Source organism: Engraulis encrasicolus, chromosome 14 (assembly GCF_034702125.1).
Source record: "Engraulis encrasicolus isolate BLACKSEA-1 chromosome 14, IST_EnEncr_1.0, whole genome shotgun sequence".
In the NCBI taxonomy this organism is placed as follows: Eukaryota; Metazoa; Chordata; class Actinopteri; order Clupeiformes; family Engraulidae; genus Engraulis; species Engraulis encrasicolus.
Window position 1 is genome coordinate 20,514,098 of NC_085870.1, and position 60,948 is coordinate 20,575,045.

Below are 60,948 nucleotides of genomic sequence, written 5' to 3' on the forward strand. Positions count from 1 at the left end.
GGGACCCGTCCCTGGTGCGCATCCCTCCTCCGCCTGCCAATGAGCGCTCCTCCGGGAACGGCCACAAAAACGGCCACCACTCCAGAGGAGCAGGAGGAGTAGTAGGAGGGGGTGCATCGGGGGGAGGAGGTGAGGAGGCCAAGGCCAAGAAGGCCCGGGAGGCGCATGGGGGAGGAAGTGGTGGTGGAGGTGGTGGCGGTGGCGGAGGAGGAGGAGGTGAGAGTGACACCTCCATCTCCATCCCGTCGGTGGACCACGAGGAGCTGGAGCGCTCCTTCAGTGGCTTCAGCATCTCCCAGTCCAAGGAGAACCTCGAGTTCCTCAACAACGACTATTTTGGCGGCGCCGGTAGCGGTGGCCAGGTGGCGCCCCGCTCCAGCGGGTCAGGTGGCGGCGGTGCCAAGGTGACGCACGCTTACATCGCCGAGGGTGAGTCGGACACGGACTCGGACCTGTGCGCGCCCTCGCCACACTCCGCCACGGGCGACGGGGCGTACGGGGACCGGGGCTGGACCGCCCCCAAGTAAAGGGGCCGAGCCAATCCGCCTTCCCGCCTTGCCCGCCAATCAAGCCACCTTGCCAGCTAATTGGAGGAGAGACATACGGAGGAGGAGTGACAGACAGAGAGAGAAATATGCCTGTGATGTGGAACGAAAAATGGACCAGCAAAGGCCCAAATAGTCCAAAGGAACCGGTGGAAACGATACCCCGCATGCTACTGATGACCTGTGTACACATTTATGTCCAGGTCTGACTATGGTGTAGGACCAGTGTTCATGGCCTGCTCTGGGGTGAATTTCTCAAAACCAAAGTTGCTTACTACATTAGCTACTTTGTTGTTTTCAATGCATTTTCCCATTGGCAACTACCGGCTAACAACTTCTCTTTTGAGAAACTCACCCCTGGTCTCTCCTCTTTCCAATGACTATAAGACACACTCACACTCTAGTTAGTGTGTGCTCAAGTGGACAGGTGGCAGTATGCATTTTCCTGAGCACGACAAAAAAGAAAAGAAAAGAAAAACAAAGGAATCAACTAGCTTCTTCTCTTGAGACTGACGGACAGGGAAGGTGAAGAGAGAGAAAAGCCGGTGTTTGTGGACAGCAAGAGGACTTTGCTTGTTATACTGGGAATGTCTTTTATCCATTCAACACTTGATTTATGTTTGTCTGTCTTTGTCAGCACAAACACATGTATACATACTCACAGATGCACACACCAGAACACAACTGTGCACACATATACACACCACACACGCACATATGCAGACAGAGTACGCGCACGCGTACACACCTACACACCTACACACACACACGACAACCTCACAAATAACAACCACAACAATCACAACCACACGCCCTCATCTAGAAATGTTCCAAATGATTGTTTTCAAAACCATTTCATGGCGAACATCTTTCACCTCTTTCTTCATGTGAATGTATTTGTTCGATTCTTATTCACCAACACGATTCACCATCTTGTTAGTCAGCGTTCCAGTTTGTTCAAACCAAACATGACACAAACACCAGAAAGGAACTCCGAAAAACATTAAGTTCCTATCACAAGACACAGTGACAAGCAGTGAAAGCACTCAGGCATTGACAGAAGGCTTTGGGCATCAAAGAATATGAACTTCAGTTAATGCTACACTAATGTGCTACAACATGGTTCAGCAGCAGACACTAATCGTAATGACTAATACGCTTCGACTGAGTTACTCGAACGTTAACGTCATAGCCTATGTGGTCGCTGCTAATGCTGTATGCCCAAAACAGCGTTTTGGGGATTCTTTAGCTAGTAATTTTTACAGTCCAGTCTGAACTTACAGTGACAGTCTTTTGGTGCACGATCTGGTGAAACGGCGCAGTCTGTTTGGTACACTACATGTGCATAATGAGGTAACCTATCAGAAGCATTAGTGCTGAAAAACAAACTAATCTGATTATATATGGAACGATTTCTCTCATATGACGTGTTCCACGTCGGCCCACTTTTGCACTTTGAAGGGATATACTATATACCTTCTAGGCCTGCTTATAATTTATGTAAGTAGAATCCATCCAAAAAATCTTGGCTAATGCCATGTTATGTTCAGTAGGCTACAATGGTCTGGATAAAGATGTATGCAAAGAAAAATAAATGTTATGTTAAGTACCTCAGTCTGGATAGAAAAATAAACGTGAATGCATGAGTGAGTGTGACAGTCGCCAACTATTGTTTTTCAACAAAAATGTTTGTGATACCTCATTATGCCCATGCGTATAGCCACGTGGAATGGGACGTGCCGTTTTTTTTTTCTGGATCACTGTATGTCCACTCTGATAGGGCCATGTGACGTACTGATGATGTCTGCACTCTATGTCCTGTCTGAAACACCACAGGTTCACTTGAACACACTTGAAATGAAAGCTACTCTCAAGTTATCGCAATTTTCTAAAGAGAAAAAAAAAACAATTTGCATGTTGGTTAGAGCAAATATTTCCAATAGAATGTATATTTACAATTAATTTAATAAGAATATGGACAGAGATTAAGATGCATAATATTTTATGACCTACCTTTGAAGGAAAACGGGTCTAAATCCTTTTTTAGTGTATAATCGAACTATAAACAAGTTGCTAAGAATGAATACACTTTTGACAAGCCAAGACACTTAGTCCAGCACTGTACATTTCAATGTTAGCAAACATCCATGGACACAAACACACTGACACACGGTACAGTACACACACATGCATGAGTGCATGAACACACACACACACACACAAACACACGCGCGCGCACACACACACACACACACACACACACACACACACACACACACACACACACACACACACACACACACACACACACACACACACACACACACACACAGAGCGCAAAAATCTTCATTACATGACATTACTACATGTTCATCGTAACACATCAGCCACAAAAAGCACATAAAACACATTCATCAGCTTCATTGCCTCTAGTCAATGTATTTACAGTAAGACCTATTATTTTGTCAGTTGAAATCCTCCTTATTCCAAAGCAAGGGGTATTTCACAAAGTAGGTAAGTTGCTTGGCTTCAGATGAGACACATGGTCTTGTCATTTTAATTATATATGGTCCTGTCTTGTAGGTAGTTCCACTGGCCACACTGCAATCAAGCCACACATAATGGACATTTCTCAAAGTGAAGTGTCTCAGCCTTGCTAGGACGAGTAACACCCATTTTCACCAGGAGTATCCAATTATTACTTACACTTACAACTAGTTGTTGGATACTCTTTGCTGAAATCCATGAAAAATGGGCGTTACTCATCCTACCAAGGCTTGGACACTTCACTTTGAGAAACACCCAACGACTGAGGACAGTCTCAGAAAGTCTCAGAACACTCTCAGCCTTAACACTCCAGGCCAACAGGGACATCCAAACAGCCAAAACAACTAAGCCAGCCAATATAAAAGAAATCCCATGCTAAGAGCAGCATGCCTGTTCCCTGTAAGAAGCCTCTCAGCTCATCTCAGCTGTGCTGCATCTCTCCTGTTGTTTATAACATGGATCTTCATTTGCTATGGAGCAGAGCAGGCATCAGCCAACAGCAGGGACACCGCACAATCTGTTCAGCACACCATTAAGGGCAGAGAGAGAAAGAGAGAGAGAGAGAGAGGGGTAGGGATGGACGGATCACCAAAACAGAGAGAGAGAGAGAGAGAGAGAGAGGGATACGAGGGGACCAATTAAATCCCTGTGGTTGAGCACAACATCGCCACATCCCATAATAGCTGCGATAACAGTTACAGAGGCCCGGCCATCTAGCGAGCTGCGTGCTCAGTGTGGCTGATGGGTGTCCTACTAGTGGAGATGATTGATCTGAAACATTACTGTAATCTGCTTTGTGGAATTCCCGTTGTTTAGACGGTACGCTACATTTAATATTTGTTACCATTTTTTAAAAGACAAAAAGGAAACGCCACCACTATACTGCTAGTATTAGATTCATTTTTGCACACACTAGAGTAAGTCATCCAGACGAGCATTGTAGAATGCCATCTTCAGAACTTCAGCCTCACAATCTTACGCCATACTATACACACTCGTCAGACACAATGCTCAACGCAAAAAAAAAGAAACAACTGTTCCTCTCAACTATTTCCTTTCACATGACAGTAATAGTCAGAAAAAAAGAACAATGTAACTGCATGCATAACATACTATAGGTGGTATTAAGAAACTAAATATCAGTCTGAATAAGGGATGGCGAGAAGAAGCCTAACGGACGGCAGGGACTTAGAATGGTAGAAAATATTATCTTTAAAACCACATCTGGCAATGTTAAACAAATATGTTTTGATGTACATCACACAAATTTGTTTTGATGTACATCACCAACACCAATATTTGAGCAAGCAGTTGACTTGCTATTACCGGATCAGATTCAGCTGACAGGTCTTGAACCTTTATTTTTTTTCTATCGAAGGTTCATAGGCACGTTTTCTTTTCTTCTTTTTTATTTTTTTTAAGAAGAGAAAGACAAATTGTCATATACATTTATCTCCAGCACTGTTTGTGTTGAGATTTCACGGGTGTATTGAATACTTTCAAAAATATTAAAGGACAAATACCAGCAAAGATGCATCATAAGGTTTAAATATAATGTTACTCGACTCACAATTGCTTTCTCAGACTAACGAGTCTTGGGCAATGTTATCAACTTGCCTGTTGGTTATCATCTTTATCATCACCATGCTGCCCTATTAAGGCAAAGTGTATTTACACTTGTATACAAATGTATACATTTACATTTACAGATGTATACATTTTCGGCAATATTGAGTTAGCACTGAAAATGTCTTCATTACAACTCCTTTATCTGGTGACAAAGTCTTATGGTCCAAATGTGGTCCCGCTTTGGAGATATTGCTATGTCAAATTTGCAGTAACTACAATAGCCAACTTAATACCAAGTCTTTGAAGGCACTATTCTCAGTTTCAATGTTGACATAGTTACTGCATTTTGCCTTTGTAGCGCAGCATAGGTGTAGACACATTGTCATAGAACGATATTTATGGGACTTGTCCATTTTGACTGGGCTGCACCTTAAGCACACACGGTAAATGTTTGAGAGTTGAATTTAACACTCACAGTGCTGCTCTTACTCTGTGAGTGCTAAATTAACACTGCACGATTTACTGTGTAGAAAGAAACATATGATTCTAGGCACACACATGACACCTTTTGCTACAAAGATGTTGTTTTTTGTTTAGTCTTCCTTAATTCTCCTCAGAGTTGTGTCATCAAGGCGATCAAGGAAAGCGAAAATCATGCTTTTCTTCTCTTCTCGTCTTTTCCACCTAGTCTAGACTCAAACGCAAACACCAGTCCAGTGTCACCTTCCCCAAAGTGGATCACTTTCTACAGTACACAACAAGAACCAGAAACCAGCACCACAATATGGCAGAATCAGATGAACTTAGCACCACAATATGGAAGAATCAGATGAACTTAGCACCACGTCAACTTAACCTAGCACCCCAATATGGCACAATAAAATTAACCTAATGCCACAATGGAAGATTCAAATGAACCTAGCACCCCAATATTGCAGAATCAGATGAACCTACCACCACACTATGGCAGAATCAGATGTGCTATTCACCAAGTGTACTTGTACATAGCCACAGACTAGTGTTCCTTTGGGCCAGAGATATGGACTATTATGTTTATAGTCTGTAACATGGTAACTACAACAGCATTTGTCAAAAGACAAGTGGCATGCCTTTATTCATAGGCCTACTTATGACTGGTGTTTTGTTAATGATCTGACTGGATCTGCAATGTCCTTTCTCCTCCGGCTGGGTAGAAAAGCCTTGGTGCAACTGGCAAAACTAGGAGATGTGATGTGTTGTTTTAATGAGTTATGGCACAATGCACAGCGAAGAATGCTCGCATATGTTTTGCGTATTGTATTTACTTGTATTTACAGTATAGTCTGTTCTTTGATGTTCTTCTTCATTTCTCTGCATCTGTCAGTTTCTTGGGTATTTGTCCATCACAGCTGCCTTTGCTTGCGTATAAAGACTCTTTTCCATATTTTTTTTTCCAAAGATGGGCCTGTATTTTGCTAACAAAAAAACAAAAAAACAATGGAAAACAAATTGCCTTGGATACTACTGATGTCATGTGTCTCAGATGCTTCTCTCTTCATCCGTATGTTTTGCTCTTTTGTTTTGGTAGCCATCATGGCTCTGAGCTCTCTTCCCTGAACCACACTAATGATGTGCTTGTGAATGTAGGCTAACTGTACTCTTGAATGCTCTGCCATTTGAGCCTGTTGTCTTGTGTGTATGTATGTGTGTGTGTCCATGTGAGCCTAACCACCGTATTCCCAACCAATAGGCTGAGTAACACACAGCATGCACACTCTAGGCTTGCAGTACCATAATGGCCCAACTCCCAACTCTTCAATTTCTGACTACCATTGACCAGGAGGCAGTTTTTGACATCGAGGGCATTACCTGCCATGTCACATGTTGACGAGGTCGCCTAAACCTAGACCTTTCCCTAACCCTATATTCTGTCAGTGAAGTTATGCTGCCATAAGGGGGCGCCTTTGAGGCGGACACTTTTTGACATCAAGGGCATACCTCAGAAATTGCAGTCTGGTCAAAGTTAGTCAGAAATTGATGAATTGGGATGATACACTGTAGGTCCATGTGAGCCTAACCACTGTATCCCCCACTAATAGGCTGAGTAACACACAGCATGCACACTCTAGGTTTGCAGTACCATAATGGACATTCAGGGGAGGAGGGCAGCCAGCTATAACAGGCAACCTATATTCTCTCTGTCCCAGGGCTCTCTTGAGTTGATGTTTTTACACATATTCTTTTCTTTTCTTTCCTTTTTTTATTCTTTTTAACGCTTGCGTCCTGGACAAATCAGACCTTTAACTGCTGAGCTGAAACTAAAGCCCTATTATGGTCATCTTCACAGGCTATATTCTACAGCAAGGGACCGTCACACAATTAACATCTTGGGCCCAAGGTGAAAGGAAAAGAGAAAAGTTAATTGTCATACTGTGAAGTGTTGCCAAGAGTGCTGGCTACGTGTCCAAGTTTGGTCCTCGAAATTGATCGATATTTTTTCCGTTAAGGTGGGGAAAATAAATGGGCCTTCATACCGTGTGCCACACATCAAGCTGAAGATAAGAGACAATATTACAGTAAAATATTGTAGGACATTTCAGGATCCATCATGGCTGCTCTCCCGAACCCCAACAACTCATAGCCAATCAGAGAAAGCGTAGAGTTGGTGCTGGCCTATCAGACGAGAGAGCAATATACGTACACCACAGTTCTGCATGCACAACGTTGACGCCCTGCAAGCCTTAAGTTTCCGTTGTAGAGTGGCACACCTTGTGATTTATGTTCACAGCCTGTAATATTTTGGGTTGAACACAGCGCTTGCATTAGCAAACAAATAAACACACAAATAAAAGAGAAAAAAAGAAAAGATGATGAAAGGACTTCTAGTGGCTGACCTCTGACTGCTCCAAAGCTGCCATTGCAATGCTATTTTTAACAGAATCTTATTTAATCCATGTTTTTTAACAAACAAACGAAAACACAACTTTCTAAAAAAAACACTGCTTGCAAGCATGTTTTCAACAGCTGAATGCCATGATATAGCTTTTACCTATTATGTAGCATATCTGTTGTGTAGTAAGACACTCAACTACATGATCCCATGGACACTGTATAATAAACTTTGTATATCATTCGCTGTGTCGTTCTTGTCTGTATGTGCTCTAGTCCATATTATCACTTTAAAAAAATGGTCAGTTGAAGTGAGCCCAACCGTTTGGGCACTCGTCTGCCATGCGGCTGGCCCTGGTCCGATTCCCGGCCTGGGTCCTTTGTCGACCTCTCCCTGTCTCTCTCCCCATTCACTTCCTGTCCACCTCTCACACTGTCGTGTCGAATAAAGTCGAAGACAACAACAAATAAATCTAATTTTTTTTTTAAAATGTCAGTTGAAGTGATGGGGCGCAGGGCAACTAAACCAATGCATGAAAACAGGAGAGTTAAGTAAAAGGAGAGCTAAATTAATCTCAATTGAATTGTAAACTTTAAGAGTCGTGGCCCAGCCGTGGCTCAATCGGCTGGGCACTGCACTGCTACTCTGGCGACCCGGGTTCGATTCTGGCCTGAGGTCATTTGTTGAGCCTTCCCCACTCACTTGCTGTCGCCTCTCCTGTCCTGTCCTGTCCTGCCCTGTCACAAAGGTCATAAAGGTCCAAATAAAGGTACAAAATATTTTGTAAAACAAAACAAAAAATTAAAAAGAAAGAAACGGAAGAGACGTGCAGGTTTAATTCTCTGTGATAACAAAGCCCTAAACTCTGATAACGAGAATTGCTGTCACACTTGCTTACAGTTGTCATACCGAAGTAGAGACCAACTCTGCTTTAGGGGAAATAGTTATGTATTATTAGTATCATTGGCTTGATTAATCTGTAGTCTTTTATGGGGGCGAATTTCTATCATGGACCCCGGCCCTTTGAGAGGGGTCCCGAAGGAGTTTGGCATTTTAGGCCTATTTTACAGTAATTTAGTGGGGCTGGGGCCCATGTAATTTGATGAAATAGTTACATTTAAAGGTTCACACACTGGTAGACATCCCCAAACACCCCTGAAACGTGTGCTAATGTACTCAGCTTTTGGGAGCATCTGTCAGTGTGTGGAGCTTTATTATTACGGTATTCCTGGAGACACACTGCTTGAGTGTGCCAAGGGAGGTAGGTAGGAAAGCAGGCCCAGAAACAGGTGCACCACTGCCCTCTGGTGGCCTCGTATGACTGAGCCGCCGGTCCAGCTGACTCACTCTGCTAGTGCAAGCCTCTCTTCCTGACTGCTTTGGCCGTGCCCAGGACAAAGTCATCGGAAAGGACCCCCTGCTCAATTCGTGCAATGTAATGAGGACCAAATTCTGAGCCCGGGAAAAACGGACCCCTTTGTCCTGCCTGTCAGCTTCGCTGCTCCCTTCTCCCTGAGAGAGAGAGAGGGAGAGAGAGAGAGAGAGAGAGAGAGAGAGAGAGAGAGAGAGAGAGAGAGAGAGAGAGTAATTAGCAGCTACCTCTCTTTTGGGCAATTAATTACTTCCATTCTAGTGCCAGGCTGAATTACTGTAAAAGCCAGAAGGGCCCAGACAAGTGTTTTGTCCTCATGTCCTGACTATCCCATTATACAGAGTTGCATACAGCACATTTTTGGCCATGCTGCTACTGCACACACTACACGGTTTCAGAAATTAATTTTGCCTTTGTATAGCGTCTTGAATAAACACTGGGTGCCCAATTTAATCCAGATGAAGGTAATGCGCCAATAAGGCTTGTAGTTAATTTTTCTTGCCATGTTCAATCAAGTCCCCAATCTTTCCCCAAGCCTTGCAAAAAAGCAATTAGGCACCATGTGATGTATGAGTGTAGGTTTTTGGTCAATACAACTGATCCATAAACCAAAACAAAACAAGCAAATGAAAATCACAGGAAGAAAGTTGTTTTTATTTTAGTCCAGTTTCTGATTGATTAATGAATAGGATCCAGCCTGTTCTTGATGGATAATAACCAGTGACAAATACAACCACTGACTCATGGTGAAGTCCACGTGGCTTTGCCATTACACAGCCCAAACACTAGGGGGCGTGTATCTACCACGCACGCACACAATGTGCTGCTCAAACCAGGAAGCCATCAGCCGTCATCTCTCAAGCTCTTTGGCATGACCTCTTTTAATGAGAAAATATAGGTGTATAAATGGCCCATAAAAAAGGCCTAGTGAATCAATTGGACCCATTCAGGACAACGGAATATGAAACTATATTTAGTGTCGTCAATAGTCGACTGACAGTATAGACTATTACAGTATATCACGAAAGTGAATACACCCCTCACAGTTTTGCAGTTTGAGTATATCTTTTCATAGGAAAGCATTACAGAAATGTAACTTTGACACAATGATTAGTGACCTTTTAACAACATATTTAACTACTTAAATTTTTTGTTCACTCAGAAAAAAACAAAATACAGTAATAAATGTTTGAACATGTACTCACAAAAGTGAGTACACCCCAGATTAAAATCCGGTAGAGAAGGGGCTATGTTGGCTCGAATCGTCTCGAAATGAAACGAAATGAAAAGGGATGACAAGGAAGGTCATCAGTATGCGTTTCAACCTTTCTTTGCATTGAACTTTTACATTTTGAGTCTGCATCTGGCTTAAATAGATTGGTGTGAGATTTGAATGCAATCCTATGGAGAATATCATGATCTGCTTCAGTAGTCACAGTGCATGTTGACATGTATGTTTCTTTTAGGTGTATTTCAGATTGCCAATGTTGACAGCATTCATGCATCCCCAAACCATGTCAGTCCCACTACCATGCTTGGCTTATGAGAGGATACACCTTTTTTGTACAACTCACTTGTTTACCACCACACATGCTTGACACCATCTAAAGCAAATTTGTTTATCTTGGTCTCAAGAGAGATGAACAGACCAAGGATATGGATCACTGGAACCATGTTGTGTGATCTGAAGAGACCAAGATAAACAAATTTGCTTTAGATGGTGTCAAGCATGTGTGGTGGTAAACAAGTGAGTTGTACAAAAAAGGTGTATCCTCTCATAAGCCAAGCATGGTAGTGGGACTGACATGGTTTGGGGATGCATGAATGCTGTCAACATTGGCAATCTGAAATACACCTAAAAGAAACATGCATGTCAACATGCACTGTGACTACTGAAGCAGATCATGATATTCTCCATAGGATTGCATTCAAATCTCACACCAATCTATTTAAGCCAGATGCAGACTCAAAATTTAAAAGTTCAATGCAAAGAAAGGTTGAAACGCACACTGATGACCTCCCTTGTCATCCCTATTCATTTTGAGACGATTCGAGCCAACATAGCCCCTTCTCTACCGGATTTTAATCTGGGGTGTACTCACTTTTGTGAGTACATGTTCAAACATTAATGGCTGTATTTTGTTTTTTTCTGAGTGAACAAGAAATTTAAGCGGTTAAATATGTTGTTAAAAGGTCACTAATCATTGTGACAAAGTTACATTTCTGTAATGCTTTCCTATGAAAAGATATACTCAAAAATCTGCAAAACTGTGAGGGGTGTATTCACTTTCGTGATATACTGTATATATATATGAGATATATATATGAGATTATGAGATTATTGATTTCAGAGACATATTGATTCATGTTTAGCATTGATGTGTTAGTTAGCCGTCTAATCAAGTCTGCTGCATAAAATCAGCAGAAGACTCCTGAGAGCTGTTTTGATGCGGAAAAAAAACCATCTTGAGTTTGCTTTCACATGTCCACACAGACACGTTGTCTACCCGCCAGAAAGGCATGAGTGTATTGACATTCTGTTTTCAGCCTCACTGAACACGGCCATCCCACGTGTAGGCCTAACGCTCAGATGAGCCATCACCACACAAGCAGCTCATGCTGTAGTGCAGGAGTAGGTAATTAGCGGCCCGGGGCCCAAATCTGACCCACCATCAATTACATCCGGCCCACAGCCACAGCCACAGCCCATTATATTCGCAAATGTCTTGTTCATGCACAATAAGGGATTTATTACCAATTTAACCTTAGTAAGGACCTAGTAGGCCTTAGCGTTTGCTTAGTACATGCCTTACAAGTTACTTATGCAGACATTAACATTGTATGTATTAGTGATGTATCCCTAAAATAAAGTGTTACCAAACTTTTTTATTTAAAATTGGAAAACATAGCGCTGGCCCGCGATTCATTGTCTGAAAAAAAATTGGCCCAGGTCCAAACTTAATTGGCAACCCCTGCTGTAGTGTTAACCCTGCCCCCTATCCTTGCCTACCTGCGTTACGGCCCTATCCCTGAAGGCCTCATTTAGCTGCCCTTGTCTATGGGTAGTGTCAGATCAGTACCAGCCCAGAGTAGGCCAAATGTTGTTAAATCAAGCCATTTAAAGCTGTGTCATTCAAATTACAATAACTTAAAGTGATTTTGGATGAGGCTGGCCTGGTACAGTATCTTGAAGCCTGTAAACTGTAATCCAAATTGGAGTCATGTTGTAGTCAAAGGACAAGAGGATTAAAAGTGTATTAAATGCTCACCAAAAGCCAGTATCCATCAACTTCGGTAGGAAATGGCAAGCATTACGGTCCATAAATAATGATTTGTTTGGACGTTGTGCAGTATTTGTGGTGAAATGTGAAGACAGAAGTGTAGCTGCCAGGGCCCCTTCCAGCATAGGCACAGGCACTGAGGGTTGGCAATGTCTTGCCTGTAAGTGTCTCTTTGCGCCAATCTGCTATTATTTGCTCGGATAGGCCTGCATCTCTAAGACCAAATTAAAAACCATTCATTACGCAGAATACAATATGATGAGCAACTAAATGCAATTGATAGTGTCTGCACAGTAAATATTAATTCAACCATTTCAAAGTCAAACATTGTTCTAGTTGTTCCAACATTTTAAATGTTGAAATGTGTGTCAATGTACTGTGCATGTACTGTATGTATTATCATGTAGGCCTAGTATACACACCATACAATATGTAATTTAGCCAATGTCACTGATACAGTAAACATTGCATTACACTATTTGGATGTCACTACTAGTGCACTGCAACACTGTTTTATATCTTGTATTGAACAAAAGCAGTTTGGATAGAGCCTACAGTACACAGACGGTCGGCAGTGTCTTGCCTGCAAGTGCCTCTTTGCGCCAATCTGCTATTATTTGCCTATTATAGGCCTACATCTCTAAGGCCAAGTTCAAAACCATTCCTCATGCATTATACAGTATATGATGAGCTACTAAATGTGACTGACATTGTCTGCACAGTAGGCCTACTGTAAATATTAATTCAAATTTCAAAGTCAAACATTGTAGTTGTTCCTACATTTTAAATGTTGAATTGACATTGTGTGTCAATGTACTGTGCATGTATGCATTATCATGTAGTACACAGCCCATACAATATGTGATTCAGCCAATGTCACTGACAGTAAACATTACCTCACGGTGCTACCAGACATTCGCGTTCGCTTAACATGTCCAGGGGCATCATGAGTCCAAGAGGTTTACGGGCTGTTTTAGTTGTTCCCTTTGGATCCGCCAATGTCACTCACAGCTAGTGCACTGCCACACTGTTTTATATCTCGCGTTGAACAAAAGCAGTTTGGATGGAGCCTAGAGTACACTGTTTGTTAGCAGGCCATAGCTGTGACTCCTTTATGAAAACACTGTGTTGTACAAAAACTGCACATCAGTATCACTGGGGAAGGTAACAAATGCACTGTTTTGGACACAACTGCATACTGTAAGAATACTGCACTTCCATGCAATGTGTTTCGGACACATACATTCTGCACAAAAATCGTGAGGAACAACTGCATTCATCACATTGATACACTGATGCTCTGATTCGCCCCCGTGTCTGGGCACATTCTAAATTATTCTGACAGGCCATCATTGAGATGGATGATCGTGTCTATGATTAAACTTTTTGAGTAACATAAACAGGACACGTCACACACTGTCCCCTCTCCACTCTCCGCACTCCCCTCATCGCTATGCCCTGTCCCCTCTCTGCCCCACAAATCACAGCTCTCGTGAAGGACGCACTGTGTGTGTGTGTGTGTGTGTGTGTGTGTGTGTGTGTGTGTGTGTGTGTGTGTGTGTGTGTGTGTGTGTGTGTGTGTGTGTGTGTGTGTGTGTGTGTGTGTGTGTGTGTGTGTGTGTGTGTGTGTGTGCGTGCGCGCGTGTGTGCTCGTGTGTGTGTGTCTGTGTCTGTGTGTGTGAGAGTTTGTGTGTGTGTGTGTGTGTGTGTGTGTGTGTGTGTGTGTGTGTGTGTGTGTGTGTGTGTGTGTGTGTGTGTATGTGTGTGTGTGCGTGTGTGCCTCGATGAGGGTAAATGCACAAGGCATGAATGTCAACATGGACCGCATGGATTGCATTGGAGCGCCGAGGGCTGGAATATGTCCTCCCTTCCCCAGACTGGAGGGATTGAATGGAGGCTGAGTGTTTTCATTATGCCTAAGTCTTGAGTGCAAGGCAGCCTTCCCCCCTTGTTCCGTTGTCCTGCTTTCTCCCCCGGGCAAAAAGTCGTCCCCATGCAGAGAAGAGAGAGAGAGAGAGAGAGAGAGAGAGAGAGAGAGAGAGATTTGAAAGAGAGAGAGAAAGAGAGTGTTAGATATGAAGAGCATCATGGGAAGGTTGATGGGGGGTGGGTAGTGTGATGATGGTGGTTGTGATGGAGTGGTGAGATTATAGTTTAGTTCAATGTTTCTCAAACGTTTTCAGACCGAAGACCACTTTGTCCCCCAAAAAATTTTCAGGGACCACCCGTCAACTGACAGTTGATGGGTGCTAATTTGAGACTGCTAAATTTCGGTGCAGATCACTTTCTTTTTATTCACATTACAAGCCTGTCATTTTGTGGTGAAAATATCACTTCAGCTATGTTTAGCTTTGTAATAATGTTACAAATATAGCCTACTACTAACTTGTCTTGGAAAAGTAGAAATCCCCTCGTGGACCACCTGAGCTCTGTCACGGACCACCAGAGGTCACTGGACCACACTTTGAGAATCACTGGTTATAGGTTATCATACGAGGGGCATCATCATCACGCTTCAGTTGGTTTTGCAGAAGGGGTGGGTGGCTGGTTTGCTGGGGCGGGGTGGTGGTGGGTCTTGGTGATAGGAGGGGACGGGTGGGGGTGGGTTTGCAAAGTCATTTCCGTGCCATTCATCTGAGTGTTTTCAACTACAGCACAAAAGGGTTGGAGGCAACACGCGGTGTCCGTGACGTGATGGGATGCCCTGCTCTGCACTACTCTTCTCTGGTGTCACAGCCTGCACCGTCTGACTTTGGTTGTGGCCGGCAGAACAAGCTGTGGGGTTGGTCACTGAGCATCTGTCACCTACACTGTGGAGGAGCACAGAAGTTTCATGCATAAAAGTAAGCATGAAAACCTGAACAACATTCCCAGCCAACAGAGCTGGTTCTAAAGAACAGTGTAGTGGAGAGAGATAGATCAAAGACGATGCTCGTGATGCCGAACGACTGGAGAAGAGGGATGGGTAGCAGGTGTTTTGGTGTGATGCTCTTCGTCATTTGCCTTCTTCCACCAACAGGTAAGCATGGAGCTCAACGTGCTTGTCTTCCATTTGTTCTGCCCTCCTTATACTAGTAAATTGAAATTGAATTGAATTGTTTTACTCCTGCTGCAAACATAGGATGCCATGTTGTTATTGTGTCATTTGCTTTTACTTTTCTATGGCTGTTTTGAGTTATTTTCGTCATTGTGTTGTTATTACTGTATTGTATTTTCAAGAGACATGTCTACAGATCAGGGTTCCTTTTTGTTACATGAGACAAAAGTTTTCAATCATAAAGGATAAACAAGTTGCTCAAATAACATGAAAACAATTCCTCAACAATTAACTTTAAATTCACAATGTCACTTCTACTGATTTATCTGATTTTTCTGCATTCTTGTCTGGGTACATTTTCCCTACTCTCTTCTTTTTTTCTCCTTTAACCCTGTTCTTAAAGTCTTATTTCTGTTTTAACGATTTCGTTTCCTACCAGTTTTCACTCAAATCTGTGTCTTTGTGTTTCTGTCACTGACCGTCTTTCCATTTTCAGAGTTATATATAATATTGCAATGTAGCCAACTGTGAATTTGCAGACACAAAAGAAACACATCAGGAGATCAAAATGGCATAGAATAGAGAAGTAGTAATGTCAAAATACTTGGATCTCGTGACAAACCTAGACATGGAAAATAGACCTCCCATCCATCCATTCTATTCTATATCACCTAATTGTCTATGTAATATCTCTCTCACTCTCTGTCTTTCTATCTGTCTGTCTGTTTGTCTGTCTTTTTGTCTGTTTGTCTCTGTCTGTCTGTCTGTCTGTCTCTCTCTCTCTCTCTCTCTCTCTCCCTGCGTAGTTGTGAGTGTCATCGTGTCCAAGGCACAGGCGGAGGGCCGCTTGCTAGACAAGCTCCTGAGTGGCTATAACCGTCTGGCTCGCCCCGTGGCAAACATGTCCGACGCCGTCCGTGTACGCTTCGGCCTGTCCATCGCTCAGCTCATCGATGTGGTAAAAGTCATGCTGCTTAACACACACACACACGCACACGCACACGCACACACACGCACTCATGCACACGCACACGCACACACACACACACACACACACACACACACACGCACACACACACACACACACACACACACACACACACACACACACACACACACACACACACACACACACACACACACACGCACACACACACACACACACACACACACACACACACACACACAACTAAGCACACGCACTACTAAGTTCAATGATGTGGTAAAATTCAACATGTTATTGTCCTAATGACTGTACTGCATATGCTTTCCAAAGGGCTGTGTGTGTGTGTGTGTGTGTGTGTGTGTGTGTGTGTGTGTGTGTGTGTGTGTGTGTGTGTGTGTGTGTGTGTGTGTGTGTGTGTGTGTGTGTGTGTGTGAGAGAGAGAGTGTGTGTGAGAGAGAGTGTGTGTGTGTGTGCGCGTGTGTGCATGCTTGGGTGTTTCTGTGTGTGTGCGTGTGCGAGAGAGAGAGAGAGAGAGAGAGAGAGAGAGAGAGAGAGAGAGAGAGAGAGAGAGAGAGAGAGAGAGTAACATCTGAAGAAATTGCTCTCAGAAGGTCACATTCTCTCTCTCAGACATTCAGCCTGAAATATCATAGCCGAACTACTTATTGCGTATGAGTAAGTAACAAATGGATTTTGTCTAATTTTCCCCAAAAAAAACAGAATGAGAAGAATCAAATGATGACCACAAATGTCTGGTTAAAACAAGTGAGTGACTAGACCACTGGTCTATTTATAAGATCCAGACACACACATCCATCAGCCACACAATTCATCTCATGTCTAATCATACCACATCAGCAATGAATGTGACTCCTACTGTTATATAAGATGACAACATCAGACCAAGGTGAAAGCAGCCATAAGTTGGTTCAGACAGGGGAAAAAAACAAACCACTGATAGAGTGAGAGGGTGACTCTATTCTGCAGGGAAGCCGACAGGGGGCAGACTAAAGGGTCAGTTTTACGGGGCCAGGGAGAGAGGGCGCCCACCATTTTCATGACATTGGCTCTTTCTCAATGTCCCGTGTTTAGCCATGCAAGGACGTGAGACGCCCAGTGATTGGATACTATTTGTTGAACTCTGCAGAGTGTCCAATCACCAGGCTTTTCATGTCCTAGCAAGGCTAGAACACTTGACATTGAGATGGCCCCAGTATATGTATAGGATGGGGGTCCCTCTCAGATGGTGTTGTCCTGTGCCTGGCAAAAACTGACAGCAGCCCTGCTCTACTTGGTGATTTCCCGTTACTATGGAGTTTTGACATCTGAAGCAGTACCACTCACAGCTTTTGCTGGGCCCGGGGCAAAGTTATCTGAAAGGGCCCTAACTGTAAATACAAACCCCAACTCCGATGAAGTTGGGACGTTTGGTAAACAGTGAATAAAATCAAAATGCTATCATTTTCAAAACATTCAATCTATTCATTAGATGGAGAATAGTGAAAAGACAACATATTAAGTGTTAAAACCGAGAAAAAATATTGTTTTGGGGGACATATGTACTCATTTCTAATTTGATAAATCCAACACGTCTCAAAAGAGTTGGGACGGGGATCAGTGAAATTTAGTAAACATCCAAATAAGATAAAACAACAAAGAAGAACATTTCAAAATGAATTGTACTGACGGACAATATAGGTGTCCAGGTATAAGATCATCACAGAGAGGCTGAGTCACTCAGAATTAAAGATGCAAAGGGAATAATTACCATAGTTATTACATACATTTTTGAATTCCCTTTGATTTACCACGATTGAGTGTATATAAGACATATTTTTGTTAATAAAATCATTGTATAGGTTCATGACATCATGAAATATATATTGGCTGTAGTCTCACTCTAATTCCTGGAGTGCTAGAGCTATTGAAAATTGACCATATTAAGAATGCTTAATGCATGAAAATGACACAGGGGTTTAACATTCTCCTAAGCACCTGAGCTCACTTGAAATAGACCCAGAAGACATGGGAAATTGTCCTTTGCTTACAGAAGTCAGCAGAAGTTGTAGAAGTCCATTCTTTTTGACAATAATAGAGCATTGCACATCCTGTGCTACAGTGAAAATGGACCATCCAACTTGTGTTAGTGCTAGCTTCAAAAGTCAGCCTCCATGATGGCATGCGGATGCAGTAGTGCATTGGTTAAGATGTTCTCACTCATCTGTAGAGTTAAATACAGTGCTGAATGGTATAAATGCGTTTTAAACAGCATGAAAAGGCACTCATGCATTATATTTTGAAGGGAGATCTTCGATTACTGCCACATAGTAAGGTCAAATTGCATTCTCTACTATGTTTTAACAGTTTGGCTCCATCATAAGGACCAGCATGTGATAAAATGGTGGGTTTTTGGTCAAGACCTGTCACACTGTAAGCACTACAGAAAGGAAAACATTGCAAAACATGACAAGGAATACACCCACCATTTAAGCTGGTGAAATCATGTCCAAGATAGGAATTAACACTGTTTTTTATATAAAATCATCTCATCGGTTAATGTATTTAACTGTTAAGTGTTGTCTTTTGTTTTGTTTTTAGTCTTCCTTGACATTTGCTGCCATTTATTGTCCCCGTCCCAACTCTTTTGAGACGTGTTGGATTTCTCAAATTAGAAATGAGTACATATCTCCCCCAAAACAATATTTTTTCTCGGTTTTAACACTTAATATGTTGTCTTTTCACTATTCTCCATCTAATGAATAGATTGAGTGTTTTGAAAATGATAGCATTTTGATTTTATTCACTGTTTACCAAACGTCCCAACTTCATCGGAGTGGGGTTAGTAGAATGTGAGGAGGCCATTGTGAGCCTCATCTCTCTCTGAGCCCTGGACAAGGGACCTGTTTGCCCCCCGCTGTCGGCTTCCCAGATCAGAAGCATAAGCAATGAACATTTTCCCTGTGAGATTGGGGTCATCTTGCTCTCTGCCAAAGCTCTCATTGTCCTCGTCAAATGTCCATCAACAAACACACACACACACACACACACACACACACACACACGCACGCACGCACACACACACACACACACACACACACACACACACACACACACACACACACACACACACACACACACACACACACACACACACACACACACACACACACACACACACACACACACACACACACACACACACACATAACAATATGTCTGTCAGGGGCTGAGGAGAATTAGAAAAACAAAACAAAAAAAAACAAATGAAACTTGACAGCCATACAGATTAAATCTGACAGGAAATATTTAAGTGGATCTGAGCAAAGAGATTGCTTTGACCGTTGCTTGACGTTGTGATTTGTTCCATCCAACAGGAGTGGTATGATTACAAACTGCGCTGGGACCCTGCAGACTATGGCAACGTCACCTCAATGAGAATCCCATCTCAGTTCATTTGGAGACCGGATATAGTTCTCTACAATAAGTATGCAAAATGAATTTCAGTGAAAACTGACAATGAAGTCTAATCATATCTTATCATATCGTATCGTACGCAGTATAATAAATTGGCCTATAATTAATCTACATATATATTAATTATACAGTATGAGTATTTACAAGTATATGTCATTATGTATTTATCATTAACATGAGGAATTTTCATTTTAATTATAGTTTCTTTTCACAGCTGTTTGTAATAAGGTTTTTCACAGATTGTTATAATGAATGGCAAACAATCTATAATGTTAGGCAGGTATGGCAGTCAATTATCCACAAATTACATAACTTGCATTCATTTACTTGACAATTAGACCCACCTCAATTAAGAGATGATACAAACTGTATTGTAATTTAAATTTATTTGAATATATGTTATATATTTTTAATTAGATTTTTGATTTGTATCTCCCGTCTCAGCGCTGATGGAGACTTCACGGTGACGCACCTGACCAAGGCGCACCTGTTCCACGACGGCCGCATCACCTGGGTGCCGCCGGCCATCTACAAGAGCTCCTGCAGCATCGACGTCACCTTCTTCCCCTTCGACCAGCAGAACTGCACCATGAAGTTCGGCTCCTGGACCTACGACAAGGCCAAGGTCTGTGTGTGTCGCTAGGTGTTTGTCTTTCTTGTATCTTAATTTTATGACATTAAATTACATTACATTTAACAGACGCTTTTGACCAAAGTGACTTACAAGGAGGAAATTCAAGCAAGTACAGAGTAAGGGCTCAGCACCACAGAGTACAGCAGTATACAAAGTTAACCACCTTATCATGTACGGTTTCAAGGGCGGCCACTACCATTTTGGGTCGCAGTTGCTTGTGGTAAATCATTCAGAAGGGATATGGGCAGCCTAACAGGAACTGGAAATCCTGTGATAGTAAGAAACTTTGGAAAAAGGGCGGGGTTAGTGGGCATGGATTTTGTTGGAACTTGTGCCATGCTGTACTAGAAACAAATTCCACTGGCATAAGGAGTAGCCCCATAATAGCCCCGGTCCATGAGACAACAGTTCTTGGTTTGGCCCATTTTTGGCCTAGCCGCAGGCAGTATAAACTAGAGATGCACCAGATCCGGATCCGGTTCCGGTTCCGGATCCGGCAGGATAATAGGGTTTTTCACCGGTCCGGTAGGATCTTTAGCAGTGGATCCGGTATCCGGCATGTTACCTAAAAATCAGGGTCTGGTGTGTCTCTAGCCTAGTCTTTCACAACCCCAATCACTGCATGGAGTGAAAGCCCTTTGGAAGCGGCCGTTGCAGGCAGTGTGGAAATAAGCCAATGAGTCTAAAAAATAGTTTGAGCCAACGTAATAAAAAGGGCCCAAGTGTGCAAGTAGACTACATGTTTCAACCCTTTTGTAGGATCCGGTATCCGGTTCCGGATCGGGCAGGATCTTAAGCAGTGGATCCGGTATCCGGCAGGATCCTAAAAATCAGGATCCGGTGCATCTCTAGTATAAACTGGTACAGGGGCTGGGCTGAAGTTCCATGGGCTTAAAGGACCAGCTCAGTCAATTTCAATATGTTGTTGTATTGCTCACGCTACCCTTGACTTGTTAGTACCTGGTGATGGCACATTTTTCGGCTAAGCCCTTTCCGAGATAAGAGCTATTCTAATGGGGGCAGCGTTTGTTTACATTTTTTAAAAAAAATAACATAAGCCTACTGTAAATATTTTCCCATAAGGTACCGCTGTTTGCTAGTTGTCTGCTGATGCTGTATAACCTTTCGGATGTTTTTGGGAATAAATAAAAATGTTTTTATGAAATGTAAACAAAGAGCTGCCCCCATTACAATGACCGAGATCTCGGAAAAGGCTGAAGAAGAAGAAAAAAAAAACCTCAGCCTACTGACAAGTCCAGGGTAGTGTGAGCATTACAACTGCATGTTGAAATTGACCAAACTGGTCCTTTAAGTTCCTGGGTCAATTGCCCGCAGTATAAATGGGGCTGTAATAGCCATTGGCAACATCGTGCCATAGTACTACACTACCACAACATTCCCCAGAGCCTTTAGTAATACGTATATTACAACTTGGGTCATTGCCATTCTGTAAACAACAATTTCACAATAAGGGTCATGTCTAAACGGGTTAAAAAATCATCCGTTCATTCTTTTATATAGACATTAGGACTTTTTGCCTTTATTGCTGACAGGAGAGTGGAGGAGAGATGGGAAAGGATTGGCAAATGATCCGGGGCGGAACCGAATCCGGATCACCAGCGTAGTAACCCAGTGCCCTACTGTTATAGGCCACGACAGGGCCATTTACTCATTGTTTCGTTCGTTCGATCCAGATCGACCTGGTCAGCATGTCGGAGTACGTGGATCAGAAGGACTACTGGGAGAGCGGGGAGTGGGTCATCGTCAACGCCGTGGCCACCTACAACATCAAGAAGTACAAGTGCTGCTCAGAGAGCTACTCGGACATCACCTACTCCTTCCTGATCCGCCGGCTGCCGCTCTTCTACACCATCAACCTCATCGTGCCGTGCCTGCTCATCTCCTGCCTCACCGTGCTGGTCTTCTACCTGCCCTCGGCCAGCGGCGAGAAGGTCCAACTCTGCATCTCCGTGCTGCTCTCCCTCACAGGTGAGGAGGATATCACCCATTGATGCTGAATGGAGTGGAGATGTATGACACAACATTCAGGTCATTTGAGACAATTGTATTAAAAATCTGAATGAACACAGTCTAATGCAAGATGAGGGTCTTAGCATTTAAATGCAACTTATGTTTTTATGTGCTTCAGAGGCTGAGATATTTAGGTTTATATAGGCAACTTTTCGTAGAAAGGGCTTAGGCATTCAGCAGCCTTTTTGCAGGTGCTTTAGGCATCAATGGGTTAATAATAATGCCCCAACAGGATAAATATTTCCTGAGCTTTCTTCGGCTCAAACATCATAAGGGGCTGGGAAGCCGACAGGGGGTCAAAGAGGTCTGTTTTCCCAAGCCCAGGTTGGCAAGGATTGGGTCCTCAGAACTGGGTCCTCATTACTTGGTATGTATCAGCTTTAAAAATGAAATAGTGTTTTGACTGATGTGATGTTTGATTTTTCATGACGATAAATAAGATTAACATATTCACCAAAGTCACTGCGATAACATGTAGGCTTGTTGATTTCATAACTGTGCAAAAAAGATATAAAAGAATACTACTCTTATTAGTTACACTACCAAATGTTTAAACAGGACTATACAGCCTTGCTTCATACAATACTATAAGGACTAGATGGTCAGTGGAAGGCAAAAGACTGCATATATACTGTAGCTTTCATACCACATAGAGGAGTATTATGTCCTAAGGGGGAAAAAAATTCTCAGTGATCCAAAAAATGGCTTTTAACCCACCCCCCATCTCTCTCTATCCTCTCACTCTCTCTCCATCCTCTCCCTCTCCCCCCCCCTCTCTCTCTCTCTCTCTCTCTCTCTCCTTTCTCTCTCTATCCCTCTCTCTGTCCTTTCTCTCTCTCTCTCTCTCTCTCTCTCTCTCTCTCTCTCTCTCTCTCTCTCTCTCTCTCTTTCATAAGCTTTTGTGTGTAACATAATGAGTTTGCAGTTTCGGGTACTTTTAAAATACCCCTCAATCTCCATCCTCTCCCTCTCTCTCTCTCTCTCTCTCTCTCTCTCTCTCTCTCTCTCTCTCTCTCTCTTAATTATGATATACTCTACCCCTCTTTCTCAATCTCCACCCAGCCCTCGAAATTAATATTATTCTTAGGGCTGGGACTCGATTAATTTTTTTAATCGAAATAATCTACAGGCTTTGGAATTAATTAATCACATTTAAATATCTGACTTGAGAACAGTGAAAAATATTTTGGATAATTACAATAAATAAGCTTCATCTTAAAATATTATTCATTTCTTAAAGAAGAGAGAACTCTTCTTACTGTAATTTCAGCAGGCTGTTCACCATCAGGCGCAATACTGCCCCCCTGATCTAATACAGAACTATGTAGCTATATTATACTTCGATTCATTTTTTAAATCGTGTTAATTAATTAATCGAGTCACGTGATTAATTAATCAAAATTAACTAGTTAATGTCCCAGCCCTAATTATTCTATACTTCCTTTCTCAATATCCACCTCTCTCTCTCTCTCTTTCTTTCTTTCTTTCTTTCTTTCTTTCTTTCTCTCTCTCTCTCTCTCTCTGTCCCACCACCACCACCACTATCATCGTAGTCTTCCTCCTGCTCATCACCGAGATCATCCCCTCCACGTCTCTGGTCATCCCGCTGATCGGCGAGTACCTGCTCTTCATCATGATCTTCGTAACGCTCTCCATCATCATCACCGTCTTCGTGCTGAACGTGCACCACCGCGCGCCGCACACGCACTCCATGCCGCCCTGGGTGCGCCACCTCTTCCTGGATCTGGTGCCTCACTTCCTCTTCATGCGTCGGCCGAGCCAGAAGTCGCCCTCAGGGGTGACGGGGTCGGGAACGGGGACGGAGACAGATGACGCTCTGCCACAGAAAAGGATGAGTGGTAGCAATATCACCAACGGCAACAACAGCATCAACTCCTTCAACCATGCCACCGAGACAGAGATGGATCTGGCCAAGTTAGGTCATCCCAGAGCCAGTGTCTTTCCTCCTGCCAACGGCGCTTGCACCGGTGCCACCACCACCCCCACCACCCCGCTCTCCTGCCCCTTCGGCCAGCCATCAAGAAGGCACATGTCGCTGCAGCCCCTCCACACCCATGCCACCGAGACCGAGATGGGCCTGGGCATGTTTGATTATCATCCTAGCTTCATCTCCTGCAGTGGAAACGGCAGTGGTGCCAATGCCAACGCCACCCCCCGCTCCATCTCCACCTCCACCACCCCACTCTCCTCTCCTTTTGGTCGGCCAGCGAGGAGGCACATGTCCCTGCAGCCCCACCACACCCAGCTGCACCACCACTCCATCCAAGAGGAGCTCTGGGCTGGGGTAGACCAGGGGTGCAGTGGCGTTATCAGAGGTGGGTAAATTGGGAGCAGGGGCGGAGCGACAGGCGGGGCAAGCAGGGCATTTGAGCCCAGGGCCCTCTCCTATAGGTGGTGGGGGCCCTATTATGACCTTGGCAGGCTGTATGGAGGGCCCTATCAGTGTTTTGTCCTGGGGCCCTGTGTGCAATTGTTCCGCCACTGACTGGGGGTGCTGTTGTTCAATTGGCTAAGGAGCTGTACCATATACTACCCGGGAAACCGAGTTCAAATCGGGCTCAAGGTCTTTAACTGCCTGATCTTTCCCCCATCTCGCTCCAGTTGCACTCCCCTACTTGTAAAATGAAGGCATAAAAAAATATTTTTTAAAAGACGAAGGTAAACTATTGTGTTTGAGCCAGCTGTGGCACTAATGGTAAGGAAGTTTGTCTTGGATTCGGAAGGTTACAGATTTGAATTCTATATTATCTATCCATGGCAGAAGTAGCCGACGTTGCCTAACCACTATCACTATCACTACCTGTAGCTGAAAACATTCAAGTCACTTTGGATGAAAGTGTCAGCTTTGTGTAATGCCATGATGTGATTTCATGGTGTCTGGTGCCTATACAGACTTAGGTAATGTGATATTAGAATCTTGAAAATCAAGTCAAGTCAAGTCAAGTCAAGTAGGTTTTATTGTCAATTTCTTTACATGCACTGGTCATACAAAGAATTTGAAATTACATACATACATACAAAATGGTGGTACATCCATTCTAGTAGTAAACAGTATTCATAGGTGAATAAATTATTATTGAAAACTCTTTCAATAATTTACTGAGTTTGCGGCGGTCTGATGTTTTGTTTTCACTGCACTAAATCCCAGGGACAGACATGCTGGCGTTGTCCTCCTGTTCGTCTGTGCATCCTGTGCTGCAGACAGGAGGGGTGCAGAGGGCAGCGTACGGCCGGGCCAAAGTGCGCTCTCTCAGCGTGCAGTACGGGCCAAGGGAGAGGGATCCGGAGCCGACCCGTGGGACGGGCGCCAGGGCCAGGCACCGCTCCAGGAGCATGCAGTACTACTGCCTCCAAGAGGAGCATGAGGGTATGGTTTATTTCACAAGTGGAAAGTGTGAGTTTAAGTCTGAACAAACATCTGACCTGGGAGCAGGACAAGCAAATGACCAGATAATTAATAGTTAATAGTTAAATGTAGGGATGCACCGATACACATTTTTTTCACTTCCGATCCGATTCCGATATCTAAATTTGGATATCTGCCGAAACCGATACTACTCCAATCCAATATCAAAATCATATATATGCATGGGTTTCAATTTGAGGTAGGCTTAAGCAGACTATTTGGTCAGAAAAGCGAGTCAGAAGAACAGGAAAACAAATAATAAGCAAAAAGTAACAATTAAAAAAGTAACAATCCCATCCGGACAACTAATATGCAAGCGTTAAGATTTCAAATTAATATTGCACCTGACTCAATGTCTGTATCAGGAAAATTCCGATATTTTGGGAAAATTCCGATCCAATCCGATCTTTGAAATATGTTGATATCTGAAATATAACCCGATACGATACACAAATACCGATATCCCATCCCTAGTTAAAAGTCCACTTCAACCTGGGTTTTTTGCTCCCACTTGTCTGAATAAAGGTGATTACCGGCAACGTCACGAAAAAAACAAAAAAAAACAAGTGGGAGCAAAAAAAACCTGGTTGAAGCTAACTTTTTTCTCTTATTTATCTTATTTCACTAGTGGCTCAGTTGGTAGACTAGATGAGCCTGTTTGCCAATCAGAAGCAAGATACATTAACCCCAAAATTGTCCAGGTGGCAGAGTGGTACCCTGCGTGGAAGGCAGGGACAGCAGCGTGTGAACGTGAGTGTGAATGGGTGAATGTGTGGTATACATGTTAAAGCGCTTTGAGTGCTCAAAGGAGTGGAAAAGTTCTATATACGTACTGTAAATGCAGACCATTCACCATTTACCATTTATTGTGTTACATTATATTTTTATAATACTCATGTCATACTATAGGGCAGTGGTTCCCAACCTTTTTCTTAAGGGACCCATGTTTTTACTATTGTAAGCTTTGGTGACCCAACCACACGAGCGCCTGCACGAGAGGGAGTCACAAGATGCCCTCTGTTTCCTGCGAAAACTCATTTTAGTTATTTTATTCCTCAATTTGTCTTTGGTCAAATATAGAATAAATGTTCAATGTAGCACTTACAATGTGTTGCTTCTATGCATTTATTAGTTAAATGCTTTGTCTTTTATTCAACAAGGGATATATGTATTTAAAACGAAACCCCTTAAAATCAAGAGGGCTCCGCGACCCCCTGTGGATCCTTTGGCGACCCATAAGGTGGGTCCCGACCCATAGGTTGGGAACCACTGCTATAGGGTATAGGCTGTGCTGTACTATACTATTCTATACACATTAGCCTATATACATTACACTATCATTGATTCTTGAAAAAAAAGCAAAAAGAGGTTTTAAATTTGGAAACAAAAATTAGTTTATACAAATTATTGAAGTATAATATCATAGACAAAGGTCTTGGTTGTGTAGCAATGTATAACAACCACCCCATATCTTACTTGTTTTCGTTAGCACTGTTGGACATAATGAGGGGTCCACACTCCACAGTGATGTAGATGATGCATGCCTGATTTTTTTGTATTTCAAAAAATATGTAATGATGGTGACGAAAATGTGACACATATTGACCAATCAAAAACTATTAGTAGTGGCCTAAATATTGTTTCATTTTTTCATTTTTAGCCATTTAAAATCATTATGCTTATGCTTTGGAGAGCAGGTTTCATAGCCTAGGTGGTGGGCAAGTTCAGTAATGAAATATAATAAAACTACCCCTTGATTATTACTTGGATGTCCTTTGTTCATGAATGTGCTCCACACAATTAGCACTTTTATGAGTAGGACATGTTTTTGCAAACTTTCAAGAATCAGTGCTATACTACACAATAAACTACCAGTAGCCTACAATAGGCTACTAATATGATATAACGTAGCATTTTGCTTTTACTAACTTCCCGACCTACTGACTCTGGACAGGTGACGGGGCCATTCCTGTGACCCTGCTGTCCTCAGTCCAGGGACACGTGCCCCTGACCAACGGCAGAAGGACACCAGCATGGGCCAAGAGCAGGATGCCAAAGTCCAGGTCGGCCATGTCACTGAGTGCTGTGAAAGGGCCTCCTCCTCCTCCTCCTCCGCCTCCTCTTCCTCCTCGTGCCACCTCCTCTCCTGTCACCTTGTCACCTGCCATGAAGGTGGCAGTGGAGAGTGTGCAGTTCATCGCCGATCATCTCAGAGCCGAGGAGGACGACATCTGTGTAAGGTTTCAACACATACTGTTTATCCCGTTCATATTATATTAAATAATTAATGGAATAGTCGACGAATAGCTGAAAACATGTTAATGTTCTGAAGCATTGCTTTTTGTGTAAAACAGATGCATTAATAGATCAGTGCTTATTATGACTGACCAACACGTCTACTATAATGAAGTCCTACCACATAATTGGTGCGCTATATTCCTTCCATTCTCTAGCAGCAGTGGCGGAACAATTGCACACAGGGCTACGGGACAAAGCAACTGCCCTGCTTGTCCCCCCTATAGCTCCGCCCCTGACTATCAGTAAGAATAGAGCTCTTCAGCGTTGACGTCAACTTGTATGCGGCGTTTGGACTTCCGGTTCCATGGCGATTTTTTACATTGCAAAACGCCATAGAGATTCAGGTTTGGCAAAAATATAAGTTGCACGCCAACAACGAACATTAGCGTGTTCCCGCATCCCTTTCTCATTAGTGGAACGGATCGTATCATCATGTTGGTGTATTCACATGTTAAATCATGACGATTATAATTCAATATTGCTAACCCCTTTCTGATCATTAAAACTTCCGAACTACATACTTTCCTTTGGTTGCCATGGGTACAACCCTCCGCACGTACATGACGTTAGATACAGGCGCCGCTTCTGTAGTCGCCAAAAGTTTCCGGGTTTAGCATATGGACGCAACATCGTATTTATGTCGAAGTTTGACACAAAATGATCAACCATGTCATACCTACAGCCTATTTTTAACACCCTCGACAGTTTGCGGGGGTTCGCGAAGCGCGTGCTTGCACTCGGAGCTTATTTGAAACTGGCCCCTATTCATTCCCAATGGAGGCCGGAAGCCGATACGAACCAGGAAGTCCTTAAATGCTAACATGAAAGACTACAATCTACTACATGCTTCCGCGTTACTGAAGAACTCTATAGTCTGATGTTGTGCTGTGTTCTGTTTCTCAGGTGAAAGAAGAGTGGAAGTATGTGGCCATGGTGATCGACCGCATCTTCCTCTGGATGTTCATATTTGTGTGCATCATGGGGACCGCTGGCCTCTTCCTCCCCCCCTGGTGGGCTGGAATGATATGACACAAAAATATAAACTCTTTTTTTTTTTTTTACAGTAAAGTGACATGAGCCTTTTCCTTTGTTTGATTTATTTACTCTGCCTGTAGCATGTGGATTACATCAGTAACCTATACCTGACAGTATCTATGTCTATTAAAATTGATTGATTGATGTAGCCTACCTACTACGTTAAATTGAAGCACATATGTTTTGTTTTTTGTGTCTTTCCTTTTCTTTTTTGAACTTGACCATGCATTTGATATACCGGTAGTCTTAAAAATTGAAGGAGACAACATGCATTTGTAGGCCTATTGCTCACGCTATCCTTGCCAGTAGCCTACCTGACACCCAGAGGCCAGTCTAGGGTCCATTTGGGGCCCCAAGCGAAAATTCAAAAGAAAGAACATTCTCTACAAATTGCCACTACTACAGGAAGTTTAAAGTTTTAGTTGTTAGTCGTCATCTGGCTTGGGGGCCCCAAGCGGCTGTCTGCCCAACCTGGTGACAAGATGTGCCGCTGCTGACACCGCCCTATTATTTCCTCAGCTCTTTCCGATATATTATCCTGGCCACTCTAATGGGGACATGGACATGGACATGGCTCCAAATATCCAGTGTATCATCCCAAATATCATCCCAAATAAATTCAAATATCATCCCAAACGTCAAACAGCATCAGCACACACTTTACAACACACAGCAGTGATGTTAAGACATAAAAAATGGAATCAAACCATGCCTCCATGGCCAGGGTCACTGAAAAGGACAAAACATGTCTCTTTATCTGGTAACGGCAGCAATACAGCTGCATGTTGAAAATGAACAGAATTCTTCTTAAACTTTGCAGTCCCTGTGTACAGTTAGCTATAATAGTTTAGAAATATTTTTTTAAAATGTGTTTGGTTTGCTCTTATTTTCACAATGGAATAAAGGGTTGGACTTGGTTAAGTCTCCGCAGACAATTTCTGATGTTGCCTATAGGCCTATGTTTTCCTGAAATATTTGTTGTTATATTCGAGGATTTTCTGGCTTGGGGAGTACATGAGACAAAAAAGGTTGGGAAACACTGCTCAAGGCCTCTGGGCTCAACAAAGCCTTTGAACTACGACACCCATAATGCATCACACTTTGCCAACTACTTCCGGCTGGCAGCTCATAAACATAACATGTAGCAGGCAGTAGAGCACAGATAAATACATTATTTAGCCACCTGTCAGTTCGAGTAACGTTGACTTTACGTGCTCATTTTCATATTTACAGGCTTGAGTGCAATTTCGTGAGTTTCATTGAGTTATTTAAATTGCTTTCTAAAAGGAAAAGCTTGTGTCTTTTCCACAATGTATGTTATCTTTACAGCCATAGCTAACTTAGTTAGCAAAACTAGCTAGCCCGATGGCTAATATTACATTGTGAGATTAACTTATTTGACAGAAAACACAAAATGTATACTTTACTATCGGGATTGTACAAGTACATGTTCCAGAAGGACGAGTACTGCATTTTGATCCTGGGTTTGGACAATGCAGGGAAAACGGTAAGTGAAGACATTTCGTATCCACCTTCGTTTACCATGATGTTGGTACAGGTGCCACTTCATAACTTGTTTTCATGGTTCTGTCACTTATCGCCAGTGTGGCACCTAAATGTAATGTGAGTTTCCCCATCTTGACAATTGTAAACCTCTTAATGACATTAACACTGATATGTTTGGCTGCCTGTGGTTGGGTCTGAAACACAGGTAATAACTAGCCGTTTGCTTAACTTTGAAAAAAATCTAAATCTAGCTGTGTTAGTTATCCAAATAGACTACACTTCTCTTTTACAGACCTTCTTGGAGCAAACCAAAACTAAATTTAGCAAGAACTACAAAGGCATGAGTCTCTCGAAGATCACCACAACAGTTGGTTTAAACAGTAAGTACATTTGTGATATTTGAGTGGCGACATACTTTAATACACTGCCCACTTTTTTCTTAACATTTCCAAATGACATGTTACCTTGCAGTTGGGACCATCGATGTGGGTAAAGCTCGTCTGATGTTCTGGGATCTTGGAGGCCAAGAGGAGTTGCAGTCATTGTGGGATAAAGTATGTACTTACTGTTGTCACAACAATAGTCTTACAGTTGCTACTATACGATACATTTCTGAAGAACATACTACGGACAGTTTAAGTAGGCTACTGTATCTCTGAATGTATGGTGAGATGACTACACTGGCGTACAGAACAAGAACGCAGTAACTGCATATCTGATCAAAATTGAGTTTAGATCAGAAATTGGTGTTCAAATGTCTCCTTTGTGTCAAAAACTGTGGTCCAACATTGTCCCGTTTCAGAGAAAAGTCCTCTTGTCTAAAGTCAGCACTCAATGCATTGCAGTACAATATTGGCAGTGGAATGTGTGTTGTTTTTCCGGGAAATCCAGTATATCTTGGCCATATCAAGTACAGTGTGTTTGTTATACACAGGGTCACTACACAATAATGGCCATGGGTCAAAGACGAAACAGGGTTTTCAGGACTCCAAAAAATAAAACTGTTCCCTGACACCGTTCTTCAACTTTTTTGGGTACATTGGAGTGTAGAGTGATTAAGTTTATTATTTTCTGTTCAGAAAATAGTAAGGAACATGCATTTTACCCCATTTTCACCCATAAAATGTCATTCAGTGTAATACAGTGTTAAACTGTTGATAATGCAAAAAACATATAGATGACGTTAAAAAACTGAAATAAGATACATACCATAGTAAAGGCCTATATTTAAGGTCTTCATCAAACCTAAAATTTCTAGTAAAAGGCATTTGCAAATAGTTTTTGCAGTGTTTGTAGTCTTTCACCGAGTGCATTTCACCCATTTGGCTTTAAGAAGTTTTTCCACTGAAGAGAAAATCATTTTAAAATGCACAATTATTCATTTGTTGTATGCCCCCGCATTTGTTCTGCAAAACAAATAAGTTTCTTAAGAATTTGACTTTATTTTAACATAAAAATGTGCATTTCACTGTATGACCACAACTATTACACTGAATGATGCCTTGGCAAAAAGCCTATATAAACAGCTACTTTTCATTGCTATCATATTGTTACCATCATACTACAGAACTCAACGTCTTGAATGAGTGACAACAGAAATAAATGTTGTCAAATAATTGGTATTTTACTTAATATTGGGGCATTAAAACGTGTTTTGAAGAACTTCCAAGATCACAAGTTTAGAGGTAGGCTACTACTTAGGCCTAAAACAATAAAAAAAAGAAAATGTGTGTTAACCTGCATATTTCGGGGATTGTAACTTAGGGTGTTCTGGTAATTCATGTACAACTTCCAAAATCCCAGAATCTACCCAGTAATATGGATGCTACATGGCAATAACAAGGTTATAATGGAAATAACAATAAAAGTCATAATTTCAAGTAGTATCATCATATTATTGTATCTTAGAGTAATATTGCAACTTATATTGCCGTTTTGATTCTTAATATACAACCATGAACTGATTACACTGAATGAAATGGCCCTTACACTGCATGTCACTGAATGACATCTCTTACACTGAAGGACGACCAAATACTTTTCACCTTATTTTTACCTTTTTACAAGCACACAGTTAGTCACCTACATGAGACGATGACTTTGACCCACAATGTTTACTATGTCTATTTAGAAAATATGCTTGTTTGGATGAATATCTGAGTATAAAAGTGTTTTTTGACATTTCACTGAATGACATCTGTTTTTGTGGACGCTGTTACCACAAGATAAAAATACATAATTTTTGACTATTGAAGAACAAGATTCTCCCTTTGCATCATCACTTAAGGGGTCCCTAGGGTTCCTTTTGATGATGTCACATATTGTGTGTGACTATCACTTTTTATTATGATTTAAAAGCACTATGTTGATCTTATTACACTGAATGATATCTAAGGAATTGAAAATCCGGACTAAAGTCCCCAGATGATTTGAATATCAAAACAAAATGGTAATGAAACGTGCTTTTGATACAATAACAAGAACACTTCTAGAATTATGCCCAGAGAGTGAAAAAAGAATTTTGTTCGTCATTTTGCATAATTATTCAAGGATGTATCGATGATTTTTAAGTTCGGACCATTACACTGAATGACGTTTTTGCACTTTATGAGATTATTTAACACATACATTAACAATTATTTGTCTTTATTATATGGTGTGACGTCATCGGTCGAATGCTCCATTCATTTCAACGGGGCTCCCCAACGTACGGGTTGGTCTATAACAGACCGCTGTCAATGGCAACAAGAATTTTCACTGCTAAAGCGACTTTTCAACAAGACTCTAATCAGCTGCTGTGATAGACTACACCTGTTGTCCTGGCTACCTAGCTGTTGCCTAGCGGTGTTCCACAACGGCACTGTTTTGTTTTGCGCAGCAACAATCTTAACATTAAATAGGCCTAAAGAAATGTCCCCGCCATGTGTGAATCATTTAAGTATATCCATATAATAAGCGGGTTAACTTTCGGCGAGTCGGTCGCTTTGTGGAATAGCAGCACTTCAGAGAGAACAAGACCCCTCCGCTCCGCGTCGGGGTCTAAAGATTCTCTCTGTTGTGCTGCTATTCCACGGTAGCGACCTTCTCGCCGAACGTTAACCCTTACTTAAATGTTACTGAAATGAGACACCAGACTATGCTGTTTATCAGCATAACATTCAAAATTCATTAATTTACTGTTTTGATAGTTAAATGAGGGCGGAACAAAAAAAATGCACGTCTCGTCTTTGACCCCCATGGTGTATACTTCCTGATTTCATAACTACTGATACACAATGGGCCTTTCTCAAAACCTAGTGCAGTGCACTTCCAAGTGTATCAGCCTAATTATTCACACCCAGTGATCGGACATTCCGTAGAGTTCACCAAAGAGTATCTAATCACTGGGCGTGACTAATTAGGCTGATACACTTGGAAGTGCACTGCACTAGGTTTTGAGAAGGGCCAAATGTGTACATTTTATTATAGCAGTCATGGGTTCGGTTAGGGTGTCAGACTTGTAGCCCAAAGGTTGCTGGTTCAACTCCCGACCCGCCAGGTTGGTGGGGGAGTAATTAACCGGTGCTCTCCCCCATCCTCCTCCATGACTGAGGTACCCTGAGCATGGTACCGTCCCACCGCACTGCTCCCTTACGCCGCCATTGGGGGCTGCCCCCTTGCATGGTTGAGGCATCAAATGCAATTTTGTTGTGTACAGTTTGTGCACTTGTGTGCTGTGGAGTGCTGTGTCGCAATGGCAATGGGAGTTGGAGTTTCCCAGGTGGTCTGTCTGTCGGTCTGTCTGTCACAATTGCACATGCAGTAGCAAACATTAAAGCTTAGCTTTTGCAGGGTTCCCACGGGTCATGGAATTTCTGGAATATCATGGAATTTCATAAAAGTTTTTCCAGTCATGGAAAGTCATGGAATTGTACCATTTCACTTGCACAGTCATGGAATATCATGGAACTTTCTTAACAGCTGTGTGTAAGCAGAAACTTTTTTGTTTGGTGTATAACATTGTTTCTTACTGGTTATCCTAAAACGCTTCGCCAGAGACTGTTTGGTTTCACGCTGTTATGTGCAACATTCTAGAATGCAATGAGCCCGCGGAAGTCTGGCGGTGGCTCTGCGTCGGCTCTTGGGATGAAGATAATTTACGTAATTTTTTTTCCCAAGTGGTCATGGAAATTCTGCTTTTTGGGTCTGGAAAGTCATGGAAAATCATGGAATTTTATATCTGAATTAGAGTAGGAACCCTGCTTTTGGCTCAAGGGCACGTAGCACACCGCCTACATTCTTCCTGCTGGACCTGCAACCAGTTCCTCCAACCATTAGGTCATAGCTGCCCCGAATTTACGAGAACCACATTTTTGTGTGTGAAAACATTGCTGCTGGAGAAAGTATTTAGTAGCTAGTTGTCTTGCACTAATAACCCCTGGGATGAGTGTTGACAACTATGTTGCAGAATTGTTGTTGCAGAAAGGTTTGTTGTTTTTGGAGGAAGATCCCTCTGTTGGATCGAAACGTTGCCTCATGTTAAAATGAAATAAAGTATTTTTGGAGTTAATACACAGCGTGCAGACCGCTTCATCACACTTTGCTCTTTGACAACCCATCAGCATTGCAGCAATATTTAACAAAATACCAGTGTCACTATGAGACTGTGCATAAGCTGACAACATGAAAATATGCAGGCATATACCTTAAGGAGAAATGGCAGAATCATCTGATGATATCTGTCTAGCAGGATAGAAAATTGAGGGGAAATGAAATTAGGCAATGTGTGTGATATTAATTGCCTTGTGATATCGTAGAAGTCGTCCATTTTAGGCAATGGAATTCTATAATTTCTTACAATAATGACTTGAATTCGATGGAAATCATTATGTGTACAAGTTTTGTTTTTCAGATGTAATGGGAAATGTGTTGCTGTTCAAAAGATCTGCCTTGTAAAGACCTGCTCTTTCTCTCTATTCAAATGTAGTACTATGCAGAGTCACATGGTGTCATCTATGTCATTGACTCGACTGATGAAGAGAGGTTGACCGAGTCAAAGGATGCATTTGGTAAGTTTGCATGGTACTGAACAAGTTCTGCTAAGTCACCTCTCCAAAGCATTACTGTCAAGAAAATGAACCTTTAGATCTGCAAACCATCAATAAGAGACACGGACACAGTGTGTATGTTTTTAAGACTTTGGGCAATGGAGAGAGAAAGGAGTGCGACCTGACACTCGCATTTCACCCTGGGTCCCTCTTCTCCGCACTGTCATTTTATTATTTTAGAATATGTGACATACGGACAGACACATTTCCTATCTTCCAATTTCAAATTCACCTTCTGTGATAAGCAGTCTTTGGATGTTTCCTGTTCATTTTTCCCTTTAAGGAGTAAACCTGTTTTTATTCAGTGTAAGTTTAGGGAGTATAGACCTTCTTTCCTTTAATCATCTGACTGCACGTTTGACGTTTTACAGAATTACACACAAAAGCGTTTCTCTTTTAACGATGATGAACAAAATGTATGCAAAGCTTATGATTCTATTCACAATCAGCATTGCTTCTCTTTTGCTCTACTGCCTGTTCCAATGTACTTGATTTCTGTGGCTGACAGAAAGCATGTATGTGTTATATCCAACCTTGTGCATTTCTTTTCTTTCTCGACACACATATGCAGTTTTTTAGCTATTGAATATAACCTCCTCTTCTCTAGATTGTCAATCTATTTTTCTGTTCTTTTTTTGTAGAGAAAAAATATCAGAAGTGATATGTCAGGATTCCTGCTTGATATTAAACATGTAGATATTGGAGTATCAGGTTCAGCCTTGTTCTTATCTGATTAGACACATTTCATAATAACTTTTAAAAAAGTTCCTCTTATGAAAGTTTTAGAACTCTGGATTAGATTATCAATCTGTTTTTCGGTTCTCTTTTTGCAACAGAAAAAATGATCAGCAGTGAGGCTTTGTCAGGAGTCCCGCTTCTTGTACTCGCCAACAAACAAGATGTAGAGGTAAGCAAACGCATCTAAAAATAAAATAAAATAATTAAAATAAAATGAAATACCCTGATGAAAGGAAGCAGATTGGCATCTTTATGTCAATGGACAAATTCCCTTTTATATCTTTTCCTGCAATTCTACTTTTTGTCTGTAGAGGGAGCTGTACATTATCATAATGGTAATAGGAAGTGCAGTGGGTAATGGCTACAGTAGTGTGACTCTTAAGCTCCAAACTATTGTCCTGTAAATAACCTGATTTCCCACAAGTAGCCAGTAATTGACTTCCATTACACTATGTTCCCTTTATCTTTGTCTTTTATTAGAACTGCTTGTCTGTTCCTGATATCAAAACGGCGTTCAGTGACTGTGCGCCAAAGATCGGCAAACGGGATTGTCTAGTCCAGCCTTGCACGGCCTTAACAGGGTAAGATAGCGGTGTCACTACACTGGCTCATGTCCTTCTGACAGACATCTGATTTAATGATCAGATCTCTCTCTCTCTCTCTCTCTCTCTCTCTCTCTCTCTCTCTCTCTCTCACACTCTCACACTCACTCACTCACTCACACACACACACACACACACACACACACACACACACACACACACACACACACACACACACACACACACACACACACACACATCAGCATTTCCTGTATTTTCAGAGCCATCTACAGTAATGAGGGCATCTTCCCCATTTAGGTTCAGTCTGTGTCTAATGTGTGATGGAGGTCAGCAGGTTTTGTATTCATGAAAAAAGAACATTTTTTTTACTGAAGAAAGGGTGGCTGCTGTGTTATACATGGTCGAGTATTCCCACTTGTGGTCATGTATAACCAATAATGAAACTTCAGACATGCATCCTTAGACACTGACATTAGGCCCTGTTGATTTAAGCAAACACAGGAAACGGGAGGCCTCAGTGCTTGGCTATTTTTTATAAGCAACCTTCCAAACTATCCACCTCATTCATGCCCCGGCCAGATGACATCGCAACGCGATTTTTTTTTTAAACCGAGTTGCAACCATACAGCATGTTTCAGTGAAAAGATCAGGTCCTGATGACAACGACAGGCGTGCTGAAAACGATGACGAATACATTCAGAATACACATTTCTTAATGTGAAGTTGTTGAGAACAAAGTATTCGCTAATGGCCGTGATTGTCCATACTCTTATAATGCAAATGACCTGTCACGAAGGGTTGCCCACACTTCTGTTCAGTGGATGCAGCAAGCTTGCTACATGAGATTCAGAACTAGGTTATTTGTAGACCTATCAAATTACATCTATTAATGTCGAGGTTACCCCTTCTGACATTTGTTTTATGCAATACAGGTCGGTGCCTTATATTGAATGCAGCCAGCAGATTTTCTGTGGGATGTTACACCAGTCTCAGACAGTGCCAGCAAGTTTCGATTTTTTTGAACAGACACAGCATATTTTGTTTTAGATCTACATACACATGACATGGCTTGTTTAAAAGCTGAAGATCTCAGCTTTTTATTGCTAAAACGGTACATTTCTAGCCTCTCCCATTCCGAAGTTCAGTCCATTTTGAGCGACGGATAGTTAAATAAAAAAATAGCGTCATTCCCCCCCCTTGTATGTTTTGTTATGCGCTTTACTCTCCGCAAGCGCGTAAATATAGCAGGTTCAGAATATCAGAATGTGCAAGCTGCATAATTGAACATTAGGAGATGCCAGCACAGAGACAAGTTAGATAAAACAACAGCCTGTGTTGATGTTGAATCATGCTGCTTAGCACCATGCTTCGTGACAAAGTTGCTCTTACAAGAATGTAGCATGCATGCTGCAGCTTCTGGAATATTTTGGAAGACATTAGAACAATCACCAAGGAGTTTACAGTCTACATGTAACTGGTTGGCCCTCAGGAAGTTTATGTAAGTCTGATGTCTTTACTCCTTTCATTAGTTAAGTATGATGTTTTGGATGCAGGAGGAGCATGTCAAGTTACTAAAGGAATTTCTTCTCCCAACATGTGCACCAGCATTTGCTGCTAGCCGAATTATTTTCAATATTTTTTCATTATGCTGAAGTGAGTGCTACGTGGAAAAATAGGCTACCAGCTTTGCGCATGTGGTAGCCTACCTTGTGTAGCTTGTGGAGTGACTACAGTAGCGAAACATTGCTATTTAGGCATCTGTTGATTGTGTCTACACTTTATGCTGCTTTTTTTTTAATTTGAGAAGTTTAAACTAAGGCGTGAAGACCAATATCGGGGCAGGTTTTTCTCCCTCCTCTGTGAAGGCTGCTGCGCGCTCACGCACACCGCTTCTGTCTCCTCCTCTTTTTTCCCATTAAGCTCCCTGTTTCAACTAGTCTCTAGACATATGCATTGCTGATAACTGTTTGGGTGCGCTGTTAAAAGATAATATGAAGCTTTGCTTCGTGTTTGTCAGGGGTTTTTTGATCAGATAACCTACACAGCCCCATTATGGACTGGGGATTTTGAACACGAGTGACCCACACAGGGCAGTTTGAAACGTAAAATATTGACCTTGGTAGAAATGAAAGAGAGCCTCCACAGTCCACACAAACAGTTATCTGATGATGCCATTGTGCATGGAATGAATGTTGTGCAAAGCTAGTGGTCACTGTGAGGATACCTCACTGTTTTTGGCCATGTGGCTGTGACGCAGATGTAAACAAATCTGTTTCGGCTGGAGCAATGGCAACGCAAATGGCTACGTTACTCGATTTTCGCACTCTGGAACCCATTATCCAAAAAACTCTAAAACTACCGTTCTGGGTGATTTTCATATGGCAAGGCCAGGGGAACGTTGTCATTGGCATAGAAAAAAATCCCGTGTGGCTAGCACGTCAATCTTTCAGTCGTATTCACACAGAGAGAGATGGAATTACCAGTAATAATGTAGTTGTATTCACAGAGGTCAAGTCAAGTGTACTTAATTGTCAAAAATCTAATGCAACAGGGTTAGCACAAAAGTTTGAAATTGCGTTTGATCAGTCTCCAATGTGCAGTTAAACTAAACAAAATAAGACATGATAATAATCTCTCTCTCTCTCTCTCGCTCTCTCTCACTCACTCACTCACTCACTCACTCACTCACTCACTCACTCACTCACTCACTCACTCACTCACTCACTCACTCACTCACACACACACACACACACACACACACACACACACACACACACACACACACACACACACACACACACACACACACACACACACACACACACACACACACACACACACACACACACACCAAATGGTAAGAGCAGGTCCGGAATAATCAATCACAAGTGAGGGGACACTTTCAGAATAACCCATTAGAAGTGAGGGGACACTTCCCTTAACCCATTGATGCCTAAGGCACCTGCAAAAAAGGGTACTGAATGCCTGAGCCCTTTTTAAAGAAAAGCTGCCCTCAGCCTGTAAAAACCTAAATATCTTAGCTTCTGAAGCACATAAAAATATGCACTAAGTTGCATTTACACACTAAGACCCTCATCTTTCATTAGAATGTGTTCATTCATCTCAAACAAACAGAGATTTTTAATAAAGTTGTCTCAAATCTCATGTGCCTGAATGTTGCGTAATGCAGCTCCAGGCGCCAGGGCCAATGTTGCCAAACGCAACATCAGGCATCAATGGGTTAAAACCATCTTGCAAACACTTGGAGAGCCAGAATGCGCCTTCTCCAAATACGACTGTAACTTGAGTTGTATTGTTGTATTTGACTTGTGGTACTCAGTAGAATCTTTGAACATTTGATCAAACTCAAATTCCATTCACCTTGCCAAACACCTGAGCACTTACAGTTTCTAAACTAAGTAGTTGTGTGGTTGCTTCCACAGGGGTGCGTTTCTAAACTAAGTAATTGTGTGTTTGCTTCCACAGGGATGGAGTGAACGAAGGCATCGAGTGGATGGTGAAGTGTGTGATCCGCAACATCCATCGGCCCCCAAGGCAGAAGGACATCACATAAAACACCTGCCGTCTTCTCTTAAAGAGTGTGTGCGTACAGTATGCTTGTGTGTGTGTGTGTGTGTGTGTGTGTGTGTGTGTGTGTGTGTGTGTGTGTGTGTGTGTGTGTGTGTGTGTGTGTGTGTGTGTGTGTGTGTGTGCGTGTTTGTGTGTGGTGGTTGGTTGGTTGAGTGCATGCTCATGGGCAGTGTGCGTTCAACAACAATGTGAAGATCTGCTATTGCAGGTTTGAATGGTTGGTTGTGATGATGCCCAGTTGTTTTACTTTCTCAGACCGTGCTTGGACCTTCATTTGTCACTTACTGACAGACTGACTGCACATTTTTAACTGTGAACTTCTCAGCAGAAATATTGTGAGGGGGTTACATAAAAAAAAGAAATTTTAAAGAGAGGGTTGTTGTTAACGGAGGCGTGAGATGGCAGGGGTAGAGTGCAAAGCTCTCGGTGTTCTTTGTGTTCTTTCTTTCTTCTCTTCATTGCAACATGGGAAATGTTTTTTTTCTTCTTCTTTCAACCTGGTTGTCAGATTGGCGCCCAGTTACATGTGGAAGCTGTATAAATCTCACTTTGCACTTCAGTTGTGTGTTTTTGCTCTGGAATCTCACATTGATTTTGTCGATCCCTAAATTGATTGATTTGGATTGGTGCAAAGAGTCAACTGCTCTGGCTGGTGTACGGCAGTTTTCAGTCATAATTATCAGAAGTTATGTGCTTTTAAAGGTGCACTGTGTAATATTTTAGTAGTTCATTTCCAGAATTCATGCTGCCCATTCACAAATGTCACCTTTTTAAGAGAACAGTTTCAAAGAGCAGCATATAGTTGCAATACCTACTCTGGCCACAATCCTACACAGTGCACCTTTAAGAAATTGAGGAGCTTTGCAGTAAATGGGTGAAAGAAGAAAGAGAAGTCAAGAGCACCCACCTCAGGCAGATTTGAGAGATCTCTGCACACATATTCCTGCATCTTCCCCCATTATGTGATCACATATAAGTTCATCAGTCAAAAGTAATCACAATGTCAAACATGTTTTAGTTTTCATTATTCTAGTACTTTTTTTCAGCAGAACCTGGACAAATCTGAATGCACATAAGAAATGGTGCATCGAATTCAACTTCTGCACACTCCTTTTGTCAGTCCTGTTGCTATGATGAGGGAGACAAACCCTCTTCCAAACACAAATGTGGTGGCTCAACCCAGTGAACCTTGGCGCACTCTTAAGCCCTCTTTACAAATTTGTAATGACTAATTCAACATGTGATCTATTGTAGCAGTCACACTCCTATTTATAGCATATATCCACCCTATTAAGCCCCAAAGACAACAGGAATGCCCAAAAAACATACCAAAAAACACCCACCGCATCCATTCCTATGATCAACAGAAATGACAAACTGCCCCATTTGTGTTTTTGAAGTCGAAGTGGACATGAGCACATGAGATTCCATTGTCTATTTCAGCAAGTTTGTCTTAAAACTGTGTATACTTTACTCTCAAAACAATGTTGATAGATTTTTAATGGTATTCAAGAAATTATATAATAAACAGTCATTTGCAGACCTGTGAAAGCATTGTGTTTAATCTCTCTTTCACTCTCACTCTCTCGCTCCCTCTCTCTCTCCCTGGGTGGATTCCAATCTGCGGACTTCCTTGCTCACTTGCCTGCTTGTGACCACATGGGGATGTCACTGCCGACAGATAATGAATTCAATATCTTGCAAAAGCACCATTCTAATGTCATTTTCTCATTTGCAATTGGGTTGGTGAATGAAAAACAGTCCCCCAAAAGTTTTTGTGGCTAGGCTGACGGCTGGGAAACTTAATGGTTTTCTCCACGGAGGGGCCAGGAGGCGGGGCGAGGCCACAAGCAGTGGAGGACGGGAGTGTGCATATTGGACCCCACCCACTCTCTCTCTTCCTCCATTCATACCTTATGTTTGATGTGATCCTGTGTGTGTTTCCTGTTACCGTTCTGGATATCATTGAGGAGCATCTGGGCAGGGCAATACTAGTTCTCCTAGCATGTATCGATGCAGATTCCCTGTCCTCCAACTGGTGTTCGCTTTAGTCAATGCTTAACACAATTCCACTAGCTCCAGAAATTATTATTTTAGTGTACTTTATTGAGCCAATCATGCAAATATGACCGTGATGATATAAAAATGAACTTCCCACATCTTCACTGTTTCACCCTGCGTATAAATGAACTCTGGAACCCAGCTCGAGCAGCGGTCATGGCGGGTGTGCCAGCCGCAGCCCTATGCACCACGTCCTTGTAGATTCTGCCCTAGAATTTTCCCAATTTTTTTCGTGAAGACTTTACGACAGACGTGAGATACAGTTGGCCAGCCGCAGCCGAGGGTGTGGTGGCGTGGGGTCGGTGGGGTGGGGTGTCGTAGTGGCGTTGTGTTAGTGTCACGCTACAGCTGGTCGGTGAGCACGGCACAGATCGTCAGAACAGCATGTGGCAGCGTTGTGCACATGTGCATGTAGGCATACACGTGCTCGGGGCTGCACCTTGTGTCTCGTATTCTTTCCTCTCTCCTTGCCCCTTCTATCCTTCTCTTCTCTTCTCTTCTCTTCTCTTCTCTTCTCTTCTCTTCTCTTCTCTTCTCTTCTCTTCTCTTCTCTTCTCTTCTCCGCTCTATTCTCTGCATCCTCTCCTCTCTGCCCTTCCATTCTCTTTTTCCTCTCTCATTTCCTCTTAGTTCTCCTTTCTCATCCTTTCCTCCTCTCTCTATTCTCCTCCCAATTCTTTAATTTCCCCTCCATTTCTCTATTCTCTTTTCCTTCTCTCATCTCTTCTCTGTTCTCTCCCCATCCTTTCCTCTTCTCCTCTCCTCTCCACCAGTGTTGGGAAGCAGGTGCAGTTTTCTGCCTGGTCACTGGACCTGCTCCCACGGGACTGGCTGTGCATTTACGAACTCCCCATGTCAGTAAGACAATCTCTCTCTCTCTCTCTCTCTCTCTCTCTCTCTCTCTCTCTCTCTCTCTCTCTCTCTCTCTCTCTCTCTCTCTCTGTCGGGTTGGGGAGAGTGGGGAGCTGGTTATGAGGATATAAGGGGGGTGTAATGGATGTATTGTGAGAATGTACTATGAGTAAGCGGTGTTAAAATAAAGGCATTTTTAAATCTCTCTCTCTCTCTCTCTCTCTCTCTACAGCCTTACTCTATATCATTTTCTACATCCTTTCTCTACCTCCTTTTCTTTCTCTTACCTGTTTCTCTTTCTCCCCATTCCTCTCTAAATCTGTTGCTTTCCTTTTCCCTGGCCCTCCATCTCTCTACCTCCCTCGGTATGTGTTCTACCCATCTCTCTCTCTCTCTCTCTCTCTCTCTCTCTCTCTCTCTCTCTCTCTCTCTCTCTGTCTATCTCTCTCTCTCTCCCTCTCCCTGTCTAAAAGCATGTATTCCTGAGAGATTCCCCCGGCGCTGCTTGCCTGCACTGCCAGGCTGGGCTGGGGCCCGTGTGTGTGGAAGGAGCTCTCATTGCGTAACACTGTGCGGCACATGAAGGTACACCCATGAAAGTTGAATGAGGTACTATCACGCAACACTTCACTCTGTGAAGCCCCTGCCATGAATTTTGCATGAAACCCTCCCCCCTTTTCTAAAATGGCTCCTCTTCTGAACAAATCCTAAAAAGTGCCAGAAAAGAGGGAAGGAAGGTTTTTTGCCCCTGCCTGAGGTTTGTCTTCCTTCCAAGATCCATGTAAGCAAAACTGTAAGGGTATTTGTCCTCACCCCCATTGCTCCCGGGCTATACTCTTATTACTTAACCATTTGGCATATCTCAATGTCAACCAACACCATGTTTCCTGTTAAAATGTGGTGCCAGATTCAAATGAGAAGATGTGTAAAGTACATACTGGTATGTTTTTTTTTCTTCTAACGATAAACAAAGGGGATATCAGAGAGCCGAGCATAACACGAGTACGAAGTCCATATTTTTATAGCCACTTTAAGTGCAATTATGGCACGCGTGATATCAGATGATTTAAGCTCTGCATGAGGTGAATGAGTTCACTATAAAAGATCAGTGCTCAGTATTAAATCTGCAGGCAGTTATTTAGGCCTATTTTTGGTGTTCTGAATAACGATTTGTGTTTTGAATTGACTGGAGAATTCATCCACAGCGAAGAGTTTCAGACAGTGCTAATTCAATGCTTATAATAGTGTTAAATCAAACTCTGGTTTATATTGGAGTATTGCTAACAGAATGGTAGCAAAATAAGTAAATTAGGTTGGTTTTGCAGAGTCAATTCAATACTTAGGCCTAATGACTTGAATTTAACACTATTCTAGATTGCATTCGGTTCCACAAGTGTTGAATTAACACTGCCAAATGAATCAGCTTGGATTTCAAGCACTACATACTAGAAGTTAGCACTACGGATGTACCGGATGCCAGATTTATTTTGGGATTTGGATGGATTCAGCCTTGTTGACAGGGATCAGTTTCGCCGGAACCCTAGGCCGCCAACCGAACAGAATCTTACCCCATGTGTAAGCGTAACATGATTATGTTGTCAATGTTTAAGAGAAGTTATTGCCTATGTTTTTACATTTTAAAATAAAATGAATAATAAAATATTCATTCAGCATGAAATATTTCTGATTCTGCTGAATCTGAAGCATTGGATTCGCTATTCAGCAGAACCTTAATAATCAGGGATTGGTACATCCCTATTTAACACTAGCCTATTCTACAGTGTGTTTTTGTTCACACCCCAATGTTGAATTAACACTGGAAAATAGCCCAACACACATAAATGTAATTTCCCCTTCTTATCCCTTCCCAGCCCATCTGCTGATGATCAATATCTCTAATCTGAGATGATAATGTGTCCTCCACCTCCGCCTTCATGTCACCCCACCCTACATCCTCTGGAGAATCTGGGCCATCTGAGGGACCAGAGACAGGTGCTGTCTGTGTCTCAGATGATGCACTTGTGCACAGGGCCGCTGACAGCTTTGGCTGGGCCCGGGACAAAGACATCTGAAAGGGCCCCAAACCCAATACATGCAATGTAATGAGGGTCCGATTCTGTGCCCCCTCTCTACCTGGGCCCAGGACAAGTGACCCCTTTGCCCCCAACCCCCCCTCCCCGTAGGCTTTCCTGCTTGTGCACTTTGCACACCACTGGTATGTTTCAGTGCGTACTGTAGTTATTACGCCATACATACGCACTGACACATGAACACTGCAGTGCACAAGTGCACCATTTGAGACACGGTTTTGTTCACCAAAGTCTGTCTCTTGAAGGAGGTAAATAATGATAATAATGAGAAGCAAGCAACCCGTTCTCTTGTTGGGTGCCGCACATGGTGGATGGAATCTGGCGGAATGACTCACCAAACAAATGCTGCTCTCAACTCAACCAAGTCTGGATGTTAGTTGTTGGCTACATGCCTGAGTTCCTATGCAATCTGTGCTGCCTATTTCTGCCATGCAGGGTCTTTTGAGTGGACTCACTGTTTCCCACGGAGCGGAGGCTACATGTCAGATGCAGCAGCAGAAAACCATGACTCAGGAATCACTTAGGAGAGTGGACAAGGGTTTGATGGAGAGAGAGAGAGAGAGAGAGAGAGAGAGAGAGAGAGAGAGAGAGAGAGAGAGAGAGAGAGAGAGAGAGAGAGAGAGAGAGAGAGAGAGAGAGAGAGAGAGAGAGAGAGAGAGAGAGAGAGAGAGAGAGAGAACAGTATAGAAAGCTAGAGTGCTATAGCCAGGCCACGCCCTCCTAGTGACGCAACACTTTCTGCACTGCTTCTTGTCAGGCCAAGAGCAATGTAAATATTGTTTCTGATCTCCCAAAAGATTGGGAACTCCACCCACTTTGTCTGACACACCAGTCAACCAGTAGCAAACCTAGGGAGGCGGGTAAACCATACCGTTTGGGAAATGTTAACTGTTATGCTCTTGGTCAGACCAAGATTTGAAAGTTGATGATAATCAGGCTAAGAGTGCTGTAGAGGAGAGTGCTATGAGGTGCTATTGAACAATATTCCTGTTCTTAAATGTTGCCCTAATTTGCTTGTAAATCCGTTCTTTTGCAAACGTCTCCTGTCGTCACACACACACACACACACACACACACACACACACACACACACACACACACACACACACACACACACATGCACACACCATCTCTCTCGAGAGTGTGTCTCCTGTAGCCTGTCAATATGTTAGTGTATTTTGAAGTGACTGTGCAGGTCTTGTCCCTCCGCCCCACCCCAAATCCTATTGTTTCCTCTCTTCCTCTATGCATCTCTGCTGTCTCTCCATCCCTCTCCCTCCCTGCATCATTCTCCCTTCTCTCCCTCCCTCCCTCTCGTTCGCCTCCTCCAATAGTGAGCATCATCTCTGCAGCACGGAACAGCTACCCCCTCATCCTCCACCCCACTCCCCTCCCCATCATCCCCCCCTCCCTCTCCTCCCCATCGCCCCCTCTCCCTCATCCTCCTCCACCCTCCCCTTCCCTCACTCTGCCTCCTCCCGTCCCTCAGTTGCGTTCCTCCTCTCTGCCCGCTCCTCACTCTCACTCTCTCCCTCTCCACGGCAACGCGGCTTGCGGCTTCTCTCCTGTACCGTACTTAGCCAGCCTCAGCCTTCTCTGCCTCATCCACACAGCGAATATCTACCGTCTACCAATACCAGCGACCAGCGAACAGCTCCCAGCTCCCAGTAATCAGCTCCTACCGGTACCCATCATTTCTCCATCATGACTAGCACAATCTCAGGTAAGGTCATTCTCTTCCATTCTCTCTCTCTCCTCCTTATCTGGAATGAAGCTAGATCATGTGTGTTTCTTTTATGTGTTGTAAAGAAGAGTCATGCCTTGTTGGTTTTACTCATGCTGTCACTGGCTGGGTATAATGCGTAGAGGATTGTCACTCCCACGCCTAGCGCTAGTCACATTGCCCTGGCTGCAAGTGATGAATGACCTCCTGTTGGATTTACATCTCTCTCTCTCTCTCTCTCTCTCTCTCTCTCTCTCTCTCTCTCTCTCTCTCTCTCTCTCTCTCTCTCTCTCTCTCTCTCTCTCTCTCTCCACACACACACAGTCGGCACTCCTCCCTGTGTCTTCTAGTGCGGGGGATGACAATAATGTGGTAATGACGCACTCGTAATGAAGCACTGGAAGCAATATAAGGGAGCGTTTCCATTAGAGGTCATTGAGGGAAAGTGTAGAGCGTTGTGTGTTGTGTGAGTAAGTGATGCTCAGGCAGGTGACTGCATCACCATCCTCTTCATCCTGAACTCAAGCAGACAGGAAGTTTTCTGTCTGTCTGTCTTTCTTTCTTTCCCTTCATTCTTTCTCTCTTTCTGTCTTTCTTTTTCCGTCTGCCTTTCTCTCTCCTCTCCTCTGTCCTTCTGCTCTGCTCTCTCTCTCTCTCTCTCTCTCTCTCTCTCTCTCTCTCTCTCTCTCTCTCTCTCTCTCTCTCCCACTCTCCTCCTCCTCCTCCTCCTCTCTCCTCCTCCTCCTGCCTTTTATTTAATTATTTTTCTGGTACTGCGCTGCTGAGCTGATGCTGTATGCCTCAGTGGTCACGTGTGATGTACCAGGCAGTATGACTTGCTGCTTGGCCTGCTCACCACTGCAGCAGAGCCCACCAAGTTTACAACAAAAAAAAGGAAAAGAAGACGGAAGCGAAGCAGGCAGGTTCAATGGGAGGACAGTGCACCAGTGCGGTAAAATAAAGTGCCTGGTTTGGCTGCATCAGGCGGTTCAGATGCAGGTCCTCAGAGTTTTGGACAACAGTTCGCCGTCTGCCTTGTGCTTGCGTTGCGTTGCGAGCCTTGGGCTTGGCGTGCTCTGCTCTGCTTGCGTGCAGAGGAGTTTTTTGACAGAGGGGTGAACCGCGATGTTCTGCAGTTCCATTAATCATTCGCTACTCTGCTCCTCTCCTGCTGCTGCAGCAAGCGGCACTGCTGAGGAACAGACAGAGAAATCGACACCTCGCTTCCTCCCACTCATGCCACACAACTGCTAACACAGCTGTCATTATTCAGATTTTGTTGTTGTTGTTGTTTTGTTTCCATTATTTTTATTTTAAATTGGTCTAATTTTCATTTTGAGTATGGTGAGCCAAATCTGTTAAGGACTGATAGTTATGTCTCGAGAGGGCCTCTTTTTTTCATTATTCTGTATCTCGCCTATCTCCAGAAAGACTGCCAACCAGTCTCCATGCCAACAGACATGGGGGTAAAAGACAACCACAAGTAATGCAGTCCTAATGTGGTTGCCATCAAATAATGCCATAGTTAGAGTTAGAGGAAGAGGCAACGTGAACCTGTTGGCCTACATTGCAGGGCAGCCTTTTGTGTTTGATGTGGGCATGATGTGGCTGAGTGTGTGGGTTTGTGTCTGTGCAGCAGTCCCACTTATGATAATAATAATAATAATAATAATAATAATAATAATAATAATAATAATAATAATAATAATGACTTAGTTTTATATAGCGCCTTTTCAAGTAACCCAATGACACTTTACAAAAGGAGATGTGGCCAGGGAATAGAGGGGAGACGAGAGGAATCTGTGCATCTGTGCATGGTGGTGAAGTCAAGATGTCCCCATTAAGGATACAAATGATGTACTATCCTGTCATGCTTTAATCAGTGAATGTAAGGAAGATTGGCTTAACACAGAAGGCACTCAGAAGCTGATCATGTAAGCGCATTACTGTGCTGCTCTCACCAATATACGATTTACATTCACACAAGTCCCCAAGAAGGTTATCGATTGGGCTGATGACAGGAACTGCCTTTCGAGTCTGAGTGTTTATCTTTGTCCACTTGATATCTTTGATATCTTTGTTTATCTTTGTCCACTTCCTCACAAGAGAGACAGACACAGAAGACTTTACTAACTTAAAACCAAGTCTTTTTTTCAGGCATTTCCTTCAGCACTTCTTCTAAAAGAAAGAAAGGCCTGTTTTACAAGACCCAGGAAAGGCAGGAAGTCATTTAGGGCCCTGAATAATTTAGTGGATGCTCTGTGTGCTGTACTCTCTGGAAGACTGGCTTTGGTGCTCATTTAGACATCCAACCATCAAAGACGCCACAGCATGCCGGACATGCCACGGCCTGTGCCTAATCTCTGGATGTGATCGCGTAGACATTTCCGCATCTTTTTTTTCTGTCATGAATAAATTGTCAAGTATGCGCCGTACCTAACAATTCTTAATTATTTAAAATCATTGTATATGGGAGTGGGGGTGAATTATTGTATTTCAATGACTCTGTGTTTAACAATCACTACTTTTACATGATGATTTTAATTCCAAATTAATAGTTCCGAATTAAATAGTTCAGTTGAGTTTGCTTTGATCTTTCCTTTAATTCCGAATTAAGAGGTGTTTACATGACGTTTTCAAAGCAGAATTAAGATTTATTCAGAATTAAAGTCAGTTCATTCCGAATTAAATGTCTCATGTAAACGTAGCAAGTGTTCTGTTCTGTTTTATCTATAATAGGCTGTTACAGTAACACCAGTGTCTGTTTCATACAGTGCCAGATGGTGGCGTACTGTACTGTACTGTACTGTAGGTGGCGCTGTGAGTTAGCATGAGGTCATTTACCTCAGGGGAATACATGAAGTGTATACTGTCGGCAGGGAAGCTGACAGGGCGGGGCAAATGGGTAATTTGTCCCGGGCCCAGGTAGAGAGAGGGCCTAAAATTGGGTTTTCATTACATTGTAGGTATTGGATGAGGGGGCCCTTTCATATGACTTTGTCCTCGGTCCCAGCAAAAGCTGTCAGCGGCCCTGACTGTCGGTCACATTTTTTTCACTGTGCACTTTACATACAGGCAAAGTAACCATCCTCTGTGGTCATCACCATTCACCACTGCTCTGCCTCTCTGCCGGATGTAGTAGCCCAAGTAGGACTCATCTTATTGGTGGTGTGCAGAGAAGGCGACGGGGTTGGGGAGGGTGGATGTTCTTGGGAGGCTAAGGGGCCAGTTGTCCCGGACCCAAAGCAAGGGTGCCACAAAACTGAGTCTTCAATACAGTGTACTGTATGTATTGAGAGGGGGGCCCTTTCGGATGATTTTGTCCTGGGCCTGGAAAAAGCTTTTACTCATCATATCGGTAGTGTGAGTCCTGCGGAGTCAGCACGGATACTGGCCTCTGTGGGGTAATGAAATCACAGCTATTAGAGTAGACCAGAGGAGAGGAGAGGAGAGCCAAAGACCAGCTCTGCCACAGTACAGTACAGAAATACTCGCTTACACATGCAAACAAGCTCCCAGCTGCACAACCCATTATGGAGTAGGAAGCATATAGTAGCATCACATCTCTCTCTCTCTATCTTCTCCCTCCCTCCCTCTCTCTCTCTCTCTCTCTCTCTCTCTCTCTCTCTCTCTCTCTCTCTCTCTCTCCATCCCCAGTTTTGCTGGTGTGACCAAACCCCGAGTCCCTAGCAGCACAATGTCCTTCTTGACTTGGCATTCTAAAAATAATTCCGTGTTTGCATGCCCCTCCCCCTCCCCTCCCCTAGGCTCCGCCCACTCCCTCTGTTATTGCTGAGGTACACTCTGTGCCTGACTGAGACTTGGTGCTCAATAATAGATGACTCAGGTTATGTGAGGATGCTTGCCAGTGATTGGTGGATTTATATATGTGTAAGGCCTGGCTGCGTCTGCAGCCCTGGCAACAGGAAATGTTTTAATATGACCTCACTTCCTGTTGTTTTGTTCAATCCTCGGCGTGTTTGTTGTTGTAGGGTCATATCAAACGTACTTCAGACTAGGTGGCTCGTTTCCAAGTGTGTCTTCTGCATCCTTATCGTTGTTTACACATTCCTATGGCACTCCAGCCAGTTGTGCAAGGTTGACAAGAGATGATATGAGACAATGGGTTATTGATTGTATTGTTTAAGACTATTCACACTGTGCATATGCACACTCCAATCTTATTACACATCTTTATAAGCATGGTCTCTTTTCACTCTCTCTTTCTGTTTCTGTCTGTCTGTCTGTCTCTCTGTCTGTCTGTCTGTCTGTCTGTCTGTCTTTCTGGCTCTGTCTCTCTCTTTCTTTCTCTCTGCAGCCTACTCTGACAAGATCAGGGAGATGTCCCTGGTAAATCTCATCTGTTCCTGTTTCCACACACATCCTCACCCCAATACCATCATCCAGTATGAAGGTGAGAAGCACGCACGCACGCACGCACGCACGCACGCACGCACGCACACACACACACACACACACACACACACACACACACACACACACACACACACACACACACACACACACACACACACACACACACACACCATTATCCAGTATGAAGTTGAGACACAAACACACACACACACACACACACACACACACACACACACACACACACACACACACACACACACACACACACACACACACACACACACACACACACACACACACACACACACACACACACACACACACACACACACATCTAGTTGATCTCAATGCTGTGTCCTAGCATAATGCAACTGGTCCATGTGTGCGGGCATGCATTCAGTAGTAGAGTAGCACAGCTCTGTTGATCCCACAGCATACTGTCCAAGTGGGCTTAGTAAGGTTCCCTCCCACCTCTGCCCGACAAAAAACTCGTACATTTCAACAAGCCAATTGATCCCCTTTTTACATTACATTACATTACATTTGGTAGACGCTTTATAACCAAAGCGACTTATAAACAAGGACATAATCATAGCCAAAATCACTAGCAGAGACAAAGTGCACAGGACATATGCAGAACAACAAGATTCAAGATTAATTTTCTTCTAATTAATGGTGCTTTTCATTCAGTGTTCAGGGAAGATGTATTTTTCCCCAGGGCAGACTATTAAAAACTGGGACAATCAGCTAAGACTGGGTCAGGATGCAACACTAGGGCTTACTAACACGTTTTTCATGTTAGGGCAGACAATTCACTGTCATGCCAAATGCAATGTAATGTAATGCTTTGTCATGGTTGTGCCATGGCTGTTCTACCTGTGTGTGTGTGCATTTAGACATGGAGGTGACAATATTTCAGAGTACATTTATTTACTGTATTTTTATTTTTGTATCTACAACACTGTGGAGAGTCAAAGTACAGTCAAAGTACACGGTGGAGTCAAATTCTGCAGGTGGCCTTAGATATTTCGGATTAGCCTATACAGTATATGCCCAGATATTGGGTCGGCCGTGGTCAAATAATAATAATAACTTTATATAGTGGCTTTCAAGTAACCCAAGGTCGCTTTACAAAGGGTGATTGGGCAGGGGATTGATGGTTAGGGAGGTGGTCTTAAGCTCAGAGGGTTGCAGGTTCGAATCCCACCCATACCTCTCCCTACACCATGCATGGCTGAAGTGCCCTTGAGCAAGGCACCAAACTGTAAGACACTGTGGATAAACGTGTCAACTAAGTGTAATGTAATCTCATCTAGATATGGAGGTGAAGGCCCTGGACAAGCGTGCCTCGGGCCAGGCCTTTGAGGTGATCCTGAAGACCCCCACGGACCTGTCCCCCGACCGGCCTCAGAGCCTGGCCCTGCCCCCCCGCAAGAAGGACGTCTCCCTCACCGAGCTGCAGAAGAGGCAGGCGGCCGCCGAGGAGAGGAGGAAGGTAACTAACATGCAAGAAGTAGGAATATAGATATATAGGCAAATGTAGGAATATAGAAATATAGGCAAATAACATATGAGCTTTGGCATAGGGAATGCATTAACAGAGAAAAGCTCAAAAGGTTAACAAGCAATGAGTAAGTGCAGAACAGTTAATAAGCAATAAATCATACACAAGCAGATAATTGGAGTGCTTCTGGGTCTTCACCTTTTTCCTTGGTGCTCATCAGTGTAGGGGCTCACAAGTTTAGTCCAAGAAGAGATGTTCTGAGGCATTCAAGGTTGCGATTTTTTTGTACTCAGCCAAATAAAAAGTTTAAAAAAATCGCAACCTTGAGTGCCTCAGAACTTCTCTTCTTGGACTAAACAATAAATCATATTTAGACCGATACCAGACACCATTTGAGTAAGCTCCCTAAACTCCCGGTCATACGGCCAGATGTCTGGGGCTCAGCTAACCACAATACATCCTGGCCACTATCTGTCAGTAGGTGAAGTGTCACCCCAAATGGTAGGAGCAGGTCAGAATAGCCAATCATAAGTGAGGGGACACTTTCCTTAAAACCTTGCAGACACTGAGGGGGCAGAATGCACCTTCTCCAACCATATGACTGTTTCTTATAGAAAAGCTAACATATTTCCATATTCCTACAAATAGCAACAGTGTTCATGACACTATTCAGGGCCGCAGGCAGCTTTGACTGGGCCCAGGGTACGATCCTCTTATCCCCCAGCCCCTCTACCCTCTATGCTTAAAATGTTAGAGCGACCAAAGTCTTGGCCCTCCAGTGCAAGGACAACAAGCCCCTTAGTCAAAGTCAAAGTCAAAGTAAACGTTATTGTCCCAAAAAGGGAAATTCAAGTGGTCAGGGTGCTATACAAAGGTAGACGGGACTTAAGAACAAAATAAATACATAAAATGAGAGATAAATAAATACACCCCCTCCCCCATGCCTCTCTGACTCCTCCCAAACAGCTGATTGCTACAATACATCTCTCTCTCTCTCTCTCTCTCTCTCTCTCTCTCCCCCACTCACACCCACTCACACACACACACACACTCTCTCTCTCTCTCTCTGCCACTCTCTCCCACTCACACACACACACACACACACACACACACACACACACACACACACACACACACACACACACACACACACACACACACACACACACACACACACACACAGTGTCAAGTCCCTTGCTGGGAACTGTATCTTTCATTAAAAATTCTGATTGAAGAGGGAACAAATGACTTGCTGAACCTGGCTGTTCTTATTTTCCTTTTCAGCAGTCTCCCGTTACCGCATTGGCTAAACTGAAATCTGCTATGTAAAGGGTGGGTAGTGTCTCCCAGGATACTTTCAGCCTTGTGTAGTATGATGTCTTGAAAAAGCTGAGCAGCTGATGTTTGATGGCATCCAATTATTCTACTGGCTGTTTTAACAATGCGTTGCAGTTTATCCTGATCTTGTTTACGCATACTACCATAGACACAGACCAGACCAAAGGACAAGACACTCTGAAGTACAGACTTATAAAATCATCCCCCCAAGTCAACGGTCCTGATACTACTACCACTACTGCTACTACTACTGTGTGCATAGGATACAGTACCGTACTATGTGTGTATACTGTTTGACCCCTTGTGCACTGGTGTGTTGTGCCAGTAGGCGGAGGTGTTGAAGCAGCTGGTTACCATGACTACGTATATTTACTGTGTACCTACATAGTAGTAGAACTACATGGTGTATATGAATCAACCAATGCGCTGTCCGGGTATCTGCCCCCTTGCAATCCCAGGAGGCGGAGGTGTTGAAGCAGCTGGTTACCATGACCTACTGTACACCTACATAGTAGTAGAACTACATGGTGTATACAGGTTTTTTATTTTATAAACCCAGTGTTGTGAGGAGGGGCAAGATACTGCCAGCCAACCACGTGAGCTCATTTTTTGACCAACAGCGGTTTCCAACAATCAGAGGTTGAGTTGTGCGCAGCCAGGGTCGCACAGCCAGGGGAAAACAAAATTTGAGAACCCGTGTCAATCAACCAATGTGCTGTCGGGGTATCTCACCCCCCACCCCCCTTGTAGTCCCAGGAGGCGGAGGTGTTGAAGCAGCTTGTTACCATTACCTACTGTATACCTACGTAATAGTAGAACCTACTCACTTACTTACTTAACCCCATCACACCATTCGGTGCATAGGGCAGCAACAAAGTCTCTCCACTTCAATCTGTCTGTAGACAACTTCTCGATGGTCCGCCAACTTTGGTGCTGCTGCTAGTACATAGAACTACATAGTGATAATCAACCAACCAATGTTCTCCCCCCACCCCAAACCCCTTGCAGTCCCAGGAGGCGGAGGTGTTGAAATAGCTTGTTACATTACCAACTTTGTACCTACATAGTAGTACATAGAACTACATGGTGTATAATGTGCTGTCCGGGTATCTACCTTGCAGTCCCAGGAGGCGGAGGTGTTGAAGCAGCTGGCGGGTAAGAGGGAGCATGAGAAGCAGGTGCTCGTCAAGGCCCAGCAGGGCAACAACAGCTTCAGCCGCAAGACGGAGGAGAAGCTCAACACCAAGATGGAGCAGATCAAGGAGAACCGCAACGCGCACCTCAACGCACTCAAACAACGCCTACGCCAGAAGGTAACACACACGCACGCGCGCACACGCTGCACACACACACGCGCGCAACACACTCAAACAACGCCTACGCCAGAAGGTAACACACACGCGCGTGCGCACGCACACACGCGCACGTGCACGCACACACACACACACGCACGCCCACGCACACACACACGCATGCACACAGACACACACACACACACACACACACTCACACTGTCTGACTCTGGGCCTACGGTTTGAGTGCTACTGCGCACAGACTCAGGTGCACACACGTATGCGATGCCGTGGGCAGGGGGATAGGGAATGTAGGGAGGGAAAGCTGGGCGTTTCCCACTGGGCCCTCCGAGTCCGAACACACACACACACACATGCACTGCAATCACACGCACACGCACACACACACCTGACTGATCACAACAACAATCTGCATCAATCAGTGTCCCTCTACATCAATCATGCTATGACGTTCCCTCTTTTTTCAGATGAAATTGTGATCCAAAAAGAAGAACAATTGTTTTCAACCTGATCGATCGCCAGCCAATTAACATTTCCATTGTGTGTGTGTTTGTGTGTGTTTTTAATGATGAGCAGAAGCAGCCCATGTAGCATGTAGGCTACTGCAATTCAGAGGAAATGATAGAATGAATCAGGCACCAGAGCATGACTGGGCAAGTCACATTATAGGAGTGGAAATTATAGGTTTTGAAACTATGCCTGATCCACATCACATCATTGCTTTGTACAGAATACCTATCTTGAAGCTGCCATGATCTCAGCTTTCTATATAATCAATATGTTAGACTACTCTTGGCACTAATCCACTCCACAGCAGCAATAGTGTACATGCAGAGAGACTTTGGCAGAGCCAGGCTGCCATGCTACAAGATACAAGATATGTATTGGCATGTACTCATGAATTCAAGAAATCATAAGCAATGGAAAGTTTTGTGCTTAACAAAAAGGAATGTAGAAAATGTAGAAAAAGACTCTGCAGTTAAAAAAAAGCAGGTTGAAAAAAAAAAACGATGAAGAGAGAGGGAGGAGTTCTTGTGTGGTTCTTGTCAGTTAACCATCCTGATGGCTTGAGGGGAGAAGCTGATCTAACCAGCACTAAAATAATAATAAATAAATCAATAGTAAATAATTGCCATGATTTCCCTTTTCTTACTTTACTTTACGTTTCTTTTCTTTCCTCTACTCATAGGAGCTTCATGCCGCCGAGGTCCGCAAGAACAAGGAGCAGAACTCAGACCTGTCTGGTTAAACAGCCACTCTGGAGTCCACCCGTCTCTCATCTGTCCAATTTTTTTGTTTTTGTTTTTCTTTGTTCTGTTTGAGGATATGCTGCTTCGAAAGCCACTCTGTCTTAAAAAGGTCATCCGCGATTCCAACTCAGCTGTAGTTATTCTGCACATCATCATCACACAATAACATCATATCAGAAATCACTGACATGACATGTCCTTCACACACACAAGTCTGTAGCCCACACGCGCGCGAGCTTCTTCTGCACCAGTTCAATACAGTACAAGGAAGGAAGATGAAAATGAACACAGTTGTGTAACAGTATTCACACTCAGATCTCATCAACCCACCAAGTAAATTACACAGTGTTTGGAAACGATCCTGTTGACTGAAATCTTACAATAAACCACAACAGTATGACATGCAGGTATATTGCACACTCACACAAAAACACCGTACACCACAGTAATGCACAGCAGCGTGCTGTCAACTATACAACTATAGTAATAAGATTCATTTGGTATGTATTGCTTTAAGATTGTGTTAGCTTGTTTTGTTTGATTTGTATTGCAATTCCTTTACGTCACAGACAAGATTACAAGCACCCGATGTGTTATCTGTGTGACAAGTGCCAGACCTGTTTATATCAAGGAATCACACAGGCATTTATTCCAAAAAAATGAAAACATGGTGCATTTTCTTTGGAAAAGAAGATTGATTTTAACATTCTGACTTCCAAGAGATGTGCCAATCAACAGTCATATCCGATATTTTAAAAATATAATGTTGGTGCTTTTAACATATACTTGTTACTGAGGGCTGGCTATTCTCCTTGAAAAAAAAGACCATATGTCCAAGTAACACACCTGTCCTGTGCCAATACATAACAATAACAATGCCAACCTGCAGACTGTTGCTGGGCAAGCAATCAGAATGTAACTAACACGAGACACGTGTGTCAGAACACGCATTTTACAAATTGTCACTTTGAACACAGTGTTCTTGTCAATGTCCACCGGCTGCTTTTCTGAAATTGAGGTTGATGTATGATAATGATAATAATAATAATAAAAAATGGTTGTAATGTATATACCTACAATGTCTACTGTGTGGTGAAATCTTCTGTTGATATTTAGTATTATTGTAGTGTAATATGAAGTGTAGGAATATAGAAATAGATATAGGTAATAGGTAATAGGCGCAATGCGCTAAGCCCCCCACATTTGGGCTTGCATGCCCATGGGCACCCCGGTTCAAGTCCGGCCAGGGTTTCATTTCCCAATCCTCCCCCATCTCTCTCTCCCACTCTCTTCCTGTCAGCATCTCATACTGTCCTGTCAATAAAGGTATAAAAAAGCCCCAAAAAATATAATTTAAAAAAAGAAAGAAATTGGTATAGTTGTTATCCACGAGACACTGTGCAGCAGGAGGAAGTCTTTAGGCCTTTTTAATCCCTCTGTGCCATCATAAACATACAATACATTTAGGGGTGGGCATAGATTAATTTTTTTAATCTAGATTAATCTCACTGTAATTTTAAAATTAATCTAGATTAATCTAGATTAATCTATATCAAAATGGCTCATTCAGAAATGGCGCGCTAGCGAAATAATGCCGAAAAAACCCTTGGAGTTTCTTAAGACAGATGGCGCATTAGAACAGAGCTCATCTTTTTTTCCAAAATGCATCTCATCTTCAAAAAATGGTCATGTTGATACTTGGTGATGAAAAAAAACGCACTGCAATATGTCATAAGTGTGTCCAATAGGAAGCATTTACAGTTATAAGATACTGAGATTTCAAAATGAACGGCGCTTTAAGTTGTAGAGGCAAATACAGATAAATCTATCAAACATTTAGGCTATTTAAACAAAATGACCTCAACAATTCAGCATTTCTAATGGAGAGAGAGAGAGAGAGAGAGAGAGAGAGAGGGAGGGAGAGGCAGAGAGAGGGAGAGCGAGAGAGAGAGAGAGAGAGAGAGAGAGAGAGAGAGAGAGAGAATCTGCCACTGACTGTTAAAAAGAGCAGCGGCTCCTTTAAGAGAGGGAGGAGCTCTGCGCACAGTAAACCAAAGAGGCTTGAGACAAGAGGGCTTAAAGGATTTATCCGGAGTTGGAACAAATTTGCCTGTTTTTTGCATGTTTGGGATGAAATACAGTCACTCTAGAGCAAAATCAAGGCAAAAGGATGCGTTTTGAGAAAGTTTGATAATATCACGTTAGCCTCGTTAGCCATATCAGTTATGCAATATGAAAGATGCGGGCATCGTTTTTCGGCGGTTACACACATTTCAAAAACACAACATTTTAAAGTCTTGCACAGCTCAAAACAATGTCACACTTACCTCGTAATATGTTGAGGGTATCCACACATAAACCGAAGTGTCCAAAGTCCTTCATGTATTCTTGAAAGGTCTGCAGAATGTGTTTTGTGAAGCTACTACCTTGAGAATATCTAAATTACGGTCAAGACAACTATTTGACACTAAAGCCCACCAAGTAGATTGCCGAGTGCGTCGCACCATCAGCTATGATTATTTCCATAGCGAGTAACCACAGCTGATGGTGCGACACACTCGGCAATCTACTTGGTGGGCTTTAGTGTCAAATAGTTGTCTTGACCGTAATTTAGATATTCTCAAGGTAGTAGCTTCACAAAACACATTCTGCAGACCTTTCAAGAATACATGAAGGACTTTGGACACTTCGGTTTATGTGTGGATACCCTCAACATATTACGAGGTAAGTGTGACATTGTTTTGAGCTGTGCAAGACTTTAAAATGTTGTGTTTTTGAAATGTGTGTAACCGCCGAAAAACGATGCCCGCATCTTTCATATTGCATAGCTGATATGGCTAACGAGGCTAACGTGATATTATCAAACTTTCTCAAAACGCATCCTTTTGCCTTGATTTTGCTCTAGAGTGACTGTATTTCATCCCAAACATGCAAAAAACAGGCAAATTTGTTCCAACTCCGGATAAATCCTTTAAGGGCCGTACACACACGTCGCTGCTATTTACTCGCTACTTGCTCACTCGCCTACTTGCCACTCGCTCTGGGTGATTTTGTTTACTGGTTGTCATGGTTCCCGCTGTCCGCGCCAATAACGTCCGTACGAAACAAAATGTAGGCCTACGCTGTTTAACGTTGATCGTGTGCTGTGCACAACCATGCATATGAGCCTTTGATGGTGTACACTGTATGTATTTTCCTCAACACTTTTAACCAAAGTGTGATGGCGTGCAGAAGTTGGGTGGTCAGAACACCACAGGGGCAATGTCACCTGTCAATAATCTGTATTCTGCATTCCAATTGGTTACTCGCTTAACTCGCGTCGCTCGAAGATAAAATAAGTTTATCTCGGAACCCGCCCACATCGCATCGCTTGTACTGTCCTCGCCTACTCGCCAGCGAGACTCGGTGGAACACGTAGACATTCTATTGACTTCATCCGCTGAGCGAGTAACTAGCAGCGACGTGTGTGTACGGCCCTAGACTCACGTCATAACAGCGTAGTACGAAATTATGGCGAGGGGAGTACGGAAATGTTATTCACTGTGGAACAGGTCATAGGACTGCGTGAATGTCTGTCAGCTGTCCTTAATTACCCCCAGCAATTACTGCTGACCAACAGCTGCCGTTACTTGGCCACAAATTATCCATCATGGTGTCGCCCCCACTGACCATGTGCAAGGGAGTACGAAAATGGTATCCATCGCACCCACTGACCAATGACCATGCGCAAGGGAGTTCATTTTCCATCCACTCGTGTCCTCAGGCAACGCCCCCGTACTACACCGTGGCCAATGCATTCCCCGCCAAGAGATTGTTCTTTCTCTTGAGTTTCTTTGGTAAACTCAGCAGCTCTCAGCAGAGGCAGGCTACTGGATATGTAGAACCAACAG

General features: G+C 43.1%; 3 protein-coding genes and 1 pseudogene across 3 annotated transcripts in view; all 4 read left to right on the forward strand.

Moving 5' to 3' along the window:
• Nucleotides 1-527, forward strand: part of LOC134462238 (potassium voltage-gated channel subfamily KQT member 2) — a 113,577-nt gene extending 113,050 nt beyond the window's left edge. Inside the window, exons 16-17 of the mRNA XM_063215163.1 lie at nt 1-129; nt 211-527. The exon at nt 1-129 is cut by the window's left edge and continues 376 nt beyond it. Coding sequence (XP_063071233.1) covers nt 1-129; nt 211-527 — 446 coding nt within the window. The remainder of the gene's footprint in view (nt 130-210) is intronic.
• Nucleotides 528-16,034: 15,507 nt separating this feature from the next.
• LOC134462995 (neuronal acetylcholine receptor subunit alpha-2-like) lies at nt 16,035-29,059 on the forward strand (annotated as a pseudogene).
• Nucleotides 29,060-30,191: 1,132 nt separating this feature from the next.
• Nucleotides 30,192-42,092, forward strand: arfrp1 (ADP-ribosylation factor related protein 1). The gene is made up of 7 exons (XM_063215164.1): nt 30,192-30,572; nt 30,864-30,951; nt 31,043-31,125; nt 35,538-35,619; nt 36,495-36,565; nt 36,877-36,977; nt 40,446-42,092. The coding sequence occupies exons 1-7, from the start codon at nt 30,480-30,482 to the stop codon at nt 40,531-40,533; spliced, it is 606 nt and encodes a 201-aa protein (XP_063071234.1). The 5' UTR covers nt 30,192-30,479; the 3' UTR covers nt 40,534-42,092.
• Nucleotides 42,093-47,039: 4,947 nt separating this feature from the next.
• stmn3 (stathmin-like 3) lies at nt 47,040-58,134 on the forward strand. The gene is made up of 5 exons (XM_063215167.1): nt 47,040-47,276; nt 51,595-51,690; nt 52,970-53,148; nt 55,617-55,808; nt 56,998-58,134. Exons 1-5 carry the CDS (start codon nt 47,258-47,260, stop codon nt 57,055-57,057), a joined length of 546 nt encoding a protein of 181 aa, XP_063071237.1. The 5' UTR covers nt 47,040-47,257; the 3' UTR covers nt 57,058-58,134.
• Nucleotides 58,135-60,948: the final 2,814 nt, after the last annotated feature.

Coding starts and splice junctions, on each gene's coding strand:
- stmn3 (XM_063215167.1), top strand. Junction 53,149..55,616: donor CCGCCGAGGAGAGGAGGAAG/GTAACTAACATG, acceptor TCTACCTTGCAG/TCCCAGGAGGCGGAGGTGTT. Junction 55,809..56,997: donor AACAACGCCTACGCCAGAAG/GTAACACACACG, acceptor CTCTACTCATAG/GAGCTTCATGCCGCCGAGGT.
- arfrp1 (XM_063215164.1), top strand. CDS start 30,480: ATGTATACTTTACTATCGGGATTGTACAAGTACATGTTCCAGAAGGAC. Junction 35,620..36,494: donor CGAGTCAAAGGATGCATTTG/GTAAGTTTGCAT, acceptor TTTTTGCAACAG/AAAAAATGATCAGCAGTGAG. Junction 36,978..40,445: donor CCTTGCACGGCCTTAACAGG/GTAAGATAGCGG, acceptor TTGCTTCCACAG/GGATGGAGTGAACGAAGGCA.